At 42.2% G+C, this 72,089-nt stretch overlaps 3 protein-coding genes across 5 annotated transcripts in view; 2 read left to right on the top strand and 1 right to left on the bottom strand.

The window, feature by feature from the left end:
• Positions 1-15,109: 15,109 nt before the first annotated feature.
• LOC115103021 (glutamine synthetase) lies at positions 15,110-18,121 on the bottom strand. The gene is made up of 7 exons (XM_029623579.2): positions 18,024-18,121; positions 17,098-17,282; positions 16,810-16,971; positions 16,571-16,717; positions 16,330-16,457; positions 16,026-16,225; positions 15,110-15,827 (listed from the first exon to the last, which is right to left on the bottom strand). The coding sequence occupies exons 2-7, from the start codon at positions 17,261-17,263 to the stop codon at positions 15,515-15,517; spliced, it is 1,116 nt and encodes a 371-aa protein (XP_029479439.1). The 5' UTR covers positions 17,264-17,282; positions 18,024-18,121; the 3' UTR covers positions 15,110-15,514.
• A 5,683-nt stretch (positions 18,122-23,804) lies between these two features.
• Positions 23,805-37,594, top strand: LOC115101772 (regulator of G-protein signaling protein-like). Its single transcript, XM_065005705.1, is given in 17 exon segments — positions 23,805-24,486; positions 24,489-24,964; positions 25,119-25,181; positions 25,262-25,475; positions 25,586-25,693; positions 25,781-26,071; positions 30,581-30,698; positions 31,194-31,278; positions 31,461-31,590; positions 34,950-35,106; positions 35,272-35,410; positions 35,663-35,787; positions 35,947-36,083; positions 36,237-36,308; positions 36,955-37,030; positions 37,140-37,196; positions 37,296-37,594. Coding segments are annotated over 17 exon segments (2,973 nt in total). The 5' UTR covers positions 23,805-23,840; the 3' UTR covers positions 37,375-37,594.
• Positions 37,595-69,956: 32,362 nt separating this feature from the next.
• LOC115103020 (pre-B-cell leukemia transcription factor 1-like) overlaps positions 69,957-72,089 on the top strand; it is a 77,284-nt gene continuing 75,151 nt past the window's right edge. Inside the window, exons 1-2 of one of the 3 annotated variants that reach the window (XM_029623576.2) lie at positions 69,957-70,611; positions 71,598-71,671. In XM_029623576.2, the coding sequence (XP_029479436.1) occupies positions 70,427-70,611; positions 71,598-71,671 (259 nt within the window). In that variant the 5' untranslated portion in view covers positions 69,957-70,426. The remainder of the gene's footprint in view (positions 70,612-71,597; positions 71,672-72,089) is intronic. The other 2 variants (XM_029623577.2, XM_029623578.2) reach the window with 2 other exon arrangements.

Genomic DNA, 72,089 nt, shown 5'->3' with positions numbered 1-72,089 from the left:
GGGTATTTCTATGTTTCGGCCTAGTATGGTTTTCAATCAGAGGCAGGTGTCATTAGTTGTCTCTGATTGAGAATCATACTTAGGTAGCCTGGGTTTCACTGTGTGTTTGTGGGTGTTTGTTTCCGTGTCTGTGTTTTTCACCACAAGGTACTGTTTTGGGTTTCGTTTATTCCACGTTTTATTGTTTTTGTATTCAGTTGTTCATGTGTACATTTTCGTATTAAAAGAACCATGGACCCTTACCACGCCGCATATTGGTCCTCTGATCCTTTTCGCCTCTCCTCTTCGGAAGAAGAGGAGGAAATCCCTTACACATGCGCTGGCTTGAGCAGGGGGACCTTGCGTGCGCTGCAGGATTTTAATCCATGACGGCGTAGTGTGCTACCAATGGTTTTCTTTGAGACTGTGGTCCCAGCTCTCTTCAGGTCATTGACCAGGTCCTGCCGTGTAGTTCTGGGCTGATCCCTCACCTTCCTCATGATCATTGATGCGCCAATATATATATATATATAATTTTTTGGGGGGAGGGAGCTAAATGTACATTTACTATGTTATGTCTACCCCTGAGTCCAGGTTGGTTTCACGTGAGACTGTAAACAGGGGCAGTTCAGCTAAGCAGGTCATGACAGCTCTCCCTACTGTATATGTCCTATTTTAAATCATTTGAAGAAAATCTAGAGTGACCAGGTTCACTGTTGAGGTGACCTGTGCTATTTGTGTATCATTGTCATATTCAAATGCTTTGTATATGCCCTGCTTTTGTCCAGGATCTTTTTTAAGCCCGTGTGCTGACTATTTTTTTGTAGTAAATTGCAACAGAGTACAGCTGGTTCATGGTACATGGTATGTAGCTGGTACAATTTTAAGCCTTAAATGCCCGGTTGCATGGGTTAGATTAGTGTACTGATATAGAGCACATTGTTTATTTAGGAGTCTGGCTGTAGGCAGAGTGTTTCCTTGTAAGAAAAGCTCCGTCATGAACTCTTCTACTTCTAGGCTCTATTCGCAAGGGTCCTTCCCTTCCCTTCCGGTCATAGCTGATCACTGTGTCCTACTGTTTTTAACTGCAGTGGTGTCCATTTCCAGTCACATAACAATGAACAAAATGCACCCCTTTCTTTCTTCCTGTATGTCCCATAATAGCGGAATGCTTCACGGACTACACGATAGGAGCTATACTAGAGTATGCATATAACACAGTCATTAGAGAGGTTGCTTTTCTATGCATATGTTTTTGAGGTGTTGGGTTTCAGCTTTGACAGAGGATAGTAACATGTGCAGTAGAATAGTACAAGTTGTTCCTGATTCCTTATCAGGACAGTTTGTGTTCTCTTCCCAAGTCTCCTTTTTTCAGTCAGCTTTGGCAGGCAGTGAATAGCATGCACAGTCAGATGCTTCAAGCCGGCACATTATAATTGAGGCTATGATCAGGTTTCTTGTTTTTGTGGTAGGTATCAAGTTTCAAGGAAGACCCAGATGCAGACAATGTCAAAGTAACCAAAGTGTATTACTAAAACAGAGGGCAGGCAAAATGACAGGTGAAGGGCAGGCAGAGGTCAGTAATCCAGATCAGAGTCCAAAAGGTACAGAACGGCAGGCAGTCTCGGTGTCAGGGGAGGCAGTTGTCAATAATCCAGGGTGGTGTGACAAGGTACATAAACGACAGGCAGCAGGCTCAGGGTCAGGGCAGGCAGAATGGTCAAAACCAGGAAAACTAGAAAACGGGAACTAGAAACTAGAAACAGGCAGGTGCAAGGGAGAAAACCGCTGGTAGGCTTGACGAACAAAACTAACTGGATACAGACAGAGAACACAGGTGTAAATACACTGGGGATAATGGGGAAGATGGGCGACACCTGGAGGGGGGTGGAGACAAGCACAAAGACAGGTGAAACCGATCAGAGTGTGACAGTAGGAGGACATTGATTGAAAACCAGGGCAGTTACAGCTACATAATTGACCGTAACAGTATCCTGTAATCAGAGAAGAATATCACTCATTGCACCACATGAAAAGGGTCAATCGGTTTACAATCGCAGTCAGATTCTAAAAAATGGTCATAAACGACGCAGCTCAAGATGTCCTCAAACACCAAGTTGGCATTCTTCTGCTCACAGATTTGTAGCTGGACAAAAAACAAAGAATACAGAGACTGATTTGGGGGTGACAAAAGTAAAATATACTAGTAAATATTAATTTGAGTAGAAACATTGGCAGAATAAAAAGCATGTATTGCATGAAAAAAGAGACCAATGAACCATGATATGTAGGTTAAAATCAGTGGCGGTTGGTGCCTTTAAGATTAAGGAGGACCATTTAATTTTTTACGAGCATGGCCTTATATCTATTACAGCATATTGGGCGACTGTCATTCATATTCCATTCACCCAACTAAATGTAACACGAATAGATTTCAGTTACTACAATCAAATTTTCCCTATACCCATCATGAGGTTGCTACAACCTAGTTTACGAATGAAAGTTTACAACGTAGGTGCACAGGTCAAGAAAAACGTTTTGTAATCATGGTGACAGACACATTCAATACTGCCTTGCACACTTTAGCCTGCATCTAGATGATTTAGGGTGTAATCATTAGTCCAACTAGTTGCAACCGCAAGTTTCTATTGGACAAATATAAGGTACAGTACTCTATGTTTATCCCTGTTTCGTTTTGTTTGCTTCCATTTAAGAAACGTTTTTCAACAGAATCAGCAAAATGATCACCCGCAAACACAGGTCACATTCATAGCAGCGACATACAAACAGCATGATCACATTCATCGTTGGCTAATTCCATCTCGCCTTACGCAGTCTCCTCTTCTCACCTTTTACCTTCGTTTATGTATTTCAGTGCACAACACAACAGCTGTCTGCGGCCAGGCAAAAACACTTCCCAAGCCAAACCGTCATACCATAACCACTATGCACTACACACAGCCTATATCATTGTCACTATATTAGCTAACATCACAGTCCACATAGTTACTAGCACTAATGTGTTGGTAAACCCGCTACAATCATGCAGTACGGTGTACAAAAAGCGGTTTAGCAGTTACACCAGCAGGCCCGGTGGCAATAAATAAAATAAAACCAAAAGCTTACCTTGACATGGAAGAGTTCCAGTATTGGATAGCCATAGCCAGCTAGCTAACATAGCATCCCTCTCTGTTTGAGCCTGGTGTTTGAGTAGGCTAAACTAGCTGCATTTGCTAGCTAAGTAAATGAAAGTGGGAAAAATACTACAAAATATAGCTTGCTATCTCTTTCTCTCTCTCTCTCTTGCTTCTCTTTAATTTTTAAAGAAATGTCTCTATTTAAGTCACCTACTCACCACAATTTATGAACTGCAGTGCTTGTCAGCTGTAGCTAAGGCTTTCAGTATTAGATTCATTGTCTGATTCTTTGTTTGGGTCGACAATGCATGACAGTTCATGCTATGAGAGCTCTGATAGGCTGGAGAACATCAAAATCCAAATCAAATTGTATTTGTCGCATGCGCCAAATACAACAGATGTAGACCTTACCATGAAATGGGTTAGGGTTACTTACAAGCCCTTAACCAACAATGCAGTTCAAGAAATAGAGTTAATAAAATAAAAAGTAACACAATAAAATAACAATAACAAAGCTATTCACAGGGGGTACCGGTACTGAGTCAAAGTGCAGGGGTACAGGTTAGTTGATGTAATTTGTACAATGTAAATAGTCCGGGTGGCCATTAATGAATTGTTCAGCAGTCTTAGGGGTAGAAGCTGTTAAGGAGCCTTTTGAACCTAGGCATGGTGCTCCAGTACTGCTTGCCGTGCAGTAGCAAAGAGAACGGTCTATGACTTGGGTGACTATTTTTTGGCCTTTCTCTGAAAGCACCTAGTATATAGGTCATGGATGGCAGGAAGCTTGGCCCCAGTGATGTACTGGGCTGTAGAATACCCTCTGTAGCGCCTTGTGGTCAGATGCCAAGCAGTTTCCATACCAGGCGGTGATGCAACTGGTCAGGATGCTCTCAGTGGTGCAGCTGTAGAAGTTTTTGAGGATCTGGGGATCCATACCAAATCCTTTCAGTTTCCTGATGGGGAATAGGCTTTGTCGTGCCCTCTTCACACCTTTCTTGGTGTGTTTGGACCATGAAAGTTTGTTGGTGATATGGGCACCAAGGAACTTGAAACTCTTGACCCGCTCCACTACAGCCCCGTCGATGAGAATGGGGCCCTCCTTATCCTGTCGTCCATGATCATCTCCTTTGTCTTGCTCACGTTGAGAGAGAAGTTGTTGTCCTGGCACCACACTGCCAGGTCTCTGACCTCCTCCCTATAGGCTGTCTAATCGTTGTCAGTGATCAGGCCTGTGTTGTTAGCAAACTTAATGATGGTGTTGGAATCGTGCTTGGCCACACAGTTGTGGGTGAACAGGGAGAATAGGAGAAGACTAAGCACGCACCCCTGAGGGGCCCCGGAGTTGAGAATCAGCATGGCAGATGTGTTGTTGCCTACCCTTAACATCTGGGGCGGCCCATCAGGAAGTTCATGATCCAGTTGCAGAGGGAGGTGTTTAGTCCCAGGGTCCTTAGCTTAGTGATGAGCTTTCTGGGCACTATGGTGTTGAACGCTGAGCTGTAGTCAATAATCAGTGTTCTCACATTGGTTCCTTTTGTCCAGGTGGGAAAGGGTAGTGTGGAGTGCGATCGAGATTGCGTTATCTGTGGAAAAAATCTTCATCCAGTTCGAGGTGAGCAATCGCTGTTCTGATGTCCAGAAGCTCTTTTCGGTCATAAAAGATGGTCGTCAACATTATGTACAAAATAAGTTACAAACAATGAGAAAAAACACAAAATAGCACAATTGGTTAATTAAGAGCCCGAATAAACGGCAGCCAACCCCTCCGGCACCATTCTATCTATTAGTTATATCAGACAGTGTCTTCGGAAAGTATTCAGGCACCTTGACTTTTTCCAAATTTTGTTACGTTAAAGCCTTATTCTAAAACGTGTGAAATAAAAACAAATTCTCATCAATCTACACACAATATGCTTTGTGGATGTTTTCCAGCGGCAGGGACTGGGAGACTAGTCAGGATCGAGGGAAAGATGAATGGAGCAAAGCATAGAGAGATCCTTGATGAAAACCTGCTCCAGAGCGCTCAGGACTTCAGACTGGGGCAAAGGTTCACCTTCCAACAGGATAACGACCCTAAGCACACAGCCAAGACTATGCAGGAGTGGCTTCGATACAAGTCTCTGAATGTCCTTGAGTAGCCCAGGTGGAGCCCGTCACTTGAACCTTGATCAAACAAATCTGGAGAAAACCTGAAAATAGCTGTGCAGCAACGCTCCACATCCAACCTGACAGAGCTTGAGAGGATGTGCAGAGAAGAATGAGAGAAACTCCCCAAATACAGGTGTGCCACACATGCAGTGTCATACCCAAGAAGACTCGATGCTGTAGTTGCTGCCAAAGGTGCTTCAACAAAGTACTGAGTAAAGGGTCTGAATACTTATGTAAATGTTATATTTCCTTTTTTTATTATATACATTTGCAAAGATTTCTAAAAAACAGTTTTGCTTTGTCATTATGGGGTATTGTGTGTAGATTGAGGGAAAAAAACAATTTCTTTAATTTTATAATAAATTTGTAAGGTAACAAAATGTGAAAAGTCAAGGGGTCTGAATACTTTTCGAAATATTTCAACATTGAAACAAGGTCAGATAAAGTATGTAAAATAAAAAATTATATATAATTTCAACCACCCAAAATATATATTTTTTACATTCAGCATCACTCTGTTAAGGAAAATATAGTATTATTTCTAACAAAGATACTGTATATATTTCAGGATGTTGAGTATCCCTGGAAATAATCAGAATTCATGTAAATATTACAGTATTGAAAACATACCTTGCCCCAAAAAAGTGGTCTCTTGGCACAATTTACCCGGGTATGGGGTAACCTCTATTCTCTGTTCGTCTGTTGCCAGTTCGTTTTGTTCCTCAAACCTACCAGCATTTTCCCCTTGCTCCTGCCTTGTCTATTTTCTAGTTTTCCCAATTTTGTCCTTTCTGCCTGCCTTGACCCTGAGCCTGCCTGCCATCCTGTACCTTTGCCCTCTACTCTGGATTACCGACCTTTGCCTGACCTGACCCTGAGCCTTTCTGCCATCCTGTACCTTTGACCTCTACTCTGGATTACCAACCTTTGCCTGACCTGACCCTGAGCCTTTCTGCCATCCTGTACCTTTGCCCTCTACTCTGGATTACCGACCTTTGCCTGACCTGACCCTGAGCCTGCCTGCCATCCTGTACCTTTGCCCTCTACTCTGGATTACCAACCTCTGCCTGACCTGACCCTGAGCCTTTCTGCCATCCTGTACCTTTGCCTGCCCGTGTTCAAATGTATTTACTTTTGTTACTTCAACATTGTGCTCAACTGCTATGCTTTATCTTGGCCAGGTCGCAGTTGCAAATGAGAACTTGTTCTCAACTAGCCTACCTGGTTAAATAAAGGTGAAATAAAAATTAAATAAAAATTTAAAAATTGTCTGCACCTGGGTCTTACCTTCAAATGTGATAGTACGAACTAGCCATGACTGACCCAGCAGACTTGGACCAGCTCCGCAAAGCCATATCCTCCCAAGGAGCCATCATTAGTAGACACAAGGATTTGCTTCGCGGTCCGATAGAAGGTTTCCAGGAAACCATGCTGTGTGTCACACTAAATGGCCTAATAAGACTATATGCCATGTATTGTTCTCTTAAACATCATTAACACTATGGTGATAAAGGGCAAAGTCCGGCGGAAATCTGTATTGACAGAATTGATATGTAATTGCATGGTTGACTGACCAAAATCTTGGAACCGGGCTATGCTTGCGGGTATTGTACAAGGTCCCATTTGTAAGACCTAATTCTGTTTTTTTCTCTCCATGTTACATAACCAGGATGTTTTTTCTCTCACTCCTCTCCTCCTCTCCTATTCCCAGTCTATACAAGAACCATCTCCACCAAGCCTGTACATTCCGGTGGTCGTCATAGCAACAGAACAGCAGCGTCCCTCCCCATCCTTTGTCCAAGCGACTCCCTCTCTGCATGGCTCCAGCTTCTCAGGGAAGAGCCTACTGGCATTTTATATGCAAGCTGGGATCCCCTAATTGAGTTTCCAAGAAGGGAGTGTGGGGGGATGGACATTTGAATGGCGGTGACATGGCGGCTGTCCAAACAAAAGCTTGCTTGGTGACACTGTAAACAGAAAGTGTGTATGTAGATCCTATGTGGTTTAAATGCCCAATGCATCCTCCACCCCCCCTGCCTACACACCCCCTTTCTGTAAGAGAGCATAACCAGTGCAAACTGGAAAACCCTTAGACACGCATGCATGAGTTAAGGATGGAAAGATGTGTTACAAGCAATAAACGCACATTGTTCCTCCCACAATGCAATTTCACCATACAATGTTGAATAGGAGTTCCACTAAGGAAAGGAATGTTGATACAAATGTAGCCTTTACTGTATTGCATTGAATGCCTCTATACCTCGATAATGCCTTGATGCTTGCATCTACAGAAATTCACTTCTCATGCTTAGGGGTCCAGACCTAATAGTGGGGTGGCGGATAACTGTAATACTTTATACTTGCAATGTACATGCATGGTTGCCTAGGGGTTAAGAGCATTTGACCAGTAACCGTAAAGGTTGCTGGTTTGAATCCCCAAACCGACTAGGTGAAAAATCTGTTGATGTGCCCTTGAGCAAGGCACTTAACCCTAATTGCAGCTCTTGATAAGAGCGTTTGCTAAGTAAAATGTTTTATTATTCCTCATTAATATACTTGACATAGTGATGCTGAATGTAAAAAAAATGGCTCACATACCCCATACATTTTTTATGATATTTTAAAGATTCATAAAGTGAAGGAAGACTTCAAAACATTGCATTTCTAATGGTACTTATTACTTGACAGTCTACTAAAGGCAGCAGTAACACTTTGATATAAAAACATACAAGTACAAGACCTGTTTTGGTGCAGGGACTTATTTTTAGAATTTGGGGGAAAAAATGGCAAGAAAAACATGACAAAGTACATGTCTAAGAAATTTGCCAGGCATATTTTCTCCATAGTGAGGATATAACCTGCTTTCTACTTTATGATTGGCTGACTTGCTTCTCACTGAGCCAATCAGTAAGCATTGTAACTTTTCTGTTGTAGGAACAGATGGTATGTAGGTAAAAGGTCCTGCAACAAAACTTCCCAACCCTCCCTTCCCCAGCAGATAGGCAGCAGAGGGAAGACAGGCTGAGTAAATAAATAAATAACATTTTATTGGTCACATACACATGGTCAGCAGATGTTATTGTGAGTGTAGCGAAATGCTTGTGCTTCTAGTTCCGACAGTGCAGCAATATCCAACAAGTAATATCTAGAATACTATTCATTGACTACAGCTCAGCGTTCAACACCATAGTACCCTCAAAGCTCATCACTAAGCTAAGGATCCTGAGACTAAACACCTCCCTTTGCAACTGGATCCTGGACTTCCTGACGGGCCGCCCCCAGGTGGTGAGGGTAGTTAGCAACACATCTGTCACGCTGATCCTCAACACTGGAGCTCCCCAGGGGTGCGTGCTCAGTCATCTCCTGTACTCCCTGTTCACCCATGACTGCATGGCCAGGCACGACTCCAACACCATTACATTTACATTTACATTTAAGTCATTTAGCAGACGCTCTTATCCAGAGCGACTTACAAATTGGTGCATTCACCTTATGACATCCAGTGGAGCAGCCACTTTACAATAGTGCATCTAAGGGGGGTGAGAAGGATTACTTTATCCTATCCTAGGTATTCCTTAAAGCGGTGGGGTTTCAGGTGTCTCCGGAAGGTGGTGATTGACTCCGCTGTCCTGGCGTCGTGAGGGAGTTTGTTCCACCATTGGGGGGCCAGAGCAGCGAACAGTTTTGACTGGGCTGAGCGGGAACTGTACTTCCTCAGTGGTAGGGAGGCGAGCAGGCCAGAGGTGGATGAACGCAGTGCCCTTGTTTGGGTGTAGGGCCTGATCAGAGCCTGGAGGTACTGAGGTGCCGTTCCCCTCACAGCTCCGTAGGCAAGCACCATGGTCTTGTAGCGGATGCGAGCTTCAACTGGAAGCCAGTGGAGAGAGCGGAGGAGCGGGGTGACGTGAGAGAACTTGGGAAGGTTGAACACCAGACGGGCTGCGGCGTTCTGGATGAGTTGTAGGGGTTTAATGGCACAGGCAGGGAGCCCAGCCAACAGCGAGTTGCAGTAATCCAGACGGGAGATGACAAGTGCCTGGATTAGGACCTGCGCCGCTTCCTGTGTGAGGCAGGGTCGTACTCTGCGGATGTTGTAGAGCATGAACCTACAGGAACGGGCCACCGCCTTGATGTTAGTTGAGAACGACAGGGTGTTGTCCAGGATCACGCCAAGGTTCTTAGCGCTCTGGGAGGAGGACACAGTGGAGTTGTCAACCGTGATGGCGAGATCATGGAACGGGCAGTCCTTCCCCGGGAGGAAGAGCAGCTCCGTCTTGCCGAGGTTCAGCTTGAGGTGGTGATCCATCATTAAGTTTGCAGACGACACAACAGTGGTAGGCCTGATCAACGACAACGACGAGACGGCCTATAGGGAGGAGGTCAGAGACCTGGCCGGGTGGTGCCAGAATAACAACCTATCCCTCAATGTAACTAAGACTAAGGAGATGATTGTGGACTACAGGAAATGGAGAACCGAGCATGCTCCCATTCTCATCGACGGGGCTATAGTGGAGCAGGTTGAGAGCTTCAAGTTTCTTGGTGTCCACATGACCAACAAACTAACATGGTCCAAACACACCAAGACAGTAGTGAAGAGGGGGCGGCAGGGTAGCCTAGTGGTTAGAGCATTGGACTTGTAACCGGAAGGTTACAAGTTCAAACCCCCGAGCTGACATGGTACAAATCTGTCGTTCTGCCCCTGAACAGGCAGTTAACCCACTGTTCCTAGGCCGTCATTGAAAATAAGAATTAGTTCTTAACTGACTTGCCTGGTAAAATAAAAAATAAAATAAAGAGGGCACGACAAAGCCTATTCCCCCTCAGGAAATGAAAAAGATTTGGCATGGGTCCTGAGATCCCCAAAGGGTCCATCCAGGACCTCTACACCAGGCAGTGTCAGAGGAGGGCCCTAAAAATTGCCAAAGATCCCAGCCACCCCAGTCATAGACTGTTCTCTCTACTACCACATGGCAAGCGGTACCAGAGTGCCAAGTCTAGGACAAAAAGGCTTCTTAACAGTTTTTACCCCCAAGCCATAAGACTCCTGAACAGGTAATCAAATGGCTACCCGGACTATTTGCATTGTGAGCCTCCCCCCCAAACCCCTCTTTTACGCTGCTGCTACTCTCTGTTTATCATATATGTATAGTCATTTTAACTACACATTCATGTACATACTACCTCAATTGGTCCGACCAACCAGTGCTCACGCACATTGGCTAACCGGGCTATCTGTATAGTGTCCCGCCTCACGCCACCCACCACCCGCCAACCCCTCTTTTACGCTACTGCTGCTCTCTGTTCATCATATATGCATAGTCACTTTAACCATATCTACATGTACATACTACCTCAATCAGCCTGACTAACCGGTGTCTGTATGTAGCCTCGCTACTTTAATAGCCTCGACACTGTATATAGCCTCGCTACTTTTATAGCCTCGCTACTGTATATAGTCTGTCTTTTTACTGTTTTATTTCTTTACTTAACTACTGTTTACCTAATACCTTTGCACTATTGGTTAGAGCCTGTAAGTAAGCATTCTATGTAATGAATAGAATAGGAATATATAAGTATAAATATATGGATGAGCAATGTCAGAGCGGCATAGGCTAAGATGCAATAGATAGTATAGAATACAGTATATGAGATGAGTAATGCAAGATATGTAAACATTATTAAAGGGACATTATTAAAGTGACTACTGTTCCATTTATTTAAGTGGCCAATGATTTCAAGTCTGTATGTAGGCAGCAGCCTCTCTGTGCTAGTGATGGCTGTTTAACAGTCTGATGGCCTTGAGATAGAAGCGTTTTTTCAGTCTCTCAGTCCCAGCCTTCTGGATGTTAGCAGGGTGAACATGCAGTGGCTCAGGTCGTTGTTGTCCTCGATTATCTTTTTGGCCTTCATGTGACTTCAGGTGTTGTAGGTGTCCTGGAAGGCAGTTAGTTTGCCCCCAGTGATGCGTTGTGCAAAACGCAACACCCTCTGGAGAGCCCTGCAGTTGTGCGCGGTGCAGTTGCCGTACCAGGCTGTGATACAGCCCGACAGGATGCTCTAAATTATGCATCTGTAAAAGTTTGTGAGGGTTTTAGGTGACAAGCCAAATTTCTTCAGCCTCCTCTGGTTGAAGAGGCGCTGTTATTTACGTATGTCCTGTGAAGTGTGGATGTTCCTGTACTTCCAGAGGGGTACACTACAAAGAACAATCAATGAATTAGCCAGCTAGCTTTGAACAAAGAACCAGAAATAACTATTGATTTTCTGATTCGTTAAGAAAGCTAAAAATGTAAGTATGTGTTTTGGGTTGTTGAGTCAAGTAGACCATACCCATTTCATGTTATTTCATAATATTTAGGCATGTAAGCTGGCCAACACATTGACCCTGATTTGTAGTATACCCCTTATGGGAAAAAATACCCCCTTGTTCCCTTACAGAGTAAAGAAATAACCTTTCTAACACCTGACGACTCTACATGTTAAATACTGTGACTGACATCTTCCCTGGCTAAAAGACTTGTTAATGTCCCATAAATATCAACATTTCTTGGTTTGGGTCCAGTTTAGCCAAGGGAGGGGACAGTGATGAATCGACAGAAACACAGGATAGACTTCAGGCTGCTGCTGCAAGCTCAGATCACTAGGATCATGTGGCATTTCCCTCAGCATCCATGTGAGAGTTGTGTGTAGTCCCAGAAGGTGCTTAAATTGATTAACAAACTTTAAAGTGGATGACATGTTAAGAAAATCAGTGGCGCAGTCAAATAAAATAGAGTTGTCAGATCAAATCAAATGTGCATCAGTTACTGTGCGTGAGTTGAATATAGCCTTGCATGGCCTGGGCTTCAGAGGGGAAATTTAACATACTAAAGTTTAACCTCCAGGTCTGCTACCAACCATGACGGAGGACAAGGGTGGTTTACATGAGGACCTCTTAATACAATATATCTAGCCTTATTCTCCTCACATGACCCCAGGCATGCAGGAAACACCCTTACCGCCTCTCAGAGAACCAGTCTTGTGAGGACACCATGTACAACCTATTCCAGCCCTAGCACCAAGTAAACACCTCTCAGAAATGATTTGCTGTGAATCCCAAGAATTGCGTACTCATTCAACAATGAAATGTGCCAAAGACATCAGTGCCAACGATGGTAGGCAGCTGCCTGTCACTTGGTGTTTAAACTTGTCAGGCTATAAGTACCGCACTTTGGGTGTTGAGCAGGAACACGTGTAGAAGGGTCAGAGGTTACATGGGATGTTTTCTAGTCTTGTTTCCAGCCATGGAACTACACTGCTCAAAAAAATAAAGGGAACACTTAAACAACACAATGTAACTCCAAGTCAATCACACTTCTGTGAAATCAAACTGTCCACTTAGGAAGCAACACTGATTGACAATAAATTTCACATGCTGTTGTGCAAATGGAATAGACAACAGGTGGAAATTATAGGCAATTAGCAAGACACCCCCAATAAAGGAGTGGTTCTGCAGGTGGTGACCACAGACCACTTCTCAGTTCCTATGCTTCCTGGCTGATGTTTTGGTCACTTTTGAATGCTGGCGGTGCTTTCACTCTAGTGGTAGCATGAGACGGAGTCTACAACCCACACAAGTGGCTCAGGTAGTGCAGCTCATCCAGGATGGAACATCAATGCGAGCTGTGGCAAGAAGGTTTGCTGTGTCTGTCAGCGTGGTGTCCAGAGCATGGAGGCGCTACCAGGAGACAGGCCAGTACATCAGGAGACGTGGAGGAGGCCGTAGGAGAGCAACAACCCAGCAGCAGGACCGCTACCTCCGCCTTTGTGCAAGGAGGAGCAGGAGGAGCACTGGCAGAGCCCTGCAAAATGACCTCCAGCAGGCCACAAATGTGCATATGTCTGCTCAAACGGTCAGAAACAGACTCCATGAGGGTGGTATAAGGGCCCGATGTTCACAGGTGGGGGTTGTGCTTACAGCCCAACACCGTGCAGGACGTTTGGCATTTGCCAGAGAACACCAAGATTGGCAAATTCGCCACTGGCGCCCTGTGCTCTTCACAGATGAAAGCAGGTTCACACTGAGCCCATGTGACAGACGTGACAGAGTCTGGAGACGCCGTGGAGAACGTTCTGCTGCCTGCAACATCCTCCAGCATGACCGGTTTGGCGGTGGGTCAGTCATGGTGTGGGGTGGCATTTCTTTGGGGGCCGCACAGCCCTCCATGTGCTCGCCAGAGGTAGCCTGACTGCCATTAGGTACCGAGATGAGATCCTCAGACCCCTTGTGAGACCATATGCTGGTGCGGTTGGCCCTGGGTTCCTCCTAATGCAAGACAATGCTAGACCTCATGTGGCTGGAGTGTGTCAGCAGTTCCTGCAAGAGGAAGGCATTGATGCTATGGACTGGCCCGCCCGTTCCCCAGACCTGAATCCAATTGAGCACATCTGGGACATCATGTCTCGCTCCATCCACCAATGTCACATTGCACCACAGACTGTCCAGGATTTGGCGGATGCTTTAGTCCAGGTCTGGGAGGAGATCCCTCAGGAGACCATCCGCCACCTCATCAGGAGCATGCCCAGGCGTTGTAGCGAGGTCATACAGGCACGTGGAGGCCACACACACTACTGAGCCTCATTTTGACTTGTTTTAAGGACATTACATCAAAGTTGGCTCAGCCTGTAGTGTGGTTTTCCACTTTAATTTTGAGTGTGACTCCAAATCCAGACCTCCATGGGTTGATAAATGTGATTTCCATTGATAATTTTTGTGTGATTTTGTCAGCACATTCAACTATGTAAAGAAAAAAGTATTTAATAAGAATATTTCATTCATTCAGATCTAGGATATGTTATTTTAGTGTTCCCTTTATTTTTTTGAGCAGTGTATAAGCCCTGGTGGGAGAGGCTAAATGTTTTCGAACTCGGCAGTCCTTTCAGTTGTAAATATCTCCTCCTACAGTACATGTAGCTGGAAAACATTCCAACACCCTTGCATGAAAGAGCAACATGCCCAGCTGTATCCCAATACACAACACTATTCACACCATGTTAATTAAGGTTTATAAAAGGTACAGCCTGCATTTAGTTTACGCTTATGATCACAGATTAATCTTGATTGAAAATGTATGTCTCCCTTGTGCATGTGCTGGTGAGAAATATTTTAAGTCTAGTCCAGATTCAATTACTGTGATCATGTTCCTAGGCATCAATGCCAGAGAACACCCTGCATTGCTTGTTTAAATGTGTGAATTGCAATACAATTTAGAGACCATCCACCACACAAACCCTTTGACTAGGGGACTTCCAGTTTTGCAGGTTGGCACTCAATGGGAATTATGTACAATGTCATGAATTTCCATCAGCTTGGTTTCATTTCAGGAATGCCTTGATTCTGCTATGTCATTACATTAGTTCTACATGCCAAATGGGCTGTGTTTAGACAGGCAAATCAAATGTGACGAGACAAAATACTAAATTAGTTGGGGAAGATGTTTTCAGAACTTGACTGCCTGTTTAAACGCAGCCATGTTGGCCTTTAGTAAACCGGTTGAGACAAGAAACAAAGTCAGTAGTGGTAAAAATTAAAGTTTAAATAAAAACAAAGTTCAGCATATTCAGGTTTTACCAAATCATGTGCCAGAACAAGAAATCAGTTGAGAAAGGATAAAACTCCTTCATGAGTCTCACAGGAACTCCACAAATGGATAAGACAGGATTTGGAGCCACACGTCTGAAGAATGTACCATACAACATGATCCAGTAGTGTAAAATCTGAAAGTTGACATTTAAAAACACTCCCTACATAGTAACATTGAAATAAAGTGGTACAGAGTTAAAAAAAAAATCCAGGTCAACGTGCATAAAGTACACAAACTAGCCATAGGTTTTATTAAGACAATTACACATGCCGCCCAGCCATAGTCATCAGTGTCCACATGTGCTTTAGTTTATTTCAGTTCGACAGACTGCAGGAAACGCGAGAGCAAATGGGGATTTAAAAACAGTTATACTCCCCACTAGAAGACTCAAAAGGGGAAGACAATGCCCTGTCAGCCACCATCTTTCATTAAATGTTTGTTTTTATGTTAAACAGATTTAATTCCATGTTAAGTTGACCAGCCAACTTTAAGCCATTTAGAAGGTTAGAATCATTTCAGTGAAAAATTACAACAAATACAGTACTAGTTCGACTTTTCAGCCATTTAGAAAATGGAGAAGGGTGGTGGCGAAGGGGATTCAGTCCAGAGGTGTGGATCTAGTTAGATCTAGTAGTTCACAGGTTCATCTCCTTCCTCGCTAAGTAAACAGGTGCGGATTATAGCCTCAGTCACGGCGTACGGGTCACAGTTGGCAGATGGGCGGCGGTCCTCGAAGTAGCCTTTCTTCTCCTGGCCCACAGTGCGAGGGATGCGGATGCTGGCACCGCGGTTGGCCACACCGGCAGAGAACTCGTGGATGTTGGAGGTTTCATGGTGGCCGGTGAGGCGACGGGCATTGTCAAGTCCCCCTTTAGGGTCATAGGCACGGATGTGGTAGCTATGCCTCTTCCCCAGCCTTTCAATGGACTCCTCAATGGCCCTGGAGCAGTGAGAAGGCGAGATTAGTTCATCACAGAAAAGCTCACAGGTGGTCAAACACCATCTGCTTTGCCTTAAGAGCATTCTAATAAGTCTGGGTTTACTCCACATCCAAAAGCATACAGATGGGTGCAATTGAATAATTACGACTACTGATTAAACCTAGAATGAACGCATATTCATATGATCCAGTACTCACTTCAACCCACCCTCTTCCCTCATCTCTTTTGTGCTGAAATTGGTGTGGCATCCAGCGCCGTTCCAGTTTCCAGGGATGGGCTTGGGGTCAAATGAGGCCACCACACCAAAGTCCTCACACACCCGGTGGAGAATGAACCTAGCTGCCCAAAGGTGATCACCCATGCTGATGCCTTCACAAGGGCCAACCTGGAACTCCCACTAGAAAGACAAAAACAGTGTTCACGTACATAAGTCTCATTGCATAGGATCAGCCATTAGACGAGCAAAAAAATAAATGCATACACAAGTAAAATTGTGCTTACCTGTGCAGGCATGACTTCAGCATTGGTTCCACAGATCATGACCCCAGCATACAGGCAGGCTCTGTAGTGGGCTTCCACAATATCTCTACCGTAGGCCTTGTCAGATCCCACTCCACAGTAATAGGGACCTGTACACATAAGGACAGGGTTGGTTCAAGAATAGTTACCGTCACATTCAAAGTAACGCATCCGAGGAAGAAGTTTACATAGTCGGTCAAAGACCACTAAGAACAGTCTTTACCTTGTGGGCCAGGGAAGCCGTTGTTGGGCCAGCCAAATGGGTGTCCATCAGTGCCCAAAATGGTGTACTCTTGCTCCATGCCAAACCAAGGGACCTGGTTCTCAACCATGTCCATAACTTTATTACACGTCAAACGAAGGTTGGTTTCTGTGCAAAGAATTTACCTATATTATACACTGAAGTAAAAATAGATTTAAAAAGCTTAGCTAGACAGATGCACACCAAGATTTAGAAGTTACCTGCAGGTTTGCGGTTGTACTTCAGCACTTCACACAGGACCAGTTTGTTGGGGTCTTTGCGGAAAGGATCTCTGAACATTGCAGAAGGAATCAAATACATATCACTGTTTGAGCCCTCAGACTGGTAGGTGCTAGAGCCATCAAAGTTCCATTCAGGCAGTTCTACAGAATTAAGGCAAAGAAGGAGTTAGTTGTTGAGTGACTTGCGTAGACTAGGCAGGCTAGGCTACAAAACACATAAATCCCCTGGAACTTTGTGTCAAATGTCAACCAACAACCATTGTTTACCTTCGATGCACTTGGGCTCCGAATCCAGCGTTCTGGTCTTACAGCGGAGTCCCTCTCCGGTTCCATCGATCCAGACATACATGATTTGGACTTTGTCTCCCTGAGGGAGGTCCATGTACTGCTGTTTGACAGCCTTACTCAGTTCTGCGCTGGAGGACGTAGCCATATTATTTGTTATAAAACACCTAGGGAGATACAAAAACGTAAACGGGTATGATGAGTTTACACGTCAAAGCCGCCACCTCGTTGACCACAATTGGAAGATGTGTTGCATAACAGCTAACTCAGAGACCGGATTGCTCATTGTTCCAGAACTAATCAAAGAATAAATGCGAAGACACATCTTAGGCATTTTCTTTCATTGAAATCCATGGCAAGAGTCAAAACAGATGGTTTTCACCACTTCAAGTAGAGCAAATCTGACAAAAAAAAAAAATCTGCCATATTGATCAGTGTGTTAATCAGATGACCATTCCTGGATTGGTAGGCTACATACCAACATAATCCATGTTACACTAACTAATAAACCCATTTCCCAACAACATTTGATCTTCATCCTCCTTTACGACCATCAACGACACCAACGACCCTACCTTTGCGTCATTCCCAGAATAGCCCCCCCCCACACACACACACAGGAGTCATGGCGACGCTATTGCATCAGACACTTCCTACATCAATTTACAGCACAATTACCCGAACACTACATTATAGAGAGGAAGTCAATAAATCAGCAAAGACACCACAAACTTCACTAAATCTGACTAAAGACAACCATTTCCAATGAAAGGACAAAGTGTCCCAATTGGAAACAAAACAAAAAGGTGCCTTCTACTTATCTGGAACGCGGAAATAACTAGGCTACAAAAGAATAGGTCAAAAATAAGGGTAGACAGTTTATCATAAGGAAAGAGGGAGTTAATTACCTGTAAAAACGAGAAAACAGATATAAAAACGAAAGGACTGGCAGGTCCAATGTAATGTTGAAAATTTTCCCGATAGTTGTTCTCTCATTCTCTCGGCTCTAACTCATGTTTCAGTTTAATTTATAACGTGAGAGCTGTAGCTCGGCGTCTATGATTGGCCAGAGAAAAAAACATGTGTGTAATCCAAGGTGATTGAAGCACACGAGGCTCGATCATTGGACGGGGTTCGAGACGCAACGCCCTCTTGTATAGTTAAAAAGCATTGCGTGATATTTTGTGAGAATGCTACAATGTATCAAGTACGGAACCCATTGTATCTAATAACCAATGTATCTAGAAGTAGACTGACTGCCCTTCCTACACCATTACAAACACCAGAAAGCTTTAACTTTAGGTTACAGTAATAACTAAAATGTCTGTAAATATATGTATATTTAAAGGCAATCGAGATTTAATGGGTACAATTTAAAAAAACATAGCACTAAATTCCATCTCAGGGAAAATAAAACGCAGTCAAAAAGCCTCTCATCAGAAACGATGCGCTGGCTGGCGGTAGCTATATTCCAAACGCCGCCCCGTGTTAATTTTTTAAATATTGTCTATTGATGTACTCATAAAATAGAAGTCAAGGCCTATATTTTCATACAATTGAATACCAATTACATATTGTTGAACTAGTTATTCCTCTTAGAAAATAATACACTTAATGAAGAACCTTGGTATGTTATAGAAATCATTCACATTAATATTTGTAGGTACACATTTATCGTTTCTGGAAAATTTATCATATCAGAGTTCCGCACAATGACATACTACAGGATGTTCATTTATGTACAGTATTGTTTGGGAGTAGCCCATATGAGATTCCGATTTAGATTGAGATAAGCTTTATTAGCATGAATGACAAAGCCACCGTTGCTAAAGTGACGTGAGATAATGACAACAATAACAGTAAAAACGATTATAATTATTATAATAAATAATAATAATGATGGGGATTAGGGAAAGGGTACAATATATAATGGTATATATCACAGGAGGCTGCTGAAGGGAGAACAGCTCATAATAATGGCTGGAACAGAGCGAATGGAATGGCATCAAACACATGGAAACCAAGTGTTTGATTTTGTTAATATCCTTCCACTAATTCCGCTCCAACCATTACCACGAGCCCCTCCTCCCTGATTAAGGTGCCACCCGCCTCCTGTGGTATACAGTATATCATATATGATATATCATATCCTGTTCACTGTAGAGTAGCAGGACAAGCTACATAATATTCTTTGGCATTGAGGTATTGGTTTTCCATGAGAAGAGAGAGAGTGGAAGGTGAGTACAAAGAGTGAGTTAGTGTCAAGACAAGACATTCCAATGTTACCCAACAATGATACATTTGGAACTTTTGACATCTATGACATCACTTCAAGAATGCAAGACTTTAAAAAAAATAGTCATGGTGTCCCTATAAGCCTGTTGTCATCTATATATATAGACAACTACATAATTTTACCAGAACGCCATTGATTAGACAAAGGGGATGTCTTTTGGAAGTTTAAGATGCGAGGGTACACAACTCAAATGACACCAAGGACAGGTAGGGTGGCTATGACTGATGTATGGTTTTACTCTATGCATGCTCATTTGGATCAGAAACAACATTTGAATTTCAAATTCAAGTTCATAATTTATGAACATTTTATTAATTAAGAAAACAGACTTTTGTCTATGGTCTATTTCTAGGAGGACAATGTGATAAAGCGCTTGCAGACTTTTTCAAGGATGACGTTTTTGTGGATTTCTTCAATACATTTCTGAATTTGCCAGTATGTACGGATTTCTTGTTAATCAACACTTTTGTAGATGCTTTATCTTGGATACACTAATTTCTGTCATATTTATCTTGGCCTAGGTGTTTGGTCAGACTCCGTTATGTGTTCTATCCGAAAACAAGTGGTACCTTTGTCCTGAAATTCCACGCATCCAGGTAACCAAGCCATATTAGAAAAGTGAATGAATTATTCACACTAATTTTGGTACACAAAACAATCAAATCTTCAACAAGATTACCACATTCAAGCTGATAAGTCAAATTGCTACTGACTAGCTTGTCATTCATTGCCATTGTAGGATGTGAGAAGAGGCGGATTCCTTGTATGGCTGAGCGTGCATCGGTTCGTTTACTTCAAACAGACTGAGCTGTATAACTACTATTCCTTGTGTACAGAGTTCCTGCAGTTTTCGTCATGCCAAGCTAAAGGTCAAGACTTAAATACATCAAACAGCAATTTCAGTGTTTGAAGTAGATCGGTTGAACGGATTGTTGTGCAAGAGTGTGCTTTTTTTCTGGTTAAGAGAATGTTAGGCATAATCAATACAGGGATGATGGAGGTAAATAATCTTTAATATTCGTTTCCATCCAGAGAAAGACTATACAGCGGTCAATAAAGCATTAGACAATGGTACACCCCGTAATAGTAGGCCAGGCTGTATTAAGTATTAGCAAACCATTTGAAGCATTGAGATAATATATAGGCATAGACCAAAGGTATTGATGAGAGCATGTGTTGTGACCAGTGTGTATATGAGAGGGAGGGAGAAGGGAGGGCCAGGATGCTATGTAATTCTGTTCTATTCTAGTCTTCTTCTCATCTGTCCATTGTGCTATTCCCTTCTCAGAGGTGCTGAAGTGGACATTTGCAGACCAGTGGCTGCTGAAGAGATGTCTGGGCAGTGTGAGAGGGATGAGGCGCTTCTGTTCTTTTGTCAAAGGCACTCGTGGTATGTCTTTTTATTGTCTCTGAGATTATGTTGATTTAAGAAACTACTTAAATGTATTTTATGGCTTTGAAAATGAGAATTTTAATTTCATAATACTCCGGAGATAGAAAGTTACTGAAATGTAAGTTATGTAATCAGTGGTCCTTGTTTGTTTCAACCACAAAGTGTGGCATTTGGTTTTGTGTGAGTTGTAGACTGCATTTTGCAGTAGCAAGTTGACTTTGAAAAGGTTAAAGACGAAACTTGAGTTCCAGGATCTGGTAAAAGTAAACATTTTAATACAGAGCTTTCAGGGTACAGCTAAGACCAATAGTATGATGGTAAAGCATGGCTAAAAGGCAAATGGCGCAAATTAAAATTCTTCTTCTGAGTCTCAAGATTATATAGTCATTCTGAGTTATGTATATGCATCAGTACATATGTTGACTGATATGAAACTGTTACAACTTTCAATTGAACAATGAGACATTTGCTACTTTGGGTACAGAGCGAGAGATGTTCAGACAGTTTAAGATTGGATTGTCATGAGTTAACCCTCTGAGAATTCTGTTTCCTGTGTGATCTGAGGCACAGATAAAGCTGAAAAACAACTTGTATACTTTAGAGTGTACCATTTTAAGTTGTGACCAATTAATCAGGTTACTCATATTATTGTATGCAAATATGTGGGAGGATATGACATCTGGGTCGTCGTCGAGCTTGGTTATCTGGGTTGGCCCCAAAATCCCCCCTACAATCGATTAGTCTCCGCCCTCAACAAATGTTACTCCTCCGTCCTCAATGTGTGTGTGTGCGCGTGCGTCTTGTGTACCTGAAGGAGAGGAGTTGGTGACGTTCTTTGTGAAAGTGGAGCGTCTCCTGCAGATACACTGGCAGCAGGATGGGAGCCAGAGGAACCGCTACCAGGCCCTGCTTACTGTCATCAAAGCTGTCCACCTCACTGAGGGCTCCAGCATCATGACCACCTGTCGCATCCCCTCTGGTAACACAGGAGGACCTTTGTTCAAAATATCACCCTATTCCCTTTACTGTATATGAATTTTGACCAGAGCCCTATGAGCAGTTGCCAAAAGTAGAACACTATAGGGATTAGGGTGCCATTTGGGACACAAAGGGGTTAGCCTACAGTTTATGTACAGTTAAAGTCAGAAGTTGATATGCACCTTAGCCAAATACATTTAAACGCAGTTTTTCACAATTCCAGACATTTAATCCTAGTAAAAATTCCCTGTCTTAAGTCAGTTAGGATCAACACTTTATTTTAAGAATGTGAAATGTCAGAATAATATAATTATTTATTTGAGGTATTATTTCTTTCATCACATTCCCAGTGGGTCAGAAGTTTACATGCACTCAATTAGTATTTGGTAGCATTGCCTTTAAATTGTTTCACTTGGGTCAAATGTTTTGGGTAGCCTTCCACAAGCTTCCACCAATAAGTTGGGTGAATTTTGGCCCATTCCTCCTGACAGAGCTGGTGTAACTGAGTAAGGTTTGTAGGCCTCCTTGCTCACACACAATTTTTCAGTTCTGCCCACAAATTTTCTATAGGATTGAGGTCAGGGCTTTCTGATGGCCACTCCAGTACCTTGACTTTGTTTTCCTTAAGACAATTTGCCAGAACTTTGGAAGTATGCTTGGGGTCATTGTCCATTTGGAAGACCCATTTGCGACCAAGCTTTAACTCACTCCACTGACTGAGGTCTTGAGATGTTGCTTCAATATATCCACAATTTTCCTACCTCATGATGCCATCTATTTTGTGAAGTGCACCAGTCCCTCCTGCAGCAAAGCACCCCCGCAACATGATTCTGCCATCCCCCGTGCTTCATGGTTGGGATGGTATTCTTCGACTTGCAAGCCTCCCCCTTTTTCCTCCAAACATAAAGATGGTCATTATGGCCAAACAGTTCTATTTTTGTTTCATCAGGTCAGAGGACATTTCTCCAAAATGTACGATCTTTGTCCCCATGTCCAGTTGCAAACCGTAGTCTGGCTTTTTTATGACGGTTTTGGAGCAGTGGCTTCTTCCTTGCTGAGCGGCCTTTCAGGTTATGTCGATATAGGACTCGTTTAACTGTGGATATAGATACTTTTGTACCGGTTTCCTTCAGCATCTTCACAAGGTCCTTTGCTGTTGTTCTGGGATTGATTTGCACTTTTCACACTTCATCTCTAGGAGACAGAACAAGTCTACTTCCTGAGCGGTATGACAGCTGTGTGGTCCCCTGGTGTTTATACTATTGTTTGTACAGATAAATGTGGTACCTTCAGGCGTTTGGAAATTGCTCCCAAGAATGAACCAGTCTACAATTTTTTCTGATTGATTTCTTTTGATTTTCCCATGATGTCAAGCAAAGAAACACTGAGTTGGAAGGTAGGCCTTGAAATACAGCCACAGGTGCACCTGCAATTCAAATTGACTCAAATGATGTCAATTAGCCTATCAGAAGCTTCTAAAGCCATGACATAATTTTCTGGAATTTCCCACGCTGTTTAAAGGCACAGTCAACTTTGTGTATGTAAACTTCTGACCCACTGGAATTGTGATACAGTGAATTAAGTGAAATAATCTGTCTGTAAACAATTGTTGGAAAATGACTTGTGTCATGCACAAAGTAGATGTCCTAACCGACTTGCCAAAACTATAGTTTGTTAACAAGAAATTTGTGGAGTGGTTGAAAAAAGCGTTTTAATGACTCCAAACTAAGTGTATGTAAACTTCCGACTTCAGCTGTATATAGCACTTTGTGGCATATTGTTGTTAAATGGACTGAATACATACAAATTGAATGACGATTGATTGACACCACACTGCTACATATGTATGGCAATATTATAGTAGGCTTCTGGAATGTATACCAACAAAGTAAACATGGATACTATACTGTACATAGTTTCTGTAAGCACCATTATGTCATGCCATGTCACCATGTGTACCACCATGACACACTGTTAACCACCATGTTACCTCTTTTGACACCATGGTTCTCCTCAGAGGGTTTGTTGAAGATCTTCTCAGGGAGTGAACCTGGTGGGATGGATCAGATTCTGTATGAGATGAGGTCCAAAGCCTTATGCCGTCTTCAGTCCTACTGGCTGCCCCAGTACCTCTGCTCCTGTAAGCTCTCCATCACCAAACTGAAAGAGTGTGCCTCCATCGCCAAAGAGTACGAGGACATTGCCTCTAACCTCACCCTGGTAGAGATCCCAGCTCTGCTTGACCCACTGGGGTGGAGTCTGGGCTCGCCACCATCAGAGGGCCCTACAGTGACCCGGACCTACTGCTCCAAAGTCAGGAAGAGGCTGCTGTGGAGGGCCCATCAGAGGCCTGGGACAGGACTTAGGGTTGGGGCAGCAGGGATGCCCGATGGGCCGGCCATGCAGCAGTGGTTGCCCATGGCCGGGGACGGAGACCAGGGAGAGTGTACCAATATTGTGCACCTCATGAGCAGGCATGGGGAGGAGATTGTGGTCAGTGGGGACAAGACACATGGGGGCAATGGCAAAAGGGAGGGCAGAAGCAAGAGAGGAGGAAGTGGGAGCTCAAAGATAAGTACCAGTACTCCACTCCTCAGAAAGGTGAGCTCTGCTAGTCTTGGGCACAGAACTGCACCCCTCCCTGTCGTGCCCATACTCCCCTCCAAGAGCCTGTCCAATCTGGACAGCAGCAGCACTGACCCCATCATCCCCCTCATGCCTGTATGGAGACCCCCATCTGCCACCTTCCCTCCATCACCACCACCCCTGTCACCTCTACTCCCGATCCGCCTTCCAGACCGGTCTGGGGAACACCACACTATGATGAGCACCTCTCCCTGGCCCTGTCCGCTGATGCTCTTGCTGGGGGTCCCTATGAGAATTTCCTGAGGGTCAGTGGCCAGAGGGTCATGCTGCACCACCTGGGACTGTGGCAGGAGCTGGATGGCTTCCTCAACCTCCTGCTCAAGATGGAGGATGGCCCCTCCAAGGCTCTGAGACAGGTGCTGGCTAGAAAGATCATGGCTGTGTACTTGAGTGATGCGTGGCAGTGTGTTAGTCGCCCTGAGGGTGAGTGGTGCACCACCTACCTGACCAAATCCACCGTCTGCCACCTCATAAACCTCCTCCCCTCTGGCAATGTGATGCCCTGGATCTACACGGCTAAGCAGGAACTGTGCCAGGTGGGTGTTAAACTTTTTTTGACTGCAGTATGTGGTGGACATCAAAGTGAGAACATGGAAAGTCGGTTTATTATTTATACTTCTTCTCACTCCTTGATTACAAAGTCATGTATTCAGTGTCAGTACAAAGTTTTCCCTCTTTCCATTTGAGCAGATTCTGGGTCCAGCCTACAATGCATTTCTGGATGAAGAAGACAAAGTCATTCTCTTCTATCTGGTAACCAACTCATTTCTAATCTGATTATTAGGATAGTGGAACTGTAGTTTTACTCCTCACTCCATCGTTTTCTCTCTCAGTTCACTCAGAATGAGGTCAAGGGGAAAGTGAGTCGTAGAGCTACAGCGCCCTCCAGTGCTCCCACTGCGCCAGAGCAGCAGGTGAGGAGGATGAGGGAGGCTCTAGCTCTCTGTCAGGCCTGCGCTGAGCCTCTCACTGAGGAGACCTGGGCCCTGCTGCCCCTAGAGGACGTCAGGACAGGAGGCTCTGTTCACCTGCACTACAGAAAGACCAGTAAGAACTAACTGGTTGTAGAATAAGTACTGAACTCTACGGACAAGAGTTGTCCTCCTCTCACCATTTGGTGTAAAATAGAGGCATGTCTTTTTCTCCTCACGTCTCAGATCTTTATGACCTTCCGTTTGAAACCCTGGCTGAGAAGTACCCCAAGGTGGCTGTGGAGGCAATCAGTAAAACTCACAGACTCTACTATGACTGGAAGCCAGTACAAGGTATGATACAAATTACATAAAAACTTTTCCTATCAGCTTCAATGATTAATAAGTCAATGAAACATAACAATAAAATGTGTCCTTCAGAGGAGACAAAGAAGCCAGTGGTGACATCCAGTCCCAAGAAGTCATTCCACCTGATGAAGGACAAGGACCACAGCTTTGCCGAAAAACCCTCCATGAGACCAAGGTTTTTAGAGGAGGTGATGAGAAGTCCCACCAACCTGGACTTCTTCAAGCGTTACCTGAGGGCCTATGATGCTCACGGAGCTCTGAACTTCTACCACGAGGTGGACAAACTGCGGCACGTCGACAGCCTCCTCCAGAAGACCAAGATCAACAGCATCGTGTCCCGCTTCCTCAGACGAGCAGACGCTAGTAACCACATGAATAGATTATAATAGAATCATTTGTCCTCTAAGAAGGAAACTATTTCCCTGCCTTATAGGTTCATGAATAATCACATTGACTTTGTTTCAGATATGCAGTAGGCACTGTTATGTCACTATAGGCATCAACTTAAATCAACGCCACACTCTCCTGTACAGTATGTGCGCTGGAGTTAGCCTAGTTATGATATGCGCATACCGCAGTAGTTAGCCTACTCGTTTTAAACATGTGTAGCCAGCCTGGTCTACTAGATTAGATGTAACAAAGTAAATGTAAATCCGTGACACACAAATTAGTATGATATGTTATGTTTGGTATGGTTACATGGTATGGTTATGTTATGTTTGGGATGGTTACATGGTATGGTTATGTTATGTTTGGTATGGTTACATGGTATGGTTATGTTATGTTTGGTGTGGTTACATGGTATGGTTATGTTATGTTTGGGATGGTTACATGGTATGGTTATGTTATGTTTGGTGTGGTTACATGGTATGGTTATGTTATGTTTGGTGTGGTTACATGGTATGGTTATGTTATGTTTGGGATGGTTACATGGTATGGTTATGTTATGTTTGGTATGGTTACATGGTATGGTTATGTTATGTTTGGGATGGTTACATGGTATGGTTATGTTATGTTTGGGATGGTTACATGGTATGGTTATGTTATGTTTGGGATGGTTACATGGTATGGTTATGTTATGTTTGGTATGGTTACATGGTATGGTTATGTTATGTTTGGGATGGTTACATGGTATGGTTATGTTATGTTTGGTATGGTTACATGGTATGGTTATGTTGTGTTTGGTGTGGTTACATGGTATGGTTATGTTATGTTTGGTGTGGTTACATGGTATGGTTATGTTATGTTTGGTGTGGTTACATGGTATGGTTATGTTATGTTTGGTGTGGTTACATGGTATGGTTATGTTATGTTTGGGATGGTTACATGGTATGGTTATGTTATGTTTGGTATGGTTACATGGTATGGTTATGTTATGTTTGGGATGGTTACATGGTATGGTTATGTTATGTTTGGGATGGTTACATGGTATGGTTATGTTATGTTTGGGATGGTTACATGGTATGGTTATGTTATGTTTGGGATGGTTACATGGTATGGTTACATGGTATGGTTATGTTATGTTTGGTGTGGTTACATGGTATGGTTATGTTATGTTTGGTGTGGTTACATGGTATGGTTATGTTATGTTTGGTGTGGTTACATGGTATGGTTATGTTATGTTTGGGATGGTTACATGGTATGGTTATGTTATGTTTGGTGTGGTTACATGGTATGGTTACGTTATGTTTGAGATGGTTACATGGTATGGTTATGTTTGGTTACATGGTATGGTTATGTTATGTTTGGTGTGGTTACATGGTATGGTTATGTTATGTTTGGGATGGTTACATGGTATGGTTATGTTATGTTTGGTATGGTTACATGGTATGGTTATGTTATGTTTGGTATGGTTACATGGTATGGTTATGTTATGTTTGGTGTGGTTACATGGTATGGTTATGTTATGTTTGGTGTGGTTACATGGTATGGTTATGTTATGTTTGGTATGGTTACATGGTATGGTTATGTTATGTTTGGTGTGGTTACATGGTATGGTTATGTTATGTTTGGTATGGTTACATAAGACAGAAGGTTACTTAATGCAAAAACCAAGGTTGCGTGTTCGAATCTCATCACAGACAATTTTACCATTTTAGGTCATTAGAAATTTTGCAACAACTTTTTAGTCACTTTGCAACAATTTAGCATGTTAGCTAACCCTTGCTTAACCATTTAACCTAACTCCTAACCTTAACCCTAGCTAGCGTAAGCCACTAAGCTAACTTTAGCCACAGGAAATTGGAATTTGTGACGTATATACAAGTTTAGCGAATTCGTAACATATTGTACGAATTGCAATTCGTAAAATATACTAATTGGAGTGTCCAGCATTTATGTTTACTATGTTACGCCTTCCCCTAAGTCCAGGTTAGCATAGCCTACAACAGCTCAATACTCTTCATTGCCAACAACAGTTAACCTACTGTTTTTAAACAAGTGTAGCCAACAACAGCTCAATACTCTTCATTGCCAACAACAGTTAACCTACTGTTTTTAAACAAGTGTAGCCAACAACAGCTCAATACTCTTCATTGCCAACAACAGTTAACCTACTGTTTTTAAACAAGTGTAGCCAACAACAGCTCAATACTCTTCATTGCCAACAACAGTTAACCTACTGTTTTTAAACAAGTGTAGCCAACAACAGCTAAATACTCTTCATTGCCAACAACAGCTAAATACTCTTCATTGCCAACAACAGCTAAATACTCTTCATTGCCAACAACAGCTAAATACTCTTCATTGCCAACAACAGCTAAATACTCTTCATTGCCAACAACAGTTAACCTACTGTTTTTAAACAAGTGTAGCCAACAACAGCTAAATACTCTTCATTGCCAACAACAGCTAAATACTCTTCATTGCCAACAACAGCTAAATACTCTTCATTGCCAACAACAGCTAAATACTCTTCATTGCCAACAACAGTTAACCTACTGTTTTTAAACAAGTGTAGCCAACAACAGCTAAATACTCTTCATTGCCAACAACAGCTAAATACTCTTCATTGCCAACAACAGCTAAATACTCTTCATTGCCAACAACAGCTAAATACTCTTCATTGCCAACAACAGCTAAATACTCTTCATTGCCAACAACAGCTAAATACTCTTCATTGCCAACAACAGCTAAATACTCTTCATTGCCAACAACAGCTAAATACTCTTCATTGCCAACAACAGTTAACCTACTGTTTTTAAACAAGTGTAGCCAACAACAGCTAAATACTCTTCATTGCCAACAACAGCTAAATACTCTTCATTGCCAACAACAGCTAAATACTCTTCATTGCCAACAACAGTTAACCTACTGTTTTTAAACAAGTGTAGCCAACAACAGCTAAATACTCTTCATTGCCAACAACAGCTAAATACTCTTCATTGCCAACAACAGCTAAATACTCTTCATTGCCAACAACAGCTCAATACTCTTCATTGCCAACAACAGTTAACCTACTGTTTTTAAACAAGTGTAGCCAACAACAGCTAAATACTCTTCATTGCCAACAACAGCTAAATACTCTTCATTGCCAACAACAGCTAAATACTCTTCATTGCCAACAACAGCTCAATACTCTTCATTGCCAACAACAGTTAACCTACTGTTTTTAAACAAGTGTAGCCAACAACAGCTAAATACTCTTCATTGCCAACAACAGCTAAATTGGCTTCATTGCCAACAGGTTTTCCAGTTATCTTTGTAGCTCCAGTGAAATTATTTTCTTTCAGTTTGTGCATTTATTTTTGTGTTTGTCACGTGGTTGTTGCTGCTTCACTGAGCTCCACTCGTACACATCATCTCTGCGTACACCCTCATTTGATTCAGAAGCACGCAACACCTTTTCCCAAGGGCTCTGTCATTTTGTCAATTTATTATTTGTTTAATGAGATCTCTCATATTAAAAATGTATACAGGTTAGATTGAAAAAGGCCTGTGAATATGATGTGGTGTTATGATAGTCTACTTCTGCACATTTGTGTCGTCTTCAGCTTGTAAATTAGGTTTCAACCAGTTAATTTGTTATGTGCAGCACCCCTGCTTGTTGATGCAATGGTTTTGCACAGGGATTGGGCTCTAGGTATTTCTACCGGGATTTACCAGTGATCTGTATGCTCTGAAGGGGAGAATAGCTGTATGTGGTTAGGCTGCATTTTGTCTTGACAGTGCCCATAGCCTGTTTCCTACCAACCAAATCCTAATTTAGTAGGCCTATATTGATTTTGTAAGGGGAAAGCATATGACTGTCCACATTGTTTGTTTTTGTAGGCTAAGTGCTTGTGCATATTTCTGGGGACATTATTATGTAGGTCTACCTCTGCTACCACTTTGTTAATAAAACCCACACTTTTTGCACCTTATCCTTTGCCTCCTGTCTGCCTACTAGCTGATGGGACTAAAGTCAAACGTCTTTCATCTTTAGCCATGATAGCCGTTTATACCAGGCTGCTATTTAGCCATAGCCTAAGAAGCAGATTTTCGACTAACCCTTACTTGACAGCACTTTCGTAATTCTCGGCTTGGAAGTCCCCGGTGTCTTTCATGAACTCCTAGTCAAGAATGAAGAAAGTAAGCCCTACTGCCTATATATCACAAATCTGCTGCTCACAGCTAAATAGCAGCCTTTTATCAACTGCTATCACAGCTAATGAAGAAAGCCTTTTAATGCCATCAGCTGCCTGCCTACAGAGACCCAGTCCCAAGGTCAGCCAGAGGGCGCTATTATTTCTGCCGTCGTTTGACCTCTAATAGCACCCTCAGGTGGCCCTTGCGGCTGCTTGAGACCGTAAATCACGTCTGCCTTTCCACACACTAAACCCAGCATATTATTAACAAACATAATTTAAATCCCCTGTCTGTCTGTCATTGTAGAGGATTATCTTCAGTGCAGCGCCAACCTCATCTCTCAGATCCCCAAGATGAGATATGTTTCTCCAGACATCATTTTTGCAGCTCAGGATCTGGTTATCAAATCTCTGGAGGCAACCTGGTACTGAACCTTGATAAGTGATCCCAACTTATTTATTACAGCAGTTTATATTATGAGTCCATTTTAAATACCTCTTCTTATTAATACTACTCAACACATGTATGTCTGGGAATGTTTGCTATCTTTAGACACTATCTGCAGTGTGGAGGACACCTGCCTTTTACAATGTGTAGTTGGATCATAACATGTCCATAAAACATGCATATTTTCCAACAGATGTTTTACTGCATGGCTTCAAAGCATTAAGGTTTAATGGACACAGATGTTATTTTGTTGGACAAAATTGTGGTGTGCTCTTTTGTACAAAGTAAAAATGTCCTATAATTGATTATGTATGGTGCAGCAGCAGTGTAGCAAAACAGTAGGATGTTCTCTACAACAGTGTTTTTCTAAACTATTACTCCAAATATGGATTCATCTAGAATGTACCACCAAAAAAATATGAATCATTTTTTTGTTCTTGTTGTATTTATTGTGGACCTTATACTTCTGCAGGTTCAAAAAGTACCAAGAGACCTTTCCTCCTTGTACCAATGTTACTGACACCAGCACAAGAACCATCGTCCTTACAAACAAACTAGTGAGTGGTCACCACTTTACCATTGCCGAATACCGACAGAGAGTTAGATGAACCTGTGTCAGCTGGGACATATGTTCAAACTTAGAATCTACTAATGAATTCCTAATGTGGCACGTATAGTCTATATTTCTCTAAGGTTAACTATTATGTTATCACAAAATTCGTTCCTCCTTTTCTTATAGAAACATGTGTGGAGCGTCTTCTCCGGGTTCATCAAAAGCATCTGTAAATTCCGACATGCCATGAAGGACAATCTGACCAGAAGCAAGTTTGAGGGCTACCTCAGACACAACTGGCAAGACTTCTCTCTACGTAAGTTCCCCTGTTTAGCTCTACCATTCCAGTACTTTACCTGTGATGTAGCTGATGTTATTTGGGCTAGACTCTGGGTGTCTTTCAACAGCATTTTATCATCCGTCGCCCACGTAACGTTAGTAACATGGTGATGGTGTTCTGGCACTCTAACGACAAGGAGGGTCTCTCTCCCTCCCAACATTGGCTCATAGTGGATAAACGAGTGCATCAGTGGCCATGCACAAACTCTACGCATTTCCTCCTGTAGGGCTTGTCGTTGGTTCTTGGGGGAGGGGGGTTCTGTTGTCTCAGGGCATGTCATATTATTCTGTACGTAAATCAGAGACGCTCCATTTAGTATATGTTTCGTATGTATTCATTTGTGGATGTCCATCACCCAATTCGTATTATATGTTACAAATTCTAGCTAGGTGGCTAATGTTAGCTTGCTCGCTAACGTCAGCTAAGGGTGAGGGTTAAGTGTTAGTGGGAGGGTTAGCTAAAAGGGTAAGGTTAGAGGAGGGTTAGCTAGCACGTAGAGTAGATAAAAAGTAGGTGAAAAGTAGCACATCAGATAAAATTGATTCAAACTCGCAACCTTTGGGTTGTTAGACATTCGCGTTAACGTTAAATGCTCACCCCAACCAACCACCCTCGTTTCGTTTATTGCCTTAAGTAAATATCTATCTTAAGTAACAACACCAAATGTAACATAGCATACTAAGTGGAATTCTCGGATTTAGGTACAGAATATTACAAAATTCCCCGAGACCAGGTTGAGAGAGTTGGAAACTAGGGGTCTGGATGGCCAGAGCTTTACCTCCAAATGTATTGCTATTATTCAGCATGCGTCTTCTATGAGGTTTAAAGGCGGTTGGCATCCCATTTTTTGCTTTATCGCCATCTACTATCTACTAGACTGGAGTACAACTCCCCTATACTTTACTTGAAAAATAAAAATTACGAAATAAATACCCTACCATCTAACACTATACTCACTCATTTCAAAATGACATACAATACAATTAACCCTACTCCACTGATTAAATTATTTTTTTCCTACCTCATGCCATCACCCTGAAAGGATGGGACATCACCACTTATTAACACATCCAGTAACTCTTCTGCTGTCAAGTCTCGCACACCCAAATACCTCTGCAGCTGCCACCACAACCTCAATTTTCTGAGACCTCAGATCCATCCCTGCAGTACAATTGATAACCATTGCTATAAATGCTAAAAATGAAACTTAATTCACTTTTTGGCCTATCCCTCTGTACTGGTAAATCTCTACTACTCTCACCACTCCTCCCCCTTAACCCACCATCCACTACTTTCTTCGCTGCCTTAGCATATGACAACTTCTGCACTACTCTAACCCTGGAAACCTCAACCTGCCTCTCTCGCACGGGACATTTCTGATCCCCACCAACAATTAACACATTATACTACTTTCCCCAATACTACACTTTCTTTTGTCTCATGCCCTTCTGCACATTTCTCACACATTGGACCCTCCCTCCTACACAGTGCTGCCACATGGCCATAAGCTTGGCACCTGTAACACCGTAATGTATTCGGTACATACACTGCTACGGGATAACTTATATATCCTATATCCTTCACCAGGCAAACACTCAACTTCAAAACTCAAAAGAACAGACAATGACTCTTCTGTTTCCCCACTCTCGCCACCCTGTCTGCGTCGCTTCAAACGACGAGCATCACATACACCGGGAATCTTTGCCCTCACCTGGTCAACGTTTATATCTACTGCTACCCCAGTTATCACTTCTTTCATTGGTGCCCTTTTCTGGAGAACAAAATAATTCACTTTTCTTGCCCCCATTTGTTTTACTTAGAGCGCATTCTTCCTCTGCCCAGACATGCTCCATGGAAGGATTGTGTGCATTTAAATGGTGTGCATTTTAACTCTATTCTATTGTTGTTCTATTGTGGGCATTTTTTATGTTTCCACGGGAACTTTTTTGTTCAGGGTAGTTCATTCTCCACTTTGAAAGTGTAGATGCTTCCCTGCTCATGGCTTTAGCTTCGGCTAAGCGCATTGCGTTTTCCCACGAATGATCCGTGACTCTTTACGTACTCAGCTAGCTATCCCCTTCTAGCTTCTCCCTTTTTCCCAAACTTATTTGGACCGCGACACCACCATGTAAAAAAAATAATTATGTAATCAATGGCCATTGTTACAATTTTTTATTGGGGATATGGCAGTCTATAACAGATCAGCCTGAGTACTTTAAAAATATATATATTTCAGAGTTTCTCTCGTGCTACTCTGTTTTCAAATCAGGTGACCCCACATGGGTTCCTGATGCCTAGTTAAATAAAAAATAAAAACATTTTTAAAATTGTTATCCTAGTTTGGAAACACTGTGCTAGTGCGGTGGCGTCATGCCTATAAGGGGCACAGGGGCACGTGCCCCCTCAGATCTGTCCTGTTCATTTTTATTTATTTATTTCTGTAATACTACTAGCCACATTTTTATGAAGTTGGCTTTAGCTAGCCCAGATACAGTAGGTTCCCAATCTCCCAACCTCATAACTAGCTACCAAGAAGATATTTCAGGCTATCAATCAAGTTAGAGTAGATAGTTAGACAAGCTATCTTAGCTGGCATGCCTGCTGGCAAGGTTGGTAGACTTTAGAAAAGCAGGCAATACCTAAATGTACTGAAAATGGCTCGCATTCCTTTAATTTCTTTTATCCAGATTTTAGTAGATATGTGGAGAAGCATATTAGTTTCTTAAAAAACAAACAACGGTCAGGAGGTTACAGACAGTTCAAGAGATATGGTTAGATATGTTTTTTAACATTTTTACATAGGATTAAGCATAATGATTATGGCTCTAGATTGCAGGAAAAAGCTGTTTCAGGTGTTTAAAACAATTCTAATTTCTCCAACTTACTCGCCCCCCTCCGGACCACCTACTAGCCATCCTCACGCATTTTGTACTCCCTCAGATTATTGGGCTGCATGACACTCCTGCGCTAGTGTGACCAGCTTTTTTGTCTGTCCAGTCCGTGGGAAAGCTTTTTTTAGCAACATCTCTTCCACAGGAGTATGGAGACTATCTCGCTGGCATATAGCAGCAAGAAGCAGGAGTTTCTAGTGGTATACGGTGTAGTGGGCGTCATTTAAGGGATTGACTGTTAGTGATATCTGTGCGGAGGTGAGCTGGGCATTACCCCACACTTTGGTGAGGTTTTATAGCTTGGATGCCACTATTTACTCTGCAGTTGACAGTTAGCTCTCAATAACCCAGTTTACAGTTGGCTCCCCATTGGGTTCTCAGACGATGATACTGGTTCCTTCAGGATACAGTAGTTATATTCATTCATAACTTTACGTTTCTCAGGGTACATGCCATCAATGGGAAGCCGGCAAATTGAATCCGTTGACCTGTCCTCGGAGGAGGTAGACTCGTCCCACTTGAAGAGGCGAGTCATCAACCACAAACTGATAACAGTGGAGTTTCTTGTTAACGATCTGTCGTTCTACCTGGAGACAGAGAGGTGACTTTTGATTCATCGATTATAACTTCCTAAACTGAATATTGAGAGCATTTGTGATTTAGTTACTGGATGGGATGTATTTCTGGTTTGCCTACTCACCTGAAATGCATCATCAATAACTGACGAAGGAACTATATTTGTGTGTTTGCTGTGGTGCTGTATTAGTTTCAGGAACATGGCAGACTCGGGCACTATGATGGCGTCTGCGGGCATGTATGGGGAGAATGACAATGCTCTGCTACACCAGAAAGCAGAGATGATCATCAAGCTCTTTCTCAAGTCAGAGATCTCTCCCAAACTGAGGGTATGGTTTCTAAGTAACTCATCCACTGACTGACTGTATATTAGAGCTGAGTGATAACATGTGTGAGATATTAAGCTTGCTCTTTACATTACAATTCAAGGTGGCTGATATTAAATTCAAACTCATGAGAACACAGACTCCAGTTGGATATTTTTATGATTTCGTCATTTTACATACTTTATCTATCTCATCTATCTCATGATTCTGATCTACTGGTATCTGATAGTGTGTCCTCATTGTCTTATTTTACAGGTTAACATAGCAGAAACTGCCAGTGATTCCATCCAGCAGGCCTTTGCCATGGGCAAGGTGGACCGAGGGCTCTTCCATGAAGCCATCATGGCTGTCTTCCCTAACCTCATCTTCTGCTGGAAAAAGTGAGTGCGTGGGCAACACCTCATCCCAAGTGTGCCCAGCACCTTCTAAAACTCTCCCAACCTTTTGCCCAGAGGACTGATAAATTATGACTAAAGCCAAAAGTCTTTCCTTACCAAGGGATCTTGTATTATCCGATGATGACCCTGCTTGCCTTGCAGATTCTGTAGCCAAAAGGTGAAAAAAGGTATAGTCGGAGATAATTCTAAGAAAGAAGACTCCACCGAGCTTCATGACTACCTCCATCCCTTCAACTCTGACTGGTACCGGAAGGTACAAACTACCATGTCCATGATGGGTGAGTCTTGAGGGATGTTATTTCAACACGGTTTTTCATTTAAAACGATGAACCCTTATAGAGCTAGGCTTATGTAAAGCAGTGGAAAGTATGCAGTGGTGTGTGTTTTTTTTTTCAAAGTTCAATGAGATGTTCCTCTATCTCTGTCCACAGACGATTACACCACCCTTAGGTTTACTGTGCATGATGGTCTCAATCTGGTCCTCCCTCAAACCAGACTAGAATGTAAGAAACTTCGTCAGCCCATAATTGTGCAATACTGTGGGTTATTTTTTGCATTGTGATGGGCGGTTCTAGCCTTTTGAGGGTTTATTTCCTGCAATTCTATTCATTATGCCATGAGGCAGAGATACATTTTGTCCGTTTTAAAACAAATTTCCTGCAATTCTACACATTTTTCCATGACTTATACCATGTTCACTATATCTGAGTGAGAGTGACTAACAAAATCAATGGGGGCCCTCTGGAGGTCAGGGCCCCTGGTCAGGGCCCCATACAGGTCTTTTCTACCACCCTGTCGGTATTCGGCCATGGTTACTACAAGTTTAGATAACTGGCTAGACTAACTTACCAATCCAGTTTTTTTTAGCTGACATGGCTAATTGCGTGACTGTCAGTGGCTGACAAAATAAGAGAAAATTGCTCATACACAACTACATTTCAAACTTGCATATTCTACTATTCTAACTCTCAACAGTAAGTTGAGACCCCTACTGAGTTCCAAAAAACGTTGTGTTTTTTAAATTGTATTTATACATTTTTGGGGTTGTGCGCTCCCTAGCGGCCGGGGGCGCTAAGCGACCGCTAATGCTTGGAGCCGGCCTTAAGTGTCATACAATACACTGACCTGTCTGTGATGTTTATTCTGCAGTGTGTGCCAGTGTTCTCAGCCCTGCCAAGAGCTCCATGGCTAGGCGGAGATCTGTCTCTACGCCTGCCTCCTCCGAGTAAGTTCTAAGTTCCCAACCAACTGTCATAAGGCAGTTGTCTCTCTGGGTTTTTATTGTCTGAAGTACTTAAATGTACTTACTGTGCACCTCTAATAAATTCTCTTAGATTTCCACAACTGGAGGTGTCCAACCAACGCAGAAGGTCTATTGGTCCCCTTCTCAGGTAAGCCTATTAATGCACCTCATAGAACTTAGTGGTAAATATATATTACAGTATTGCAATAACTAAGAACTAAATCAATTTTTTTTAATGTCGTTGTAGTCCTCAAACATCTCTGCCTCATTCTGACCTTACCCACTCATCTTCGGGATCCTTGCTCTCAAAAATCAAGGAGGACTAGTCTTATCTTTTGATAATACAAATAAAGACCATATATTTTCTATGTAAAAGTTGCATCAAGTGTATTTCCTTCAAACGGATAGTCAGGACAAGTCAGCACAAACAACCACAGTACAGATGTGAATGTGGAAAGCCTTTTTTAAACATGTCTGATCATTCACCAGAAGGGGGAACCACTGACCAATACGGAACACTGCTAGCAGCTCTATTATGGTGACATAGATTACTTGCCATATAGATTTGCAGCATGTTATGAAAAGGTCTCAAAATTGTTTTGGTAGTAATGCCTCCCATTCCATTAGGAAGAAAATACATCAACTTTAGTAAAACGTTTTTGGCTGACTGTGTGTTGTCTCATCCATGGCAATAATCGCCCTACAGAGCTCAATCCTCTTTGTCCCAGGAGATCCAGAGGTTTGTCTGAGGCTACGATGAGTAGGGACAAAGCATTAAGAGAGGTTCACTTTCCATACAGGTCTTTCATCCATGACACTCACCCTTCCCCCAACCTCGCCAACTGCAAAGACTAGGTCCTCTCCTTCCTCTCAAAACACCTATCCCCTCTCTTCTATCAACCCTCCATCCCCCTCTCTCTACCTCTACCACCTCAACCCCCGTTGTCCCGTGTCTCTCACATATCATTGTCTCGCAGTCCTCAGGACCTGTCTAACCCCAGGATAGGAGTCCACCTTAAAAACATACAAGGCTTACAATGTGTCTCTTAGCTTTAAATGTCCTATGCATTATATCACTATGCCAATGACCCAAAGTCTTCTCCTGTGACATGTCACCACTAGAGCAGTAAAGCTAAAGGAGTCTTTTGGGATTATGCTTCCTTAAACACTTTATTTGGATCATCAATAACCAAAGACTACATACATTAATTAATATGGCATCATTAAATACTATAAATTGTACTTCATTCAGTGCCGTAACTCAGATCACAAAGTAGAAGATTTTCAGCATAACATTTTGTTTTATATTGTGGTACACTCAATATAAAACATATCATTTGTATGGTACATACTCGGAACTGAGTTTTAACATGTGAGTTTTGAATGAAGACACTGAGATTGATTTCCCATGATGCTTTGCCCTCCTCTTCTATGTCAATAATGGAGCCGCTGACGGAGAAAGAGACTCAGTGCTATAGGCATCATGGGTTTTTATTTAATCCAGCTTTGCTCTTCTTTGGGATAATAACTTTGTTGCTTCATTCCCGGGCCTTGCCTGTCAGCTTGACATAGCAATATCTCCCAACTGCACTGTTTCATAGTCAGTTTCATTTATTTCAAAACACCATTTCACACCCTGCTGGCTTTCGCTAGGTATTATACAGCGTTTGGGGAGAGGGCTGTAGATTGAATCGTGACAGAGACCGTGTCTCTTCCTGTGAAAAAATAAGTAAATGTTGTAAATGGCAGACTATAAAAAAAAAAAAATTCTCCCCATAATGTTTGGGGAGTTTTCTGTTCTAGTCTCTTATATCCTTGTTGGTTGTCAAGACTTGATCAAATATTTCTTGTTCAAAAGGCATTGCTCCTCATTTTGTCTGCCGTTATTGTTGGATTTGAGCATACACTGTACATTTTGGTGATCTCCAAAGCAGTAGAAACCAATAAACATAATGTTTGTTTTTGAATCTCAAGCTTGTGATATTTGTTTATTTAAAAAAAAAAAAAATGTAACCACTGAAGCTAAAATCAGAAGGGCTGATGTGATGTTTGTCGATTGGATTACTTTTTATTATTTATAATATTAGAAATGCACAGTTAACGAGACATTTATTTGATTAAGATTTTAAATCCAGTTTCTTAATCCTCTCTGGTGTGTCCATTTCCCTTTAATGTTGTCTGATATTAGTCCTTCAATAAAAACCCAGCCACTGGCCAAAGTCAAATGATATACTGACATATTCTGCATCTCCCAGTGCCTTAGTGAGTAGCGAGACTAATGGCCTCTAAGCATGACTGTGATTAGGGAGTTTTGGAAAGGGACTGCTAGAGTTTTGGAGTTGCTTTGGCTAGGGACACCGCTGTTGTCCTCTTGGACACACAAACATGACATGGTTAATAAAGAGATGACATACTGTAATAAAAGTTAGCAATCAAACTTCTCAACGGAAGGTTTTGTAAATGTTTATTCTTGTGAGTGTTTGTGCTGTTTTCACAAAGCACATCACCAAACCAAACCTCTTACAACCACACCAACCCTGAAATAAATATTCTCCAAACGCTTTGGCCCTAGTTCCAACATTAATAACATCCCCATCTCAGCAGAGATACCGACTGTAGCATACTGGAACTACCACCTTAGCTTGGTTGCATTGAACAATTGCCAGGCAAAACCATTCTGACAACAGACAGGTATAGGTTTTATTGTCTGTGAAATATTGATTTATACTTCATATCCTGTCTGTTTATGTTTTGATCATCTTCTGGCGCGACCCTCCAGTTCCTCCAGGGGCCCCCTTATGGAACGAGCTGCCCAGGGCCGGGTGTGCCAGGCCAGCCGGTGGTCCTGCCTGTGGGTGGGTGGGTGGGTCTGCTGGGTCTGGTTCAGTCCCTCCTGCTGCTGCTGACATATCTGCTATGTTTATTAAGAGGATGACAAGTCTATCAGACCCCATAAGCAGGCTCTTATGCGCAGGAGTTACTTTGTTACTTTGCGGGGAGGGTGTCATCAATCTTGCTGCCAACGCTACTCTCCTGAGCTGTTGATAGCAAACCAAGATTCCCTTCCTTTCTGCCTGGCCTCTTCCGCCTTTCCTTTCCTCGCCTCACAGGCTGGAGTCAGGCGTAGAGAGCAGGATCAGAGAGATAGGAACGTCTTTCCCGGCATTGAGAGCGCCTCAATCTGATGGGGGGAGCGACGGAGCTCCATCCACCACAGGTGGATAGGCTAGGTCTTGGAGTATGGGAAAATGTAATGAAAATATGTTGACAGGTGGTGCTTTGGTTTGAAAAAGAGAGACAGCCAGAGCTGTGACTGAACACATACATCTCTCTCTGTGTGTTTCACACACACGCAAATGCACACACACACACACATTCAAGTACATATCCACACACAGACCCATGCAAACACACATTTCCAGGCGATGGGACACAAATGTGTTGTGTACCATGTATGCTTCACAATACCTTTTAAAAACCTGTATTCCAGTATTTAAATTTGGTCTTAATATGTAATGACATCTCGTCGTCCCACACCCATCATGTAGCTAGTGGATCCTTAATTCCCCCTAACATTGCCACATGGGGTTGCTGTAGATGTATGTACTGTAACGGTAGTGTCTCCCATCCTCTACAGGACTCCCTGTACTGAGCCTGAGACAGACTCACTGTGTGTAACAGAGATGGACTATGATTTATGGACTCCCCACTCCAGGATTGGCTGAGGTCACTGACTCCATAAATGTATTTGATGAGTCTGTTATTTTAATCTTTCTTTAGTGAGGGGATGTTGGGCCACTGCCCAATCAATACTCAGGGCTATAGTACTGCCAAGATCTCTTATGATTACTTTTCATTGTTAAATATTTTAAAGTCAGGCTGAAATGGTAAAGAGAGATGAGAGAGTATAGGAGGAGAAAGAGAAGGTTAAACTGAAATTGTGGCTGTCTCTTCCTTGTTCGGCCCATAGAAATGGAAAAACTATTCTATAGAATTACTAATCTATTTCTACAGAACAGCCTCACAGACTAGATTTCCATTTTATTCTCAAATCGAGGCCAAGCTGTTTCATTCATAAGTCAACAATAGGCAATAACAGGGGAGGTGTGAGGCTGGGCTGCCTTTGTGTGCAAACTGTGCATACAACGCCAAGAATATCAAGTCAATCTCTCACATTAACGTTGGTAATTTGTTTGCTTACGGTTTCCCAGACACTGCATAATTGGCTAGGAGATATTGTTAGTTCAGGTGTTCCATGTAATTGAATTTTGTAATGACAATCCAGTGAATAACATGGCTAAAGGATTATTAAAAGGAAGAATCGAGTATCTGAGGTTTCTTAGAAAGGGACCAATCAAACCTCTCCAGATTTGTGGATTCATTTCTATCTTCAATCAATGTGTAATTTAGATGCAATTATAGTCGCCTAATTGTCTGGCTAATGTATTTTACATAATCATGTGGAATATAATTATTTTTTTGTAAAGTCCATAGTGGAATTGGTCTATTTGTGGGAGTCCACTTTAATTGATGGTAGTTCGTATTCCCCATGGGTTTTCATTTTGATTATCACCGTGCTTAGTTGATGTTAGAGGAGCATAGTTTATTAAAAGCAAAAAAAATTAATCGCCTGTCATATTTCAAATGTTAGAGGTGGTGTTCAATTATAATTTTGTCCCTGTGCAAATTATTTCATTTGCTAGAATTGTCAGGGTTATACAACTGGCATTGTACTTCAACTAATACAGATTTGTACCCTTTCATTTTCAAATGAGCCGTTGATTGCCTAGGTTTATTGTTCATTTTCCACGACTACTAATATGGCCTCCATATGTGAGAGTGTGTGAGAGTGTACTTCTGTGACTGTGTATGTCCCTCTTCATGTGCACATGTGTAAATAATAAGTGTACTGCATCCAGCTGGACAGAAGTGTTGACAGAGCCAGATTATATGTCTGATAGTATTTGGGGGGAAATCCTTGACTTGAGTTTGATTCAGCTGCCCAGTGCTGACCTGCTGCCTGGGCCCAATCAGTCACCTTGTCCTCCCTTTGACTTCTCACCCCCTGATCCTTCTCTCCGGCCCCAGAGGACCAAGAGAAAACAACCAGAGAGCAGCTCGCCTATCAACATCTCTAGCCTTCTCCTAATCACCTTCCAACTACTAAAACGCTTTAGTCACTTCAAAACTCCCCGTCTCCTCTCTGCTAGGAATTCAATTGGATGTGGAGAGGATTTGATATCTCAAGGCCGTAGGTCAGTGAACAATCGATGGGGGGACAAAAACAAATCACATGCTGTGAGGTAATGCTTTATATGCTTTCTTTATGCTGGATTTAGGACCTCCTATGCATCATGTCTTCAACATCCGTCTTTTCAAATTGTATGATTGTGTATTTGCCTACAGCTGAACTCTTTGGGATAAGCCCTATCTGTTTTTCTTGCCATTTTTTAGACAGTGTGAGTAGCGCCTAACAACAATCACAGACAGAGATGTTCCAATGAAGTGACAGAGAGGCAGAGTTCTATTTGCCACAACTGACATCTTCATCCTATCACTTTCCTTGTTTCTGCACCTTTGTGAATGCTGGCATCTGTGGTGTTTCCATGTGGATACGCTGCAGTGGACTGGGAATTTGCAGCATTCAGACAAGGCCACAGCAGCTTGGGTAGGTGGAGAGGAGTGCTGTGCAGGCAGGAGAGAGTGAGAGGGAGAAAGAGAGGGGAAAGAGGGAGATGAAGAGGGAGAGGGAAAGAGGGGGAAAGAGGGAGATGTCTCTCCAAGACTGAACAAAACCAATACCTCCTTTGTGTTTTCGGTATTGCATCATGAATAAAGAGTGAAAAAGAGACAGCTAGTGAATAAAAGAACAACACGAGTCTGGAAAGACTATTGTAGCACTACAGTATACCCACTGAATAACAAAAACACAAATAGGAAAGGGAGAGAAATAAATTAAAAGGCCATGCAGCTACCAACCCATCAAACACATACCCTCGATAAATTCCAAAATATTTCTGCTCTCTCAGCTAGCTTACTCAATTTAATTAATTCCCCACAGTTTCAATTACATTTGAATATGATTTATACCAGCAAGTATACAAAGAATAGGCGAAAAAAAACAGCCTTGATAAATTCTAATTCCAAATCAAGTCTTGCCATGCATTTTTCCCTTGTACATTTTGTGATTGCTAAAAATGCAATACATAAAGTGTTCTCTCCTAGTATTAAGATAATTAGAGAATTTATGAAATGTGATATTCTGAACCCCTGTAACTCTCTGCTTAATTAATTAGGCCATGTGACAAGCCATATTAATTTAATAGGATCCTGACATTGATATAACGCTTAGTATCATGTACAATGAATTACCTTATGCTTTGCTCTCATCCGATACACAATGTACTGTATGCGCCTTATCTGTATGTTAGTTATGATCAGTGCACATTGAATGCTTCTTTTTCTTGTCCTCAAAGGGTCATATCCCCCGCTCTGTTGGACATTTTGTAGTAGAGAAGAACTTGAGGTCCTGGTACACCCGCTAGCCTATCAGTTCACAGCGTGTTAGCTTTCTCTGAGGGGGAGAAACGGCTGGTTCAAGACGACGACACCAGAGATTCTCCTTCTTCACGTCACACATCCATATGGATCCGTATCTAATTATCAACGTCCCCGCTTGCTATTTCTGCTCTAATTAGACAGTTAGACAAATGTGAAATAGATACATTTGTAGATACACTATAATTATCTTGGATTTTTACGATTTGCAAGACGTGAACTTCACATGGTTTTGGTTTAACCTCTTGGTCATTGCTAACTCAAATACATCGACTGGATCATTTAAAGGCCAGGTGCAGTCGAAAACGTGATTTCCTGTGTTTGATATATACAGTACCGGTCAAAAGTTTTTGAACACCTACTCATTCAAGGGTTTTTCTTTATTTTTACTATTTTCTACATTGTAGAATAATAGTGAAGACATCAAAACTATAACACATACGGAATCATGTAGTAACCAAAAAAGTGTTAAACAAACATATTGGAGATTCTTCAAAGTATCCACCCTTAGCCTTCACAGCTTTGCACACTCTTGGCATTCTCAGCAAAGCTGTCATCAAGGGAAAGGGTGGCCACATAGAAGAATCTCAAATATAAAATATATTTGGATTTGTTTAACACTTTTTTGGTTACTACGTGATTCCATATGTGTAATTTCATAGTTTTGATTTCTTCACTATTATTCTACATTGTAGAAAATAGTAAAAAATAAAGAAAAACCCTTGAATGAGTAGGTGTTCTAAAGGTTTTGACCGGTAGTATACGTTTTAAAAAGAAGTTGTGAAAATTTTGATAATGCCCTTTTAGTGTAAGAGTTGTTTGAAAAGACTGCTTGACATTTCCGGCTGTTTTGGTGGGATGGAATTTTGGACCCCCTGGTGACATCATCAGGCAGTAAATTGGTTAATAGACCAATTTGAAAGACAGTTCCATACTTCTCTGCCAATAACAGCTCATTTTCAGTTTTCCCTCCCCACTCAGACCACTCCCAGACAGTCCAAGCAAAATTCTTGCTTGAAAAATGTCTCTTTGATAAGAAACTATTTTTGTTTCTTTTTGAACATTTTAATTGAAAACATTAACACTAACGGTATTATATGTTACCCAGAAATGATTTGATATTGAGATAAAAACAATGTTTCTTTTCTCAATTTTTGGGGGGGAATTTTACCCCCTTTTCTCCCCAATTTCGTGGTATCCAATTGTTAGTAGTTACTATCTTATCTCATCGCTACAACTCCCGTACGGGCTCGGGAGAGACGAAGGTCATGCGTCCTCCAAAACACAACCCAACCAAGCCGCACTGCTTCTTAACACAGCGCGCATCCAACCCGGAAGCCAGCTGCACCAATGTGTCAGAGGAAACACCGTGCACCTGGCGCCCTGGTTAGCGTGCACTGTGCCCGGCCCACCACAGGAGTCGCTGGTGTGCGACGAGACAAGGATATCCCTACCGGCCAAACCCTCCCTAACCCAGACGACGCTAGGCCAATTGTGCGTTGCCCCACGGACCTCCCGGTCGCGGCCGGCTGCGACAGAGCCTGGGCGTGAACCCAGAGTCTCTGGTGGCGCAGTGGTCTAGGGCACTGCGCCACCCGGGAGGCCCCAATGTTTATTTTCTATGAGATAAGAACCTGGTATGCATTACTCCGTCTGTATCCAGCATGTGTTGTACTGTAAGGGATGGTACTGTAAAGACTCAGTTGAGACATCAATTCAGTCAGTGTTATACCTAGAATTACATATAGAACAATGAACAGCAATTTATAGGATCTCTGTTGTGCCAAACAATTAGGCAACAGAGCAGCACTTCTTAAAGTGTTCTTTAGTGCAGGTTTGTAAATCAAACACATCAGTATCAAGCATCAAATAGCCTTTTTGTGTATTACATCTCAACATCCTAAATGATGACATGGTTATCTTGTTGGTAATTGAAGGACAGTAGTTATGTCCTTGAGGGAATAACTTTAGGTGTAATTTGCTCCCTACGAATTCCAATGTCTTCCAATGTTATTTTCATTTGTATAGGCAGAGTATGTTTGTACTGGGCTCAGATGGTAAAATCAGGCTGGTTTACAGAGCCTGTTGTGTTGCCAGCAACCCACAGTTTCTGACCCTGTCCTCTTTTGTCCTTACTGGTGCTGTGCTCAGTTTTTCTCCATCTCCAAGGCAACCACCAGTGCATGCCATTGTGTTGGTGTTAGTTTGTCCACTGCTAAGGTGTTGCCTTCGTGTTTGATCACCCCCAGCGCAGCTTTGTCTTTGAGGCCCCATCTTAGCCTCTAAAGCCTTTTAATTACACTGTTTGCCATTAATTCATAGGGCTCTGGTTAAAAGTAAGGCACTATATAGGGTGGGTGGGTGGGGGTCAGATGGGGAGAGAGCAGTGCCTGCCTACGGTGCTTGTTTGCTTTGTGACTGTTCGATGTATTCCTGTCCGTGGGACAGCCAATTGGGAACATTTTGGAGACGTATGGTTAAACAGAAGCCACAGCAACACAAAAGCTTTGGGAACCTCTCTGCATCTGCATTGCCCATTTCCCACAGTCTACCAGCATGCCATACAGTACGTTCTGTGCCCAAGCTAAAGTACTGCCCTCCCAACCGTTACCCACATACTGTATCAAAGGGTCCTTTCACTCAGCAGGCAGTGGGCACAGTGACATTTTGCCTAGTGCTGAATAGAAAGCATTTGGAATACATTTTGTAGGTGATTACACTGCATGACAACAGTGTGAAAACATACACTATATACATAAGTATGTGGACCCCCCTTCAAATTAGTGGATTCAGCTTTTTCAGCCACACCCGTTGCTGAAAGGTGTATAAAATTGAGCATACAGCCATGCAATCTCCAAAGACAAATATTGGCAGTAGAATGGCCTGACAGAAGAGCTCAGTGACTTTCGAAATGGCACCGTCATAGGATGCCACCTTTCCAAATAGACAGTTCGTCAAATTTCTGCCCTGCTAGAGCTGCCCCGGTCAACTGTAAGTGCTTTTTATTGTGAACTGGAGATGTCTAGGAGCAACAACGGCTCAGTTGCGAAGTGGTAGGCCACACAAGCTCCCAGAACGGGACCACTGAGTGCTGAAGCACATAGCGACACTCACTACCAAGTTCCAAACTGCCACGGGAAGCAACTTCAGCACAAGGACGAATCTGGGTTTGGCAGATGCCAGGAGAACGCTACCTGCCCCAATGCATAGTGTCAACTGTAAAGTTTGGTGGAGGAGGAATACGTTTCTGGTGCTGTTTTTCATGGTTCAGGCTTGGTCCCTTAGTTCCAGTGAAGGGGAATCTTAACGCTGCAGCATACATTGACATTCTAGACGATTCTGTGATTCCAACTTTGTGGCAACAGTTTGGGGAAGGTCTTTTACTGTTTCAGCATGACAATGCCCCCGTGCACAAAGTAAGGTCTATATGGAAATAGTTTGCCGAGATCAGTGTGGAAGAACTTGTTTGGCTTGCACAGAACCCTGACCACAACCACATCGAACACCTTTGGGATAAATTGGAACGCCTACTGCGAGCCAGGCCTAATTGCCCAACATCAGTGCCCGACCTCACTAATGCTCTTGTGGCTGAATGGAAGCAAGTCCCCGCAGCAATGTTCCAACATCTAGTGGAACGCTTTACCAGAAGAGTGGAGGCTGTTATAGCAGCAAAGGGGGGACCAACTCCATATTAACGCCTATGATTTTGGAATGAGATGTTCAAAGAGCAGGTGTCCACAAAATCTGTACAACTGAATTAAGTTATTCATTGAATAAAAAGAAAACCATTAAAAATAAGTATTTCATACTATCGGATTATTTGTGACACTTCAAATGACAACAAAATGTCAACATTTTAATTAAGCAATTTACTTCCCATAAGAAATAGCTATTTGTTTTTATCTGTGTCAGTGGTAAACACTATAGGCCTGTATTGTGAATGTAGATAAATGTAATTGTAATGATTTAAGATTATTTTCAATTGTTTGATTGACAGTGCCAGATCAAAGTATTCCTGTCATGTAGCTCTACACGTTTTCCGTCAGAAATAATGGATAATGCTTCTCCTCCATTATATGCTTTTACCATTTTCCTGCAAAGAAATGCGAATCTAATTCTTGCTGAGAAAAGCCATGTATTGTAGTTTAGGGGGACGATGGTGCATGGATTTAACAATCAATAATACTGAAAGCCCTTTAAAATAGCAAGAAATAATATCTGAGGCTAATGTGCCACAAATTCTCATCTAAGACCCGGCGTTCTAACCTTCTTAGCGCAGCCCCTTGAGGAAATGGGAGATATGATTAGGAATTCGTTAGCAGGCTTCTATTTTTATGCTGATGACACACTTTCTCCTCCCGGGCTCCCGATGTTGCTGGCTCTTGACTTTCTCACCGTCTTTCTAAAACTAGATCAGCTCTTTACCACCATGTTGAAACGTGACATGAAGTTCACTGACTCACAAGTACACAGAGGTGCAGAGTGATACCAGTATAACTGAGGAAATGGAGAAGGGAGAAGAAAAAAAAGGCACTTTCTTTCATCTAGTCTGGTCACACATGTTGACTTCATGAGCTTGAATTTTTTAAATAAGAAACAGCTACAAACCACATAAAGATATAATTTAGATTTGACTCTTTATAGTCCTGTGTGTGGCTTGATTAGCCCTATTGATTTGACTCTTTATAGTTATGTGTGTGGCTTGATTAGCCCTATTGATTTGACTCTTTATAGTCCTGTGTGTGGCTTGATTAGCCCTATTGATTTGACTCTTTATAGTTCTGTGTGTGGCTTGATTAGCCCTATTGATTTGACTCTTTATAGTCCTGTGTGTGGCTTGATTAGCTCTATTGATTTGACTCTTTATAGTCATGTGTGTGGCTTGATTAGCTCTATTGATTTGACTCTTTATAGTCCTGTGTGTGGCTTGATTAGCCCTATTGATTTGACTCTTTATAGTCCTGTGTGTGGCTTGATTAGCCTTATTGATTTGACTCTTTATAGTCCTGTGTGAGGCTTGATTAGCCCTATTGATTTGACTCCTTGTAGTCCTGTGTGTGGCTTGATTAGCCCTATTGATTTTACTCTTTATAGTCCTGTGTGTGGCTTGATTAGCCCTATTGATTTGACTCTTTATAGTCCTGTGTGTGGCTTGATTAGCTCTATTGATAAATGACACGAAGGATACACAAAACCAAAACACAGAGCAGAATCGAAGTCACGGCCTACCCAATCAGGCTGGTTTAAAATATATAAAAAATGGAAATAAATTATTTGTTGTATTGTCTCCTGGCTAATTAGACATTTAGAAAATGCAGTAGGAAGATCATGGGATCTAATTGGCTATATCTCAATCATATGGCAAATCGCAAGCGGATAGCCTACAGTTGGGAAAGCCGACCTATTGCAATATTTCAAAATCCAATTGCAGTATAATTATTTAAGCGTGAAGTGTAGTGCAGTTATTTTTTTTTCTAGGCCTAGTCTACACCAGGACTAATCTCTTGGCACTATCGGAGAGTGTCGGCCATATCCTCTGTGAGTGCACGTATTCAATGTCTTTATTATTGGGTGAGTCGGTGCCACTGGAAAGTTTAGGACAGTAATTTCCTCCTCCAGTCAAGATGGACGTCATAAGGTACAACGCGCCTCCCCTTTGTGCAGGCCTAGATTAGATGGTTACATTCAAAACAAGGTCGTTTTTATTGATCTCAGTTTGTCAGTGTCAGTGAAGTAGCCTAAGCCCACCCTGTCGTTTTTGTAGTAGCCTATCAAAGAGTCTGATAATGTCTCCGACACATTTCTACGACACTTTACATAATGTGTTCATAAAAAATATAGATTCTAGATGAAGCTGAGCTAATCCCTCAAACATGAACCTCACACGCCGCCTATGAAGTTGTGTATTTCATTGTTTGTTTACTGTCGGACTCGGACAGACGGCCTGTTTTGTCAGTGGTGTTGTTGTAAGCGGTTGTAGTTGCGCTGCCTATTTAGCACCTAATAAGGCCTAATAACGGGCTTGTTTTCCAAGGGGAATTTGTGTTGTTTCTTGGTCACATTTATCATGTGTTATATGTTACATGATCCAATGTGATTGAAACGAATTTTCACTTAAATATGTTGAGGTATTTCTGCTGTATTTCTGCTGAAAGATGTTGGCCCAGTCACTTTTATTTAGGTCCAGCCACACGGCAATATCTGCCTGCACCACTGACACAGAGCTAAACAGTTTTGTTGATATTCAGCATGTTTGTATTGTGTGTATGTCCCATCATGTTTGGAGCAGATTACAGTGTATCTGTCCACAGCCCCTCCTCCCCTGGCTCTGTCTTCTCTGTGGTTCAGGTATTGTGTCCTGGCCAGGCAGGCAAACATACCCTTTTCACACTATCAGACCAAGCTGTACTGTGCTGGCTTGGTTATTTCCTTTCACAGCACAGTTCCATTCCAGCACAGTTCCAGCAACTACGGTGGTTGCGTAACCAGGCCGGCACAATACAGTTAGACTCTGCTTGGTTCGGCTGAGTAGTGTGAAAAAGGTAACTGGCTTGCCTTGCAGCCCATAGGCCCTGGGTGCTGAGGGAACAGACAGATAGTCACTAGCTGGCCGCAGCATTTGTTTCCCATTGAAAAGGATTACAGATCCTGACGGCCATGATTAATCACCCAGCGGCAGACATCTGAATACGAACCGGGAAAGGTTCAACTTTTTAATTCATCCCACACGCAATCTATTGAAACCAGCTGTTGGCGGCTCTCCTCTCTCCCTCTCCTAATTTACCTCTCTCTTTTCTTCTCAGTGACCACCACCTTCCACCATCTTTCTCTCCTCATCCATGCCTCACATAATTATCTAGGGAAGACTGCTTGTTGCAATTGTGTTGGTTTTGGACATCATTTGGGGCTCTTTTTTTGTTCGAGATGGGTTTCTTTCTTCCTTTGTGAGAATAGATAATTGACTTTTTTGTTGAGGCGTTTTGGGATCACTGTTCTGTCAGCAATGAATGACCTTTATGGAGCTCTGTGCATCATATTGTTTTGTGTGTGTGTGCGTGTGTGTGTGTGTGTGTGTGCGTGCGTGCGTGTGCGTGCACAATCCTACCTAGGAAAATACAGTCCTCCTCAGTACCAGGTGTGAAGACATTAGAGTCAAATAACCTTTGAAAAACCCATTTTCTTGTGAAACAATTATTCATATTTAGGGGTCATTATCCTGTAGGTACCTTTATGTTAGAGGCAGAGGTGCCACCATACTTATAACCAGCAGCCATATAATCAGGGGAGTCATATTAAGAGTCAGCAGGTTATATGGTACAGCCTGAAATCCCAGGAGCCAAATGAACAGGGACAGCTACACTGCTTAATGCAACGTAGCCTAGCAACAGATACCGTGATGGCTGTTGGAAACATACTCTCATATTTATGTTTACATGAGAGAATGATTTGTCTGTCAGCCTGATGGTTCCTAATGTTCTTCTCCCAGGAGCATTCTCTCTGCAGCGAACACTGGCTGACACTCACCCTTAAGGACAGCCTGTCCCTTCCTCCCTTCCCAAAAGTCATGAATAGTTAATGTTTTAATACTGCAAGTATGCAAATAATGGAAATGGCATTTGATGTGAAGCAGGGTGGTTTGAAATGCACTGAAAACAAGTGCATTGAAAATGTATGTGAAACCGTAAGAAATTGAGAACTTACTGCGTCCAAGAGAAGGCCTGTTGACTGGATCAATAAGTAAGCTCTATAAATATAATATGTAGGAGCAAGGAGAGAAGGTCGTTCTACAAAGAGCCCTATTCTTCATACCTGGGAATTTGGTGTCATCATGTCATGCCCATATTGGCATTATATTATCGTCTTAACACAAGCCGTGAACTATCTCTAGTTCTATTAATAACGTTTTATTCTGGTTCGGTCACGTGCTGAGGAAAAACTCCTGGTCCTGTACTGTATCTATAACATCTTGGGCCTGTTTCCCGGTTTTGCATTGAACATGCTTTTTACGTAGTCTATAGGCTTAAACGTGTCCAGAAAAGTGACCCATACAGTAGCCTATATGTACTGTATATGACTTAACTGATCTCCTCCCTCTCTTCACTGTATGCAGAGGTCCTCTAGGGACACACAAAGCCTACATCAACTCAATTAACTGGGCACCGCCTGAGTATTACCATCAGAGATTAGATTTCAGTGTGCGTTGTTTACCGGAGAAGAGTGGTTCGTAGAATAATATCTTTACAATTTGTGTTAGAGAAAAGTGATGCTGTTATCGTAGCGCAGAACAATAAAGATAGACCTACTCCTGCTTTAAAATAAAGTTTTGTTATTATTATGTTCTTTTATTTCTTCTTTGTTTGTACAAGTTTGCTCAGTCTGTTTATTGAAGGAAATGTTATTTCTGTATGTGAAGTATGCCTGTCTGATTTTTTGTCAAATGCCACACACAAAAAGACTTGCTCCTGCGTCTGGCTAAGTGATAATGTCTGTAGGGGCTTGAAGAAGTAGAAAGTCAACCTTTTGTCGTAGTAGGGTTTATACCTACATTCCTCTACTGTACACTGGGGAAAGTTGTGATCTTGTCTCCATGGTTACATAAGTGCTTTTGAACTGGTGGGAACCAGATCATGTGGCTGATGGACTTTTCAAATCAAACTTTTTTTTATATAGCACATTTGTTACACTGAAAGGATTTCAAAGTGCTTAACAAATAAAATAACAAAAGGAGAGAAAGATAAGAACAATATGTTTTCTAAATTAGATTAATTTAAATAATAAAACAATAATAAAAACAAATGTGGACATGAGAGACTAATAAATAAAACATTATACAGTACCAGTCAAAGGTTTGAACACACCTACTCATTCAAGGGTTTTTCTTTATTTTTTACTATTTTCAACATTGTAGAATAGTCGTGAAGACATCAAAACTATGAAGTAACACATATGGAATCATGTAGTAACCAAAAAAGTGTCAAACAAATCAACATGTATTTTATATTTAAGATTGCCTTGATGACAGCTTTGCACACTCTTGGCATTCTCTCAACCAGCTTCCCCTGGAATGCTTTTCCAACAGTCTTGAAGGAGTTCCCACATATGGTGAGCACTTGTTGGCTGCTTTTCCTTCACTCTGCCGTGCAACTCATCCCAAACCATGTCAATTGGGTTGAGGTCTGGTGATTGTGGAGGCCAGGTCGTCTGATGCAGCACTCCATCACTCTCCTTCTTGGTCAAATAGCCCTTACAAGGCCTGGAGGTGTGTTGGGTCATTGTCCTGTTGAAAATCAAATGATAGTCCCACTAAGCACCCCCACACCATCACACCTCTTCCTTCATGCTTCACAGTGGGAACCACACATGCGGATATCATCTGTTCACCTACTCTGCGTCTCTCACAAAGACACAGCGGTTGGAACCAAAATTCTCAAATTTGGACTCATCTGACCAAAGGACAGATTTCCACCGCTCTAATGTCCATTGCTTGTGTTTATTGCCCCAATCAAGTCTGTTCTTCTTATTGGTGTCCTTTAGTAGTGGTTTCTTTGCAGCAATTCGACCATGAAGGCCTGATTCAAAAAGTCACTCTGGATAAGAGCGTCTGCTAAATGACTTAAATGTAATGTAATGATTCACGCGGTCTCCTCTGAACAGTTGATGTTGAGATGTGTCTGTTACTTGAACTCTGAGCATTTATTTGGGCTGCAATTTAAGGTGCAGTTAAAGCTAATGAATTTATCCTCTGCAGCAGGGGAAACTCTGGGTCTTCCTTTCTTGTGGCGGTCCTCATTAGAGCCAGTTTCATCATAGCGCTTGATGGTTTTTGCGACTTCAATTGAAGAAACTTTAAAAGTTCTTGAAATGTTCCATATTGATCTTCATGTCTTAAAGTAATGATGGGCTGTCATTTCTCTTTGCTTATTTGAGCTGTTCTTGCATAATATGGACTTGATATTTTACCAAATAGGGCTATCTTCTGTATACCACCCCTACCTTGCCACAACACAACTGATTGGCTCAAACGTATTAAGAAGGAAAGAAATTCCACAAATTAACTTTTAACAAGGCACACCTGTTACTTGAAATGTATTCCAAGTGACTACCTCATGAAGCTGGTTGAGAGATTTCCAAGAGTGTGAAAAGTGTGAAAAGCAAAGGGTGGCTACTTTGAAGAATCTCAAATATAAAATATATTTTGATTTGTTTTAGACTTTTTTGGTTACTGTGAGTAGGTGTGTCCAAACTTTGACTGGTACTGTATATAGAATGGAATAAAATAATCAAATAGATAGTATGATTAAAAGCACCCTAAGTAAAAGCATGGCTAAAAAGGTGTGTCTTAAGATTTTTCTTAAAAATGGCTACAGTTTCTGAGGCTCTCAGATCCTCCTGCAGGCTGATCCAATGGCCAGTACCATTGTGGCTGAAAGCAGCCTCAGCAAACGTTTGGTTCTGACCTTTAGAACAACCAAAATACCAGTGCCAGAGCATCTGAGGAACAGCTGAGAGCACATATCTTCAAAGCATATCAGACATGTATTTGGGTGCAAGGCCATGTAGTGCTTTAAAGATCAATAAAGTGATTTTAAAATCAATTCTAAAACTAACAGGTAAACAATGCAGGGACTTTAAAATAGGTGTTATGTGAGCGTTACATGGACTTCTACATGTCACTTCCTCTTTTTATTTTCCTGACCACTGCTGCTTCTGACCACTGTTGATGTGTGGATAATTTTCTGGTGCTTTACAGCAGCTGAAGCATCACCCAGGTGGGTGCTACACTGTTGGTAATGGAGGATCCGCTACCTACGGAGGTGTGGATACTATGGAGGATCTGTGAACGTCGGTCAAGGCGATGAGCCCTGATGAAGAGCTCCTGGCTTGTCTGGCAGGCTGTCTTTCTCCCTCGCTGTACTGTATCATTGATGCGCCCTCCGCTAACACCATACTGACTTTTCCAAAGTTCCTCAACACCATTAGTTTTCCATCTTTCATTTCTTGTTCATTGAAGAATGATGTATTTTGTTAACAAGAGGACCATAATTTAAATACATTTCCAAACTTTTTTTACGCTTTCCTAAATGTTTTTTAAACATATTGTATCCACATGTGTAGTTGTATTGTGTTTTTAAACTAATTCAAATACATCATTTCATAAAGAAGCATACTGCACTTGACTTGTTGAATTTAGGATTGGCAGAATGACAAGGTGTCATCTCATCCAATGAAAGTCGTACAAAACTGTCAGTCTGTCGTTACGAAACAACAGAGTGCATGAATGCAGCTTTGACTACATGCTAATGGCTTCCCCTAACGGTCGATCATTGCTGTGTTGTTAGCCACATGCTAATGTGTTTATATTATATGAGAGCTCCTCAATGGCATGCTGTTAGCTTTATGCTAATGAAGTTAAAAAAGCGTTAATCACTGCTGCGCTGTTTGCCACATGCTCGTCTATTGCTACATCATCACGGCGATGTGTTCCAGAGGTTAGCAAAACAGTGGCGTAACACATGATCGCTCTTTATGAGTCTGGGGCCAGGAAGAGAGAGAGGGCCCTCAGACGACGCTAAAAAGACGCTAATGACAAGCCATTCAACGCAATCCAATTATGCAAAAGGAGCCTAAACAATTCCATCATCCCCTAAATTAGATTGTCCTAATGAGATGAAGGCACCAATTAATCCTGAATTAATTTCTACAGCTCATTTTCCCCCAGAAAATACTCTAAAATGCAAATACAAACCAGAGAAGAGACGGATAGGTGCCCTTCTGCATGGGGTTTTGGAGCAGTTTCAGATCATTTGTTGTGTTTTGGGTTTAATTGAGCTTAGCACAGAGGTGCATCAAAAAGGAAGAAAGATAACATAAGGAAGGGTGATGGACATTTAAATTGATTTCAGTGGGTTCAGTTTGAGGAAAGGGTTACGGGTGTCTGGGAAAATATCCTCAACATACTAACTGATTCTGACCAACTCAGGAGAGTGAGAAGAGCATCAGAAGAGTCAACAAAGGTATGTCTGGCTGTGCCCTATTCAGAATTTAAAAACAAAGCAATTAAAAAATGTGTTCATTATCATCCTCACATTCCAAATTGTTTGCCTGCCAGCTGTCTAGAGTTGTGATAATTGAGTGATTTGACACATTTTTACAACAGCTTTCCCGAAACAGACTCCCCATCACTAGTGAGCTCTTATTTACAGAAAGGCACAATTTAGAAAGCTGTGATTCACATAGTTGGTTTTTAAGACATTTACGCAAATCTGCCATTCACTGTTTCAGTTTGAGTCTAGCTGGTGGAGGGAGAGAAACAGCCTTGTGTGCTTCATGATATCACTAAAGGGGAATGTTTCAATCCTAGATTCTTTGACTATGATGCTGAAACTATCATATTGATTTTGCACTTTCATGTATTGTAACATCACTTTTTTAATTGCCTACTGTTTGAATCTTTCTTTTTAATTTAACAGTCTAACAGTGATGTCAGAAATAGAAGGACTCTCCGTAACCAGGCCCTGCTCACAACAGAACCGCTGGTGCACATAAGCTAATTATACAAGAAATCAAGTATTGAAAGGTGACCGCATGCATATTGATTGCAGAGCCAAGCACTGCTAGGTTCTAAATCACCAAACACTAATGAATCATTTTCCTGTTGGGAGAACTACATTTGATTTGATTTTGTTTGACACCATACCTGGCTGTACATACACCGATGATGTTTCATAGTGACAACTAAGCATCTAAACAGCTGAACTTAGTCCTGATGTTCCTGTTTGTGTTTGTTTGGACTGTTCTTGGAATCCAGAACCAAATCTCGCGCCAGACTAGTTTTGACGTACCATATGTATATTTTGTGACAATGTAATTTTCATTACATGTATGGTTTGTATACACTATAATGGTTGCTTACAGTAGTGTTCTCTCCACAGGTTTTGTAGTCTAGATGCCTTCTTGTTCACTTTCAGCCTCTGGAATAAGAGAGAAAAGACTAAACCAATGGATTGTGACACAGAGAAAAGATATCTGAAATAAGAGCCACTCTCCTCCACCTCCTACCTGCCTCAACCCCCTCTTCTCCCCCTCTTCCCCTCTCTCTCCCACCCTCCCTGTCTTCCACTCTCTCTCTGTGTGTGTTGTGCAGTAGTTATTTTTCGTCTCGGCGAGGCTGGGCAGTAAATACCATGCTCCTCAGACCACGGACCTGATGTGACCCTGCAACCTCCGTGTCTCCAACGCCTCTCCCAAGGTTCCTGGTTCCAAGGCCTTTCTGATGCACCGATGCTATGGCTGCAGCGCGGCCCAGGCCTGTAATTCACCCTGCTGCTAAATCGCCTGCCAGCAGCTATTGATTTTTGTTTCCCCAACCTCCAGTAGAGAGGGAAAGAAAAGATTAAAAACACTTTGTCAGTTTGGTGGGGAATAAAAATTCTGTGCAAGGGGATACCTAGGAGGCCAAGAGGTCAGGGCTGAGGCACTGTATGTCTTTATGGCTTTAACTGTTTCCTCACCACATACAAATCTCTCTCTCTCTCTGTTCTGTCTCTGTGATTCCCTGCTTAGTGGAGAGAAAATACTGCAGTGGTAAGAAGGGATGAAGGTATGGGGCTCGTTACGTAACACCACCCCTGTTCTTGGTAATCTAGCTTCTGCTTTATGAGAGAGCCTTATGGTTAGGAGTCAGCAGCACCCAACACTTCTGTCTTATCCCTGCCAGTTAGGAAGGACTAGTTACTAACTTTTAGCTGCTAAAGCTAGGTTATTTATCATCCAATCTGATTACATAGTACCTTGACTTCAAACTGAGAAGAATAGCTAGTCTGGGTATGCTAATTAAGGCTATATAAGCTGCACTTTCCCCCATCCTACACAATTACAACAAAAACTCTATTCAGAGTATGAAGTAGCAGCCTACCTGTTGGCTCTTGGCCCGTCATTTTAATTCCATCCTCCATTGAGCTCCTAACTTGCTTGCCATTGCACCCATAGAGCCAGAACCTATCGCTGCTTTGATGATTGGCCAACAACAACAACAAGCTACACAGACGTGCCTATCTCGTGAAAAGCCTGAGCATAAAGGAGACCATTTTCTATCTTTCTCGGGGCCAAACGGTTATAATAACACATACCGAAGACCCGTGACAATCAGATCTGAGGCGGATCTGAAGGTACACTACAGAATTTTGGACCCAACCCACCCACTCGGATCCTAGGTCGGCACTGGATAATCAGGTTCGGCTGGACCCATGAAGACCTCTATGTCTGAGTATTTTCAATCTAAGTGCACAAAGCAACACCTTATATAAACAGCCTCAGTAACAAAATACTGTCTGTGGGCTGGGTAAAGTGTACATGGTCAACTTAGAATATCCTTCTAAAGAGAACTTCAAGGAACTGCTCATGACTGACGTCCATCCTATTGCATCGTGCTGCATGTCCGTCTGTACCATGATTAGAACAGACTTTTTGGCCAAACACTTTTTTTACAGATTAATATTCCTTTAGCATTACTGTATCTCATCAGCCTATAGAAATCAGCCTGCTTGTGTCGTGTTGCTTGCTTAACTGCCAACAGATAGAATGCTTGGAGGGAAAGTAATCCTAAAAGAACTGGTTGCCTGTTCCAAGGCAGATCACTGCATATTCACTTATTAACATAAGCCTCTGAGCTTGCAGATTAGTCATGTCTCCAAAGTGGACTCTCTTACCGTGTCCCGCTGGTTTTTGTTTGCGTGTGTGCTTTTGTGTGCACCCTTTTGTACAATGAATGTGTGTGTGTGTGTGTGCGTGCAGCTAGATGGTACGTACTTGTGTGTGTGTGTGTGTGCAGCTAGGTGGTACGTGCTCATCCATGCCTAGACATGGCTTTGTCTTGTCTGGCACCATGCTCGGCTCACCAGATGTTCCCCTGTTTTATCATGGTCCTCCAGCGCTACATGTTTCAGGGGACAGTTGTGTTGTGTTAAGAGCATCCCGCTGGCTGCTCATATACAACCTGCGCTTTTTCTTTTCATTGTAGTCTTTCTTTGTAGAAAAAGAAATTGCTATTGCCAACAATTCATAAGAGACTTCATTTTTTGGTCATTTTATAATGTGGACCCATAGAGCAGTTTACATGTGTTTATAAAAAAATGTTTTATATGGAATAATAGTAATTGACAATGTCATGATAAAAATAGGTTAAATAAATATATCTGACTATTCCTGTTTTAATCAGCCTACCTGTCATGTGAGGCCTGCCTACAGTATCTCGTCCTATAGTATTCTTTATTTGATGTGATCTTTCTGGGTGCAACGACAGGGTACAACGGGTTACCAACCACATTATTGCGGTAGCATTTTTTACTGTGCTCTGGTCCTCACTGGTTAAACGATCACAGGTGGACCTTGTGTAGATTAGTATTGGCATGATAAAGGGGAAGGATACACACACACACAGACATACACACACATGCTAAGCAGCTGAGATACACCCAGGTGGAATTGGAACAAGCTGTCCCCCCTTGTCCACCCTGCTAGTCACCCACCCATCACACACACCCACTCACAAAAACATGAAGTAAATGTGTCAAATAAGGCACCACTTATTATGAAGGGGAAGATTCAGATGTATTCATTCAAAAATGAAGCATGCCCGTTGACAGAGGGACAGCTCTTCTCCATCTGTCATTGTTGAAGCCACACGTCTGAATCCGGCGTTCATTTGTCTTGTCGTCCCTGACAGTCAGATTTTCCCAGCGCTCTCTCCCACCCAGGGATTTTTTGGAGGGAGGCAGACATGAAAAAAAGGAAAACAATCTCGTGACAAGGAGAGGAGTTGTCTTTTTATGAATGCAAATTCATTTGTGAAAATTCAAGGAGCAGCTAGTGGGCTCATCAGTCTCCCTCTCCCCAGCAGGCAAAATGAAAGCACAGAGCTCTATGAGGTTGGGGTGCTTACAGCCTTACAGCTAAAGAGCCTATAGCTAATGTAAACAGGCATGGAAGTCTGGTGGCTGGTTGGCTGACAATTACTGTGTATATATCACTGGTGTCTGCTTCTCTGGACTGTTTCACAAAATGATAATAATCCCTTTCTACTTTTAACATGGGAAGTAAAGGGCCATGACTGGCTTTGTATACAGCATTAGCAGCCATATAACATTGCCATATCCGGTATTCTGTATTTTGCTTCTCTTGTACTGGAGGAGAGGGTCAATGCAGTTTAGACCCTATGCAAGCCTGAGTCAACTCCTGCCCTCTAATCTTCTAATCTATCTGAGGCTTGATTAAAATGTCATTCCTGCCCACCGTGACCTATTATCAATGACCGTGTGTGTTTAGTCTTGATCAAAAACAATACAACAAAAACAGGAAAAAGCAACAACAGAAACAATGAAATTAAAGAATAAATAAAAGCGAACAGAAGTTGCCATTCAATAGGTACACAATAATACATAGAGTGGGGATGTTGTTTTGTTAACAAGATATGAGTTAATCAAGTCTTTCTGGTTTGTGAATGATATCCATTTCTTCCAGTTACTTTAGGCATATGTCAAGCTTTCCATATTAAAGTTGTATTGGATTATACTTTTTCATTCTTCCTATTTTGGAACATCTACTTTATACCAGTTTCTGGTAATGTCTTTTCTTCTTGCAGCAAGGAGAGCGTTTATCAGGTATCTGCCACTGCCCCTCACATTCTCTGGAACATTACCAAGGCACATTACAGGGCCATTTCTAGGGATTTCATATCCTAGGACATCTTTTAACACCGAACATATATTATCCCAAAACACTGACATCTTCTGACGTTTCAAAAAAACATGGGTGTGTTTGACATCTACATGGCCACACAGCCGCCAGGATCTGCTGTTGTACGCCTAGCTTTTGACTTTTCATTCTAGGAGTCATACAAAAAAAAACTGGTCATATTTTTCCAACAAAACTCTCTCCATGTTCCATGTTGAGTACTGCATTTGCATTGCCACAGTCTTCCTCTGAAATGTCTATATTCCGTTTCTTTTCCCCATTTTAATAGAGTTAAGTCTTGTCTAGAGGCTATCAGGCTATGACAGAGTGAAGAGATTGTCGTGGACATTTTCTGTTAATATGCATTTCGTTTCACATGCATAGTCATTGGTATTGAAGAAGGTTCTGTAATTTTGAACTATTTTTCAAAATAGTCCCTTAACTCTAAGTATCTTAAGAAATCTTGGTTTTTCATACCATATTTATCCTTTAAATTCTGAAAACTTAAGACTGCTGCTTCCTCTACAATGGTACAAAATGCTGTCATGCCTCTCTTAGCCCATTCCCTACATGCTTTATCATAGATATCTGGTTAAAATGTTGGATCAAACACAAACCATTTCAACATTCCTATTTCTTATTCCTTCTTGTGTTGTTTCACCATCTGAAACCAGAGGTCTAATGTAAATAATGATATAGGGTTAAGTATTCCTGTTAATGTCCCAAATGTGGCTTTATCCCCAGCTTCAGTACAGACTGGTTTGGGTGACCTTAAACTGCAGCCTCAATATCTTTCCATGTAGCACAGGATTGTGAGTCACACCAACACTCCAGTGGCCTAAATTGTGCAGCTAAGTAATATTCCCTAAGAATTTTTATTAACTAGGCAAGTCGGTTAAGAACAAATTGTTATTTACAATGACTGCCTACCCCGGACGAAGTTGGGCCAATTGTGCACCACCCTATGGGACTCCCAGTCACGACCGGATGTGATACAGCCTGGATTCAAACCAGGATCTGTAGTGACGCCTCTTGCACTGAGATGCAGTGCCTTAGACCACTGCGCCACTCCGATGGATGGTAGTGCCATCCCCCGTTTGTCTTTAGGTAACTGTAGAGTTGAATATCTAATCCTTGGTTTCCTGCCATTCCAAATTAACCATGATATTGACTTGTCCAACAGATTGAATTGTTTCAGGGGGACCTCAACTGGTAGAGACTGGAATAGGTAAAGCAATCTGGGGAGGATATTAATTTTAACACTCTCTATTTTAGAGCTGAAATCTAAAGGGAGAATGGACCATCTCTGTATATCTTTATGAATATGTAGAATAATTGGTTTATGTATATATAGCTTTGAAATATCCTGTGTTAGGTTTACCCCTAGATACACTATATATACAAAAGTATGCGAACACCCCTTCAAATTCGTGGTTTTAGCTACTTCAACCACACCGGTTGCTGACAGGTGTATAAAATCGAGCACATAGCAATGCAATCTCCATAGACATTGGCAGTAAAATTGCTTTACTGAAAAGCTCTTTGACTTTCAACGTGGCACCATCATAGGATGCCACCTTTCCAACAAGTCAGTTCATCAAATTTCTGCCATGCTAGAGCTGCCCCGGTCAACTGTAAGTGCTGTTATTTTGAAGTGGAAACATCTAGGAGCAACAAAGGCCCCTAGATGGTAGGCCACACAAGCTCACAGAACGGGACCCCCGAGTGCTTTCTTTGGTTGCAACACTCATTACTGAGTTCCAAACTGCCTCTGGAAGCAACATCACCACAAGAACTGTTTGTCGGGAGCTTCATGAAATGGGTTTCCATGGCCAAGCAGCCACATACAAGCCTAAGATCACCATGCGCAATGCCAAGCGTCGGCTGGAGTGGTGTAAAGCTCGCCGCCATTGGACTCTGGAGCAGTGGAAACGCATTCTCTGGAGTGATGAATCACGCTTCACCATCTGGCAGTCTGACGAACTAATCTGGGTTTGGCGTATGCCAGGAGAACTCTACCTGCCCCAATGCATAGTGCCAACTGTAAAGTTTGGTGGTGGATAAATAATGGTCTGTGGTTGTTTTTCATGGTTCGGGCTAGGCCCCTTAGTTCCAGTGAAGGGAAATCTTAATGCTACAGAATAATGTAATTCTAAATGATTCTGTGCTTTCAACTTTGTGGCAATAGTTTGGGGAAGGCCCTTTACTGTTTCAGCATGACAGTGCCCCCCATGCACAAAGCAAGGTCAATACAGAAATGGTTTGTCGATGTGGAAGAACTTGACTGGCCTGCAAGAAACCCTGACCTCAACTCCATCAAACGCCTTAGGGATGAATTGGAACGCCGACTGCGAGCGAAGCTTAATCGGCCAACATCAGTGCCCAACCTCACTACTGCTCTTGTGGCTGAATGGAAGCAAGTCCCTGCAGCAATGTTCCAACATCTAGTGGAAAGCCTTCGCAGAAGAGTGGAGGATGTTTTAGCAGCAAAGGGGGGACCAACTCCATATTAATGGACATGATTTTGAAATGAGATGTTTGATGAGAATACTTTTGGTCATGTAGTATATTTAACCATTTTGTAATTCCATTTGAAAACTTAGAATTAAAGCTTAGAATTTGTGTCTTGTGTACATTAAGGTGTGGCTGTGTTCTTCATTGCTGTGGGTAGTTTCAAACTGAGCCCAGGTCTCTCTCTTTCTCTCTCCCTCAATGGGCCCCACTTTATTCATGCCTGAGGAATGCTGGAAGCTGCAAACAACATATTTTTTCATCAATGTTACTTCCTGGAGAGATGTATTGTTATGTACTTTACAGTCATAGCTTTCTACATAATCCTGCTTATAACTTGTCTAGTACTGTCCTGACCTGCAGTTCTGTGCAGTGAGTTGTTTGACCGTGGTAATGTTAGGTGGGTATATGTAGAGTCAGCATCCATTTGGTTGTGTAGCTCAAAATCATAGGGATTTTGTTCAGGATGATTCAATACCAACCAACTATCAGAATCTTTATGGTCTTTTTTTCCGAACATAATCACATTATTTGGCTGGAGTTGATTTTGTATACTAATAGTATATTAAACTAGATCCTATTACTGTTGGGAATATAGAACTGCTTGAATATGAAGAAAAAAAAGTTGTATTACAAAAACAACTCTCCCCAGTTATGTAGGAAGGAAATATCTAATATTTATAAGAATGTTATTTTCAGTGAGCTTCATTTGCAATTCTAATCAAATCCGGCTGAATATTTTTGGTGAGCTTATGAACGCTGCAGCAGCACATTAGGTTTTAATAGCGGGGAATGCGCAATGTCAGTAAAAAAAATAATTACGGCTCCACTGCTGTTTTCCTGAATTTGTAAGTAGGGTAGTGCCACAAACAAGGTCTTGTTTATTCAGTTCCTGTTTTAAGATCATTGTTACAGTATACTGTATGTGGATAAGATGCTTTTCAGAGAGATACGTATTGTAGCTAACTAACTCTACAACTGGCCTATAGCTCCAGTCATTCTGTCTGATTTATTCTGAAAACATTGAAGTTATTATCTTTTGAAAATGTATCCTACTGACTTACTTAAAACATACATTTTTAACCTTTGTTTATCCAGGAAGTGCCATTGATGTCAGGAGACCTCTTTTACGAAGGAGACATGACAGGAGGGAGATGATACAGATAACTGAAAGGCATTATTTTCTGTTGTACATTAGTAAATACTGAGAATAGACCCTTCAATAAGCACTACCCCTCTAGATTACTGTTGCAACCTCAGACAACATTTTCCCAGGAAGCCCAATTCCCCCTTCTAACCACTGCCAAAATCCCCTCACAATGATCTCAAATTGTGTTTTTAATACACAATGAAATTAAACACAGAAAACCCTTTCCTAATCAGGAAACTATCAGGTATGCTGTGGTGGACTCTCATTACAATTGCTTCATGGTAACCTGGTAAAATTATGTTTGTAGTGTGGCTAACCACGGAATGGCTCTGAATTCACTGTCAGCATGCAATCAAAGCTACAACCACTTTTGTAGCAAACTAGTGCCCTCAAATCCTATCCTGATGTTGACAGCAGATGGGAGTTGTATTAATAACATGAATAACTTTGCTAGCTAATATACATTTTGAGAAAACAAGTGATATTAAGTTGCTAGCTAGATAGCTAGCATTGGCAACGTTTGGTGGTCAATAAGACTAGGAGCTAGCTAACCAGCTGAGCTATCAAATAATATAACAAAAGTATAATTTCGGATTTGAAAAATACTCCAACAGGCTCTGTATTTCAATAATCACAGTAGCAAGTACCCCTGGTGCACTGTTCAATTATTTAGCCATTTAAACAATGTATTTTCTGAAGAACTCAGTTTCTCCCATGGTCTCACTGACTTTCATGTGTTTCAAACTGAGCTTGACAGAGGTGTTGGCCTCAATGACATTTGCTATCAATTGGAGCGCTTCGATTGGTTGCCCAAAAGTTTGGGTCAATTGAGAATTCTGATTAAGTGATAATGCCCTCAAAGCCAAGGTTTGGAGGATATATTGGCACAGGTTTGTAGAGGGCCGGCAAACCGTGCCAATATATCCTCCAAACACCGACTTTGAGGGGATTATCACTTACCAACATATTTAAATAAGGATTGACATATTTTCATTAAAAACATTATTTTGATGAGTTTATTCATACTATTTAATCCTTTAATTTAATCCACAAGATATAGTCCCGAAACAAATCTAGGGTTGCTTCCCAAGCCGGCTGGTCGTTTGTTCTATTGGTTCGGTTGCCAGAGACGTGACCTAGTCGTTCAGTCTTTTTGTTCTGTATCTACGTGATGCGACCCAGTTGTTTATTCTAAATGTTCCATTGCCATACTGGCTGGCAACATTCTTATCCCTTGCTTGCTAGCTAGCCAACTACAGCTAACTTAGTCACATCAAACAGCACAGACAGGATAACAACAGTAGATGCATTTGTTTAAGTTGTTTTCTAGTGACATTTATTTGGATACATCCATAACAATGAGCTAATGAGGCACAATTTCGCCTGGCATAGAAAATGTGCTCACTCCTCAGGACACTGTTGTTCAGAGGAGCTAGCCAACAACACAGCGAACACAATAACTTCAAACTCAAGCTGGAAAGACTGCAAACTAGCTTTTTGTCAATTGACATTTCTTTGTGGATATCCATAAAAATTATGCCAGCTGATTCATAATTTTGACTGCTATTGTAGCTATTATTATTTTACTGCTGCTCTTCATGACTCTGTTACTTTTATTCTTATTCATATTTTTTTTAAACGGCATTGTTGGTTAGGAGCTTGTAGGTAAGCATTTCACTGTAAGGAACCTGTTGTATTCAGCGCATGTGTCACGTTCATTATAAAGATCGGACCAAGGCGCAGCGTGAGTAAAGTTCCACATGTTTTTAATAAAACCGAAACTCAGCAAAACAAAACAAACAAGCACAAATGAAACGTGAAGCTATATGAATAGTGCAGACAGGCAACTAAACATAGAACAAGATCCCACAAACACCAAAGGGAAATGGCTACATAAATATGATCCCCAATCAGAGACAACGATAAACAGCTGTCTCTGATTGGGAACCAAATCAGGCCAACATAGAATTACAAAACCCCTAGACCTACAAAACCCTAGACAATACAAAAACCCTTGACAATACAAAACTAGCGTACCCACTCTAGTCACACCCTGACCTAACCAAAAAAGAAAACAGAGATATCTCAGGTCAGGGCGTGACAGTACCCCCCCCCCCCTAAAGCTGAGGACTCCCGGCTGCAAACCTGAACTTATATGGGAGGGTCCGGGTGGGGGACCGTCGCTGGAGGTTCCGGACTGTGGACCGTCGTTGGAGGTTCCGGACTGTGGACCCTCGTTGGAAATTCCGGACTATGGCCCGTCGTTGGAGGTTCCGGACTGTGGCCCGTCGTTGGAGGTTCCGGACTGTGGACCCTCGTTGGAAGTTCCGGACTATGTCCCGTCGTTGGAGGTTCCGGACTGTGGCACGTCGTTGGAGGTTCCGCACTGTGGACCGTCGATGGAGGTTCCGGACTGTGGGCCGTCGTTGGAGGTACCGGACTGTGGACCGTCTTTGGAGGTTCCAGACTGTGGACGCTCATTGGAGGTTCCGGACTATGGCCCGTCGTTGGAGGTTCCGGACTGTGGCCCATCGTTGGAGTTTCCGGACTGTGGCCCGGAAGCTCTGGACTGGGAACTGTCGCCGGAAACTCTGGACTGGGAACTGTCGCCGGAAGCTCTGGACTGGGAACTGTCGCCGGAAGCTCTGGACTGTGGAGGCGCACTGGAGACCTGATGCTTGGTGCCGGCACTGGTGGTACCAGGCTGAAGACACGCATCTCAGGGCGAGTGCGGGGAGCAGGCACAGGACATACTGGACTCTGGAGGCGCACTGGAGGCCTGGTGCGTGGGACCGGTACAGGTGGCACCGGGCTGAAGAAATGCACCTCAGGGCAAGTGCGGGGAGGAGGCACAGGACGTACTGGACTGTGGAAGCGCACTGGAGATCTGGAGCGTAGAGCTGGCACAATGCGTCCTGGCTGGATGCTCACTTGAGCCTGGCAAGTGCGGGGCGCTAGCACAGGACGCACTGGGCTGTGCAGACGCACTGGAGACACAGTACGCAGAGCCGGCGCAGGATATCCTGGTCCAAGGATGTGTACTGGAGACCAGGAGCGCTGAGCCGGCACCATCCGTCCTGGCTGGATGCCCATTCTAGCCCGGCAAATGCGAGGAGCTGGAATAGAGTGCACCGGGCTATGAATGCGAACTGGAGACACCGTGCGCATCACTGCATAACAAGGTTTCTGACCAGTCACACACTCCCCACGGTAAGCATGGGGAGTTGGCTCAGGTCTAACCCCTGACTCTGACAATCTCCCCATGTGCCCCCCCAAAAAGGAGCTGCCTCTTCCGTGCTAGCCGTGTCCCCTCGTATCATATCATCTCCACCTGCTTCCATGGCAGGGACTTGTCCCCTGCCATTACCTCCTCCCAGGTCCAGGATGTCATCCACTCATCTTTCTCCCGAGCCCAGGATGTCCACTCCTCCTGAACACGCTGCTTGTTCTTTTTGTGGTGGGATCTTCTGTCACGTTCATTATAAAGATCGGACCAAGGCGCAGCGTGAGTAGAGTTCCACATGTTTTTAATAAAACCGAAACTCAGCAAGACAAAACAAAAAAACAAAACGTGAAGCTATACGAATAGTGCAGACAGGCAATGTTACATAGAACAAGATCCCACAAACACCAAAGGGAAATGGCTACCTAAATATGATCTCCAATCAGAGACAATGATAAACAGCTGTCTCTGATTGGGAACCATATCAGGCAACATAGAATTACAAAAACCCGTAGACCTACAAAACCCTAGACATACAAAAACCCTAGACAATACAAAACTAGCGTACCCACCCTGGTCACACCCTGACCTAACCAAAATATAAAGAAAACAGTGATATCTCAGGTCAGGGTGTGACAGCATGTGACTAATAACATTTGATTTGATTTGATTTGATTTTGACTAGCTGAGACATTCTGCCTGCCTCTCTCTCGTCCTGACTCCCAACCCCTACACGCTCATTACTATTGGACAGTTGGAGATCGAATTTGAATATTGAAACAATCTTGCAAATGTCGGGGAGACAGACAGCAAGGTTTATACAAATATCTGCTGTTGAAAACTAAATGTTAGTATAAAAGAAATATGAGATAATGTCTAGATGCTTTTTATAGTGAAGATCAAGTTTATAACTTCTCTGCCTCTGCTGATGAGACAGTGGATTCTGCAATCAGATGGAAAAGAGTAAAAAGGCATTTTAACGTCATAGATTTAGCCGGTGGTACTTTGTGGAATAGACACCGGCTGGAATGCGCTTTTAACCAATCAGCATTCAGGATTAGACCCACCCGTTGTATAAATTTGAGTGGGACCTGTGAGTGACTGAGTGACATACGTGGTTCACCATTATGGGATCAAATTCCATTTAAATTGAAAGGCTATTATGCACAGTATTACACAATAGATTTATACAACACTATTACTCCACCTCAAGGCTCTTTAGGAAGAGATTACAAAGGTGCGTTATGTTCATATGGCTGAAATCCATCACAGTTTTGTTCACATAAAGGGGCATATGTGTAAAGAGAGGGCAAACTCCTGCCTGAGTGTAGTGTCAGGGTGCAAGGTTAGAGCATGAGTCTAAACTGGGTGTGTGGTCCTGCAGTATAGAGACCAGACCCACACACACACGCATACATACACACACACACACACACACACACACACACACACACACACACACACACACACACACACATATATATATATATATATATATATATATATATATATATATATATATACACACAGTTACACACACACACACACACATATAATATATATATATATATATATATATATATATATATATATATATACACACACAGTTACACACACACACACCACTTCCCCCTGCCCCCTGGGACAATTACTGCCTCACCTTCTATTCAGGACTTAATGAGAAAACGGACTGATCGATTTAACTCCAGCCATAACACGAGAGGAGGCCAGTACGGTGATAGCATAGATCAATTGTGCTGCTGTGAGGTATCCAAGACATCTAAAACACCAGCAACCTGTGTTAAAACGAATACTGTTTCCAAGATTATAACCATGTTCTTTCAGTAGTCTTTATAACATGGTAATAACATCATAACAGCTCAGTCTATATCTGTATAGACTTAAATAAATAGTTTTGTAGCGAATATCTGTAGACAACTGATCAACGTTAAAGCCAAATCTACGTTAAAGACAAAGGTCTCTCAATGCAATATTTTACAGACCTAAAACAGCTAGACCGTGATTGACCAATAAACATTCAAGTGGGTGTGGTCTGGCACATACATTCATATAAATCAGTCAAAGATATTTCTATTGTATCAAGACTTAACATATACAAGAACATTCATATCAACCTAACAGTGGCGCTATAATGGGAACATGTTCATATCTCTCGACCTGTTTGACTCAGAGTGATGAAATTTGGTACACATACTCGTGGATAAGAGTCTAGCTAACCCACGCGATATCTCAGACTCCACTTGCCCGAATTTGACAAAACTTGGGTGAATGATATGTGGTGCCATAGAGATCTGTTGTTTACAAAATTGCACTGGTTGGCCCATGGGGGGCGCTGTATAATTTGTGGGGGGAGACATATTTACAGTTGCCTTGTTTTAATAAGCAATAGCCAGGTGAATCTGTACTGAAAGAAGACAATTCATTTATTTCAGATGGGGTGCCTGTTCCTTGTGACATCAGGTACAGAGCTTTGGTGCCAAGCCCAATTATTTATTACATATTCAGTCTCTATCCATCATTGTATTGCCACTACGTCCAGACCACTGAGCTGTTAAAGAAGGTCCAGACCCAGTGTTAACGCTCACATTTGATGTTTATTGCCGCGTCCCGAAAAATATGATTGACTTTTCTTGAGGAGACGGAGGTGGGACTTATGCCCCCTTCTTCTCCAATCGTGGCTCAGGGGGCGGAGGCTTTTATTGCATACTCTGGTTGTGTGTCAGTTGCTACAGACATAAGCGAAACAATAACAATTGGTGTTACTTTCACTAACCCTCTGAGAGAGTGACTGTTACATGTTCCGTCCATCAAGCTTTTAAGGAAATTGGGAAAGGCATATAACGTGCTCTGTGCACGTCAGGTTTGACACGATTTGAAACCCTTTAAAGTTGAATCTACTTTTTTTTCTACAGTAGCTGTGCAGGAGTGGCAAGAGCCTAAAGCAGCTATTCATATCAGATTTCAACCAAACCAGCTGGGAGAGAGAGAGCGGAGAGAGCGAGCGTCTGTCATTATCTTTCCCTTTCCGATCCAGGAAAGCTTAGGGAGAGAGAAAATAGAGAAAATAGAGGGAGAGAGAGAGGAGAGAGAGAGGGATCCAAAGGAATTTCTAAGGATATTTCTTCTGTTGCCGTGAAAAAAAAGTGTTGGTCAGTTGGGGGCGAGGCGAAGAGCGCGGTCAAGGATGGACGAGCAGCCTCGGTTGATGCACTCCCACGGCGTGGGAATGGCCCGACACCCCGGCATGGCGCAAAATATGCAGGATGGCACAGGAGGGACGGACGGAGATGGAAGAAAGCAGGACATTGGAGACATATTACAGCAAATAATGACAATCACAGACCAAAGCCTGGACGAAGCGCAGGCCAGGTACGGTGGCATAGAAATTATATTATTTTCAAAGTAATACCAAAATAGCATATTTATGAATTAAGAAATAACTACGGTAGGCCTACGTTGTAATAATGTGATTTGCATTCATGCTATCCAACGAAAACAATTACGCCCACCCGAACGCAACTGCTCGTAGGGGATAAAGTGCGTAACGTCAATCTACCTTCAACCGACCAGTTTTTATTTTGTGAAAGTTAACTTTTAAAATAACAGTGTCATCAAAATGTAAAAAAAAAAATGTATGACGATATTAAAACTACTGCAACTACAACTGAGCGGGGTACATCCTCTTCCCAATTTCCAATCGCCTTGTATCTTGTTACATATGAGATTACACAGTAATTCCCCGCTGTGTTACATGTTGGGGATGCATTCCTTTTGGTTACTTTGTTTCTTTTTAGCCAACGGCAATAAAGGTTATCACAGCACCGGTGCTGCGCCTCGAAATTGAGACAACGATCACATCAATTCGTGTTCCTGTGCAAGAATATATTATATAGGATAGATTGGATCATATTCATTATTGACATCCCACGGTGATGTAAAATTGAAATGACCCGTGCTATTCATGTTAATTCATTTTAGCGGTTATAGATTAATTGTAGTGGGACGACAAGTGTTCCAAGTGTGGTTTGTTGAGACAATGGAGACACTATAAAAGTACATTTTTACACCAAAGGGTTTTCTCTATTAAAGAATAAGACTATGCTATACATTAGTTCTTTAGTTTAGATCACTGTGATTGACGGGTTGTTCAAGACTTAATTCAGAATAATATGCATTGTTAATATCAACGGCAAGGATGAGCTTTATTCTTCCTTATCAAATTGACAGTGATCAAACAAGTCTCCTCATTTTAGATATGATACAATCCATGCAGAACGCTTTTGCAACTAATGCTATTTCCTCGTCTTATTGAGTTTGGTTGTAAAGTTGTGTGTGTTTCCCCTTTTTTCTTCTAGGAAACATGCACTGAACTGTCACAGGATGAAACCGGCTCTCTTCAACGTCTTGTGTGATATAAAAGAGAAAACAGGTAAGGTGAAATTCTACCACATTGAAAGAATGACTTGTATCAATCTTTTTTTCCTCAAACCTTTTTTCTTATGTGCCATTTTTATGAAGTTATTATGGCCAGAACGACTTATAGCCCACATTATTATTTATAACAACCATATTTTGAACATTATAATATTTATATTATATTTCTAAACATACTGTATGTGTTCAGGAAGTGAACCCATATTCGTAACAATATGGTTCTACAATGCAACATGGTGCTTTGTGGCATCCTACTGTATCTACGTGTATTACCACACATCCAAACATGACCACACAACCAAACAACCTTATGTGTGTCAGTCAGTGAGCCAAAAGCAGACACACACATTCGGACCAGACAGCAGAGAAGAAATGTCTTTACTGTACGACCAAGGGGGTGGCACTGAGACATG

The sequence above is a fragment of the Oncorhynchus nerka genome, linkage group LG20 (assembly GCF_034236695.1).
Source record: "Oncorhynchus nerka isolate Pitt River linkage group LG20, Oner_Uvic_2.0, whole genome shotgun sequence".
NCBI lineage: Eukaryota > Metazoa > Chordata > Actinopteri > Salmoniformes > Salmonidae > Oncorhynchus > Oncorhynchus nerka.
The sequence above is the reverse complement of the archived record's forward strand: the minus strand, read 5'-3'. Positions and strand labels throughout refer to the sequence as shown.

What these genes read in the sequence shown, in the direction of transcription:
- LOC115103021 (XM_029623579.2), bottom strand. Translation starts at nt 17,263, where the DNA reads ATGGCTACGTCCTCCAGCGCAGAACTGAGTAAGGCTGTCAAACAGCAG. An exon ending in GTACAACCGCAAACCTGCAG is followed by an intron (nt 16,718 to 16,809) that starts GTAACTTCTAAA and finishes TTCTTTGCACAG; the next exon opens with AAACCAACCTTCGTTTGACG. An exon ending in CTGAAGTCATGCCTGCACAG is followed by an intron (nt 16,226 to 16,329) that starts GTAAGCACAATT and finishes TTGTCTTTCTAG; the next exon opens with TGGGAGTTCCAGGTTGGCCC.